Consider the following 71818-nt stretch of genomic DNA (forward strand, 5'->3'; position numbering starts at 1 on the left):
CACTGAGGGTGGCCACGTGGAATGTTCGAATGCTCACTGCGGAGGAGAGGCTGCCACTCCTCTGTCAGGAGCTGGACTGGTACTGCCTGGATCTCTGTGGTATTCAGGAGGTCCGGTGGACCAGTTCTGGCTCCTGCCACCATGAAGAGTGGACAGTCCTCTACTCGGGGCAGGAGACTGCCAAACAACGGGGAGTGGCTCTTCTTCTGAACAAAAGAATGAAGGCGGCGTGGGAACGTGACGGTGAGCTGTGGGAAGCGGGAAGCCCAAGACTACTTTAGGCTCACCTTCCCATCAACCGGAGGCGAGGGGTGGTGGTCATAGTCACTTATGCCCCCACCAAAGACGAACATCCGTGGAGGGATGCAGGCAAGGCTAATGAGTCAGATTGCTTCTATGACCTCCTGTCACAGGTGCTAGCTAAAGTGGCCCCTAGGGAGAGAGGCATCTTGTTGGGTGACTTCAATGCCCGAGTTGGTTATGATGCTGGTCTGGAGTGATTGGAAGGCATGGGCCATATCAGCTTAATAACAAAGGTGCTAGAATTTTGTGCAGCCCATGGGCTTGTATCGGCGCATCAACACAATATCATGGATGCATGCCGGGTCCAAGCAAAAACATCTGCTTGACTACGTAGTGACGGAACAGCGGATGTAGGCCTATGTCCTTGACACCAGGACGTACCATGGAGCTGATCTGACCACTGACCATCGACTAGTCATCTGCAAAATGCGCCTGCCATTCTTCCACTCCAGTGGTGGGTGTACACCCAGGACCCCATTCAAACCCAAGGTGGCCTGGTCTCAGCTAGCTGATGAACGTTACAAGCGATAATATAATCATCGCGTGCGGCTGGGGTTGGCATTGTCCCCCACTCCTCCAGATGTCGAGGGAAAATTGGCGAGGTTTAGGACTGTGGCTCATACAGCTGCAATAGCTGCTGGGGGTACATCGTCCAGACCTCCAGAGACCCTGGCTGACAGAGTACGTGTTCACGCTGGCTGAGAAAAAGGGATAGGCTCACTCTCACCGTCTACAGCATCCCACGTCAGAGAATGAGGAGGCTTACCACAGCCTTCGAAGTTCGAAGAGCTGTGAGGCACTGTAAGGATGGAAGGTGGTCGCGGGTTACCGAGGAGATGGAGTCTGCCTCAATGGCCCACGATCACAAATCACTCTTTAATTCCATCAAAAAAGTAAGCTGCAGCACCACACTTATAACCATCATTAGGGGAAAGAACGGTGATCCAATCTCCAACCCCCAGGAACAGGTTTGCAGATTTGCTGAGCATTTCTGTGAAGTCCTGGGGGAGGGGATATCCCTCGGCATGGAAAATATCGTGGGACAAAGTGGCGATGACCCTGTTGATGCTGTGGTGTCTCAAATACTGGAAGAAGAAGTCACCCCCTGTAAGTGGCTGGCTGAGGTGCCATATGTTGAGGAAGTACTAAAGGCGATCCAGAGTCTGAGACCAGGAAAGGCACCGGGCAGAGATGATCTGCCAAGCAAAATGCTGAGGGGTGGCGGCGTTTGTGTGCAGACTTCCCTACATGACAACATAACAAACATTTTATTAGTTCTTTCGGTAAAGTCACGTAGAAGGGAAATAATAAAATAATAAAAAAAGAAAATACAATTCTCACGACGTTTTGGCCACAACGCAAGCAGCATGTACGCCAATCTCTTAAGGCTAATGGTTACTCCAACTACACAATCCGCAAAGCCATAACTCCAACCATCAAGAAGGATGCTGTTGAGGTGCCATTCAAAACTATCACCTTACCCTACATTGCGGGGGTCACAGAAAAGATCTCCAAAATCTTGAATAAACACAAGATCCAGGTCCGATTCAACACAGTACATAAAATCCGTTATCTGGTCCCGTCTGTAAAATATGTGGTTCCAGACATACAGTACTCTGGCGTCTACAAACTAAGTTGCCTCTGTGGTAGCAGTTACATTGGAGAAACCAAACGACATGTCTCGGACCACATCGTGAACATAAAGCAGACCTGAAACACGGTAGGACAAACACCTCAGCCGTGGCAGATCACTGTTACAATTCAGTGGGCTCACATGACATTGACTTTTCCAAGACAGAGGTTCTCTGTCGATTTAAAGCTTTCGTGACTGCAGGGATTCATCTTCTTGGTTCTTTCGGTAAAGTCACGTAGAATGGAAATAATAAAATAATAAAAATAAATCATAATACAATAATTCTCACGACGTTTCGGCCACAACGCAAGCAGCCGTCCTCAGGTGAAGAACAGGTCTGACGAGAAGACAGAGTCTTCTCGACAGACCTGTTCTTCACCCGAGGCCGAAACGTGGTGAGAATTATTTAATTATGTTTTATTTTTATTATTTTATTATTTCCATTCTACGTGACTTTACCGAAAGAACCAAGAAGACAGAGGTTCTCTGCAAGCCATCTGGCTACCATGAGAGATTCGTTCATGAGGCGATCCACATATACAAACACAGACAATTTCAACCAAGAAGATGGATTCTGGCTCAGCAATCATTGGAAGGACGTAATAAACCAACTGATTGTGTTCACGTTTACGGTGACTTTCAGACCGCAGTCCACTCACTGGCATTGACTATATATCTTTTGTATTATCCGCAGGGAATGGAGTCTTTGCTCCACTGCAAGTCTCCTGTCACCATTCTCCAATTGACATATTTCGTTGCTTCCTCTTAGTACCGTTCACGCGAGGGTCAATGGCATAGCATATAGCAGATTGTATAATAATAAATAGTATAAAGTGTAATGTTTAATATAATGTATAAGGTAATATATAGTATCGTAATTGTATAGTGAATATACAGCAGTGTGGTATACAGTAGGGTGGGTAGAATAATACATAGTGTAATATTACAATGTATAGTCTAAGGTGGTGTATAGTAATGCAGTATATAATTTAATGTTGGGTTTGTCTATGGCAGTAAATAGTACGGGGTAGATCCGTGTGATATAATGAAAACGTTTAGCTGGAGGCATATTATATTTTTTGCGACATAGAATTGTAATGTATGACTTACTGTTAGTAGCTCAGCTTATTGGAGAGTATATTTAGTATATTGATGATATTGATGTAGTTTATATTTTAGTTTTTTACGTGGTGGTTTAGCTGCTGCAGCTCCTTACTATTAAAATTCCTTCCCTTTATTACTGCTAACCCTACTTCCTCCCTTTGTTGCTGCTAATCCTATATAATGCACGGGCATTATGCATTCCACAAGTAGTGACTAATTCCACATCTGCATTTTCCATAAATATGCTGAATTCATCTGTTGATATGCAAATTCCTTTGTAAAGGCGCCCTTCCTCCTCTAACCCAGCTTAAATATACGCTGCCAAGCTTGGTGGTGTTTATTCAGACGCTGTCTTTCCGACAGACCTGTTCTTCACCTGAGGACGGGCTGCTTGCGTTGTGGCCGAAACGTCGTGAGAATTGTATTTTATTATGTTTTATTTGTTATTCTTTTATTATTTCCCTTCTACGTGACTTTACCAAAAGAACCAAGAAGATGAATCCCTGCAGTCATGAAAGCTTTAAATCGAAACATAACAACAGTCTAGACCACTGGACAGGATTAGAAGGATGCCCTGGTGGTCCCCCTCTTTAAGAAGGGGGACCGCTCAGACTATAACAACTACAGGGGCATCTCACTCCTCAGTGTGCCGGGAAAGGTCCTGGCAAGAATTATTCAACATCGCCTTGCGAGTCACGCTGAGGAGAGGCTTGCTGAGCCCCAATGCGGTTTCAGGAAAGGGTAGTCCTGCACAGATGCCATATTTTCTGTCCGTCTACTACAGCAGAGGTGTAGGGAATTCCAACAAAACATACATCTTTGCTTTATTGACCTGGTCAAGGCCTATGATTCCATAAGTATGCCTAGGCTCTGGGTTATTCTTCCTGCTTTCGGAGTCCCTGACCTTGTGCTCACGATCATTAAGGACCTTCATGATGGTGAGTGGGCCTGTGTAAAACTACGTGGCCGGAAGTCGGAGCCATTCCATGTTCACCTTGGGGTGCGACAGGGATGTCCTCTAGCACCCACATTATTTAACAACTTTTTCGACCACGTAGTTCGTGAAGCCTTCGATGGCTGTACCAGAAGAATTTCCATCTGGTACACGTGGCCTCAAGGTGCACATGGCCTGGCACAAGCGTTGTGGTGATGTCACCACCACTCACTGGCGAATGGCGGCTGTTGTTGGTGTATAGTGCTGTAGTGTCTTATAGTGTAGTGTGTTTGGTTGTAGTGGTGCTGTGTAGTAGTGGTGGTACTGTGTGAGGTGCTGGGGAATACGTGTGAAAGTGAGTGTGAAAGTAGGTGCTCGTGGTCTGTTGTGGACCATACAGGGGGATCGTTATCTTTGGGTGTATGTATCTGGATGTTTATTCGTGTCCATTTATGTAGCGTTAAATATTGTTTAACATTAATGATTGTTTGACGTTTACGTTTGTTTAACGTTTTTCTCAGAGGTTTGTTTTTGGTGCGCATTTTTATCGTCCACGTACTTGTGAGCAAACACGTGCGTCTGTAGTATCTGTGCCATTTGTAGTGTTGTGTGGGGGCCGACGTCCGCCTCCCCACTCCCTGCGATAGGGCGGGGCGCAACGTCCACCCCCTCCACTCCCCCTCCTCCTCTTCGGCCGCCTCTCGCCGGGCCCCCGCCAATCGGGTGATCGCCCCCCCCCTGCGCCAACGCCCTCTCTGAGGGACATCGCTACTCGGCTGGCTCACCACCGCCCGGGGTTATCTCCCCCACGCACACGATCCCCACCACACAAAAACGAACACGGAGGCGTGCCCGCATGCGCCCCTGCAGGTGCGTTTTTCCCTCACAAAGCTGGCGCTGGCCAAAAGGAACGGCGGCGGTATGAATATGCACGTTCCACTCCTGGTGGTGAAGCCCTAATCCGCGTGCCCGCAATGCTAATGTAAACTGAAAATAAACGGTGGCGGTATGAATACACACCCCTACCTCCAGGTGGATAAGCCTTAATCCAATGAGCAAACTGAGGCTAATGCTAGCGGGAAAAGGAACGGCTGGGACGGCTATAGGGCACGCCTCACCGTTAACGCGATTTCTACTCTGTAAACGCGCTACGAAAAGCGCGCTGTGTAAACACGCACGCGAGCGCGAGCACTCGCAAACGACGGCGGCTCTGTGTGCTGCAGTCCACGCGCCTCACGCACACGCTCAAAACAAATCACACCACCCCCACCCTGCAGCCCTGTGCTCGCGCTCACGCCGGGCACACCGTCTCTCCACGCAGACGCGCCACACACATCACAGACACTACACCGAGGTTCTGCCCACACACACAGAAATCACACTGCACCGATATTCTGTACTAGAGTTTATTAATGGCGCCAATACGCATTACCCGGCGGATGAATATTTCGCGCGGAGAGCCTAGCGTAACTCTGCCTATGAACCCAGTTACTCACACGTCCTACCACGTACCTTGAAACTGGACTCGCGGTGTCCCACGGACGCCGAGAGAGTCGGAGGGAGAAGGACGAAAGAAGACTTGCCCAATCACTGTCTCGCAGCAGCACTCGCTAGCTGGCTAGCATCACACGGATGCTGTGAGTGGCTTGAAGCGGCAGGACGGCAGGCAGGGAGTGGGTCGTGACGGCCCGGAGGTTGTAGACAACTAACCCAATCATCCCGGGGCTCCCACCTTTATACTCTAAACTTTAAAGGCCCGGGGGGTGAGGGGGCAGACAATCACGTGCCTACCTTTCAATTTGCAAGTGATGCCCCGCCCTCACCTGGAGCGTCCTTTATGCCTCCAACCATCGTTTTCTTAGTTTGAGCAGGGGCGGTTTCTTCATTAGGGTGATTGGACGACGCACCACCAATGTCATTCAACCACAGAGTTACGCTAGCCGTTACTGTGCCTCTGGATATAGTCCAATCAGCGTCATGTCACGTTCTGTGGAGTACCGCCTCTTTTTGGGCGATTTCACTACGGCTGAGAATCGCCCAGAGTGTTCCCATAGACTTACATTCAAAGATGTTTTTTTTCGAACGGCGGGCCCTCCAATGCATTTTCTATGGCTTCCGGGAGGGCTCGCACTAACGTGCTTACGTCATCATACGTAAGCACGTTTCAGTCAACAATATTAATTGTCGCCACCTAGTGGAATCTTTAATAAAAGAAACTGAGTGGATTGTAATAATAGTGAGTATAGAAACAAACAAGATGTATTGTAAGAGTCACTTTATTTTTCATTAATTTTAAAGAAGTGAAGTTGCCTTTACATGCTTAAGCTGTTAATTTATCCATTGCATGGGTGGACCTTATCCTTATCAATCATCCAAACATTTGCCCCCCCTGAGAGATTTTGCAAGAGCCGCCACTGAGTTTGAGCCTTCGGTTTTTCTCTTCACGCCTAATCTTCCACCCTCCATCCTCCCCCCGATGTTGTGAGTAACTCATTGCGGTTGGCCCAGGGAACCTCTGCTTTTTGCGCCCATACAATGTTAAGCCAATTTAGGGGCACCGCAATGTAACCTGTCCTGTGGGGGTCGGCCAATCTCCTGGCACCGGAAAACTGTGGGACTCTCCCCCTAGGGGCCATTTGTATTAAAACCCGATGTGCCAGGCAACCCCCTGCCAGGACACTACGTGGGTGCGCTGCATGCGGGTGGGTGTTTAGTGCTTGGGGCGGGACGGAGTCGCGGCGCTTGCAGAGTTGCTCCGCGGTCGTGGCACCACAGTTGTGTCTGTGTGTGTATCTGTGTGTTTGTGTATCTGTGTGTTTGTGTATCTGTGTGTTTGTGTATCTGTGTGTTTGTGTGTCCGTGTGTTTGTGTATCTGTGTGTTTGTGTAAATGTGTGTTTGTGTATCCGTGTGTTTGTGTATCGGTGTGTTTGTGTATCTGTGTGTTTATGTATCTGTGTTTGTGTATCTGTGTGTTTGTGTATCTGTGTGTTTGTGTATCTGTGTGTTTGTGTATCTGTGTGTTTGTGTGTCCGTGTGTTTGTGTATCTGCGTGTTTATGTATATGTGCGTTTGTGTATATGTGTGTTTATGTATCTGTGTGTCTGTGTACTTGTGTGTTTACGTGTGCATGGTTTCCTTTTTAACGTGGTGGACTTTATACATTAGTGTGCGATACACCCTCGTGTGGATTACTGTACAGTGTTCGAGAAGCGTGGCGTAATGTAGTGGTTGACTGTAGTCTCTGGTCCATTGTAGCTTGTATAGCACAGCATGTAGTGCACTACAGTGTTTACAGGGCGAGTCATGTGTTGTGAGTGTGCTGCAGGCTGTGTGTGTGTGAGCCGTAGTGGTATGAGTGTATGTAGCTAGATTATTGCGTGTTAGGGGCTGGTAACCCCTTCTCCTGACACTATTTCTATCAAGCACCACGACGGAAACACCGAAAGGCTTATGCCAGAGACCAGGGGGACACTCCCATCTGGTAGAGCCAGACTGAACCCATCGCCCCCTCCCATCAGGGTTTCTCCAGGAGCAGGAGAACACTGCGATTGGCCACGTGGAATGTTCGGACTCTCGTTGTGGGAGAGAGGCTGCCACTGCACTGCTGGGAGATGGACCGGTAATGCCTGGACCTCTGTGGTATACAGGAGATCCGGTGGACCGGTTCTGGCTCCAGTCATCATGAGGGGTGGACACTTCTCCACTCGGGGCAGGAAACAACAGGGAGTGGCACTTCTTTTTAGCGAAAAAATTAAGGTGGTTTGGGAGTGTGGCAGTGAGGTGTGAGAATCTGTAAGTCTCAGGCTACGGTGGGCTTGCCTCCCCATCAACAAGAGGCGAGGAATGGTGGTGGTGGTTGCTTACGCCCCCACCAAAGATGAACATCAGTGGAGGGATGCAGAGAAGGCCGATGAGTCCGATGCCTTTTATAACCTGCTGTCCCAGGTGAGAGCTAAAGTGGCCCCCCAGGATAGAGTCATCCTGTTGGGTGACTTTAATACCCGAGCGGGTCATGAAGCAGACACCTGGGTTAGAGCGACCAGAAGGCATGGGCCAAACTAGCTCAATAATACGGTAGGAGCCTCCTAGACTTCTGTGCAATCCATGGGCTTGTAATTATGAACATGGTGTTCTGGTATCGGTGCATCCTCACAACATAGATACAAGCCGGGTCCAAGTGTAGTAGCATAGCGCTAGCTGCTGGTGAAAAGGGGGAACTGAGGTGTTCGGCAGTGCTCTATTCAGCAGGCCACGATATACACAACAGGGGGACATCTCGGGGAAAGGTCACAGAAGGGGCCCATCGGGAATCCCCGGGAACCCGATAGAAGGTTCCAGAAAGGGGGCGTGGCTGGAGCGGAGCAAGGCGGCGCTGAGAGTATAAGAGGGGCCGTGTGAGACTAGGCTCTAAGAAAAGCTGTCTCGGGTGTGGACCAATCAATTTCAAGGACAGTGCATACATTATCAGAGTTGTGTTTTTTGTTTGCATTCCGACCGCAAGTATTGTGGTCAGTTTTGTTGGCAGATAAAATGGTAACAAAAACAATTATCAATTAGCACGGCGATCGTCGTACAAACCCTCACACACGCTCCACTCTTGGGTGAAGGGATGAGGCAGCATGAACCAGAGATACACACATCTGCAGTGAAGGTCGTTTGCAGCCTCAAGGATTCCCAGCACCCAGCAGGGGTGTCTTTTTTTGAACTTACAACTGATCTCTAGAAGTATGCACTCAACAAGACGGTGGTTGTACTCGCCTCTCCGTGTGTCCAAAGTACGCAACATTGGTGTGCTGTTCGATCAGAGCTTGACCGTGTGCTCGCAGCTCATAGCTGTGTTCAGAGTAGATCTCTACCACCTACAAACACTTAGAGGGTTGTGCGCGCTCCTTTCTACCCCTAACCTGTAATCATTAGTTCATGCCTTTGTCTCAACACACCTGGATTATGATGCAGAGCTTCCACTTGGATTGGTGCAGAGGCTCCAGTTCAGAATGCAGCTGCCCGGATGATCCGGCGGGTTAGCCGCTTTGAACACATTACGCCCTGCGCAGCTTGCAGCGGCTACCGGTCCGCTTCCGTGACGACAAACCCAGGAACCATGGTGGGGGGGGGGGGGGACCGGGCAGAGTGGGCTGTCGGTGTTGTCTGTGGGAGTCGTCGTTTCGTCGCATTGGACGCCGGACAGGTGGCCCTGGGTAGACGACACGTGGACACGACTGTGAGTTGGGTGTACAGACGCTGTCTCCACCCTTGCAATTTTGGGAGTTTGTTCGGGACGCTGTTTTTTTCCGGTTCCGTCTGTAACACGGTGGTGGTTGTTGTTTGCTTTTTTGCGCTAATTTCTTTTCGCTTCGTTATTGTTCCCTGTGCGCACGTTGTCATTTTTGTTATTTTGGAGACCCCCCCCCCCAGCCCCAGGTCACTCTTGCAAATGAGACTCCTGTCCTGGTCTTTCGAGTTCTACACCCGGTTACAGCCGATACACTTGAACTCACTCACTCAATCATTTACTCACTCAACCTACCCTCTCGCTTACTAACTTAACCAATGACCCATTTAGCCACTCACTCACCAACCATCTCACTCACCCATGCACTCAATCGTTCACTCACTAATCTACTCACTCAAGCACTCAATCATTTACCCACTCGCCCTCTCACTAACTCAAATACTCCACCAATCCACTCACCCATGCACTCACTCACCCACCAACCATCTCCCAAGTCTACTCGCCCACCATCTCACCCAATCAACCATGCACTCACTCAATCATTCAGTCACCCACCATCTCCCTCTCCTCCATTTCTTGGGTTTCTGTCTCGGTTTTTTGGGTTTCTGTCTCTCCCCATCCTCAGGATGCACAACTCAGATCCACGATCTTCAATCGATCATTACAATACAACACCCACATCCCAGGGTAGAGAGGCTGCAAGAATCTCTGCCGAACCTCGTGGATCACCTCCATGGAGTCGGCGCGGTAAAACGCCAGGAGCCCCCCCTCCCAGTGCAGGTGAAGCCCGATTCTGCGGGGGGAGGGGGCCCCCCTCACCGACTGTGCAGTCTTCACTCCACCATGAACCACTGAGAAGTTGTCATCACATTTCTCTAAACACCAGGACGCGTCGCTCCCTCCCAGCAGCCGTGCAGCACGTTCCCCTTTCCGTGGGATCGTCCCGTACGCGACTCCAACCCGACACCACCGCGCGTCCCCCACGTCCACCTCCCAGTAGTGGTGGCCCGACGAGAAGCTCTCACAGCACAGGGCTTGTGACCAGTAATCAAACCGGTGTGGGTGATCGGGGCGACCCTGGGAGGCAAGGACTGCTGTCATCGTCCTGAGATCCGAGGACATCTGGAGTTGGTCATGAGCAGAGGTTGTTTCCAGAGTCGGTGAGCATCCATCTGTGATAAGAGTGATCGCAACATCACTACAAAACAACATCATCACCATTATCCACCATCACCACCATCAACATTACCATCACCAACCATCATTTCACCATCAACAATAACATCACAAACATCACCATCACCAACCATCCTCGCCATCAATAGCATCGATGACAACAACATATACATCACCATCAACACTATGAACATCAGCAACATCACTATCACCATCAGCAACATCACAACCATCATCATCACCACCACTAGCACCATCACTACCATACTATCACTACCATACCATCACCTCGACCATCACCACTATCCCCATTACCACCATCCCTAACATCTTCATCACCATCACCCACGCGAAAAGCATCATAACCATCACGACCATCACTACCATTATGACCAAAGCCAATATCATCACGACTATTATCAGCGCCATCAGCAAAACCATCACCTATATTATCACCAATGTCACCATCATTACGATCACCAAGACCAACACCATCACTCACCAAATTCGTCACCATTCCCATCACTCACATTATCACCAACATCAGCATCATTACCAACAACAATAACCGCCATTCGCCACTAAGTGGCGGTGACGTCACAACGGCGCTTGTGAACGTTGAGGCCACGTGAAGTGTAGAACACCCACTGGCAGGAGGTCAGGGGCAGACCCAGGTGCCATGGGTCGACTGAGATGACTGGCCGATAACATCACAAACATCATCACCAAACATTCTCGCCATCAATATCATCGATGACAACAACATAAACAACCACCATCATCAACACTATGAACATCAACATCGCCATCAGCAACATCATAACCATCATCATCACGACCACTAGCACCACACAATCACCGCCTCTATCACTACCATCACCTCGACCATCACCACTATCCCCATCACAATCTCTAACATCTTCATCACTATCACCAACATCACCAACACGATCAGCATCATAACCATCACAACGACCATCAAAACCATGGTCACCACCATCACTACAATTATCACCATAACCAATATCATCATCACTACTACCATGAGCGCCATCAGCAAAACCCTCACAACCATCACCTATATTATCACCAATGTCACCATCATTACCATCACCACGACCGTCACTGCCTTCATCACGACGAACACCATCACCAATGCCATCACCATTCCCATCACTCACATTATCACTAACATCAGCATCATTACCACCATCCTCAGTAGGGTCCAGGAATGGGATGTGAACAAAGACAGAGATCCCCTATGTAGCTTTCACAGACTATTGGGACAAATGCTCTCCGTGAGAGTCTATGAAGGCTGGCATGGCACACGAGGTGGGTTGCCAGCACCATGCCCGACCACCTTTGTCTCCCTAGTGACGATTTTGTTTACACAACGCATCAGGTTCCATGATGTAAACAAAGAAATATCCCCCGCCTAGCCTTTACAGACTGTTGGGGCAAATCAGCGCCATTGAAGGCTGGCACGACACACGAGGGGGTGGGTGGCCAGCACTATGCATGGCCGACTTTGTCTACCTCGTGGTGATGTTTACACAACACCACGTAATTATTTGAGGGTGAGTTGATCTCGAGCACAAACACGGAGTTCATCTGTTGTCAAGATGGCCCCCATCACCCATGATTCACACTGAATAACTCACACATGAACTTGACAGTAGTTGTCTCCAGGACTTTAAGTGAGGCAATGGCCTCTTGGCTGGGAGCTGAGGGTTGAGCCGTTCTAACCCTCCCTGTCCTGTGAAAACAGAGCAGACACGGCCACTTTCTCACAAATAACATAATTGTTTTTGTCCCCGGGTAGTAAGTGTTATTTCCTAATTGCTTATGCCTCAAAAGTACAGAAAATGGCTACTCCCACAAACTTTGCTTTTGTGACCAGGACATTGATATTTTGAAATTTACCTATTTTCCAAAACATTCCAAATAGACTCAGTACTGAGTAACTTCTAGAACATACTGGAACTTTCCAGTAAAACAAATGGTATAAATACAAGGACCTTAAGCCCACCAGTTCAGTTTAGTTCCAGCTGCCTAAGTGGATACATATCTGCATTTTTCTGAGATGGCATCAAGAGGCTGCAAGCATCCGGCAGACGCATTTTGCTATGTCTGCGGCCAATTTATTAAGACAAGAGCGAAAAAGTACCCTGTGGAAGCATCTGCTAAGATGTGTGAGGCCTACAAGGCATATTTCAGCATGCCTGTCGAGGATCAAGACAAACCCTGGGCACCTAATTTCACCTGCGAACAATGCAAAAACGTTTCTGGAAGGTAAGATGGAAAATTGTTGCTCGGAATTTAATGTTATAAAATTTGTTAAGATTTTTTAAATTGATTCGTCAAAGTGATTTACAGTATAATCGTAAATCTAGAAAAACTACTCACTTCTAAATATTTTGTAGTCATTTTTGTATTACTTTAGGATAAATATATGTAAATTTGGATTAATATGTTGTTTTTTTCTGACTTTATGTGAACGAAAAGACACAAATTCGCCCGTTTTCTCATTGAAAATAGGTCAATTTCTAAATATCACTGTCCTGGTCACAAAAACAATGTTTGTGGGGAATAATAGCCATTTTCTATACTTTATAAGCATAAACAATTACTAAATAACACTTACTACCCAGGGACAAAAATTGTGTTACACAGGATCATCACAAAGCATCACCACTCACATTTCACATCATCACCACATAGCATCATCACAATCAGCACCACCACTCACAGCTTCACCACAGACAGCATCATCACACACACAGCATCCCCACAAACAGCCAGTGTCTCACTGCCCGCGCCTCACACTCAGTCCCATGTTGTCGTGTGTCGAGTCGTGAGTGATCGTCGTTTGTACCTGCGCGTCTCCTCCAGGTACCCCTGTGGGAGATAGAGAGAGCGGTGCGTTACTGTATCTCTGCCTACATTCCTATGGGATCAGTGGAGTTCCCACTGCAACACCGCTGGTGGAATATACACTACAAAGTCTTGGCTTATGACCTCGTGATTGGGGACAACGGCACGCAAGGACTGGGCGAAAGCTCAGGCCGAGCGTGACAAAGCGCAGTCGATGTGAAAACCTCATTCAGGAGCCTCAACTTTGACGCTGCCGATGGCTCTGCACAAATAGCGACACTGGAGACTCATCGCTCACCTGTAGGAATGCGAGCGAGTCCCTCTCCTGCGTTAGGGCCTGCAGGCGAGTGGCTGCTGCCTGGAGCTCCCCAATCTCGCGCTGGTAGTGAGCGATGTTCTTCTCGATCTGGGTCAGCAGCTCGCGCTCCTTCTTGGCCGCACGAGCCAGAGCTGCCTTCTCGTCCTCGTCCAGAGCTGCTCTCATGCGGGCGAACTCGCCATTGATTCGCTGCCTCACCCCGGTCATCGATCTCTGCCAGGGCGTGTGGTTTGTTTGTATTAAATAATTAACGGAGTTAATCTCGCAACGGTTGATCTATGTCTTAGGGAGGTGGCGTTTACACCACTCTTTCCTGAATCATAAATGTAAAAGCGACTGTGGCCATACAATGCAAACTACGGGCAATAAAGTCAACCTATAGAGACCCATAGATATACCTCGCGATCCGTAGAGACACATAGAGACTCAGATATAGAGACCCATAGAGAAACACAGAGACACATGGAGACAAATAGAGACACATAGAGACCCATTTGAGTCAATCCAGGACAGTATGACTGTGGTCTTACAACCCAAACTATGGACTGTATACTAAACCCATGGAGACACTCAGAGATACACAGAGACCCATCGAGACCTATAAAGATGCATTAACGTCAATCCACACTCTTGCCACTGTGGCCATGCAACCCATACTATGGGAGACGATTTGACCTGTAACCCAGGTGACCTGATGGAGGATGAACAACGTCCTGTGAATCACGGCCATTGCAGCCAATAAACAATACAATTGTCAATCTTGATTTGTCATCTTTCATAACCCTGAAAATAACACAGGACTCAATCGCAAATAGTACATCACAAATATGAGAAAAATAAGGAATTTAAATTGTAATTAAATATGAACACCATATTTTCGTAGAGTTGCGCAAGGTGTGTGTAATGCGAGCAGAGTGACAAAGGTAAAGGTCATCATTGAAGCTGCCTGATTAGCAACGCTTCCAAGCTGTATTCCTACCATAAAACAAGCCCATCTGGGACTGGACACGAGAGCTGGGTTTCGTGACTGGGCAGTGATAAGATCCATACTCTTAGGGGCTAACAGAGGGACGGGGTACTCGTGGTCGAGGTCAAGGACGTGTTTATGCGCAAGTCACTGTGGATGTACATAATAGGAAAGGAAAGAAAATGCCCATGTTTATACCAATGTTGGCTGACAATAAAGAGAGTACTGTTAAACGTTAGGGATGTTAACACTCGGTAAAGTCCTGCCCCCCCCCTCCCTCCCGATACTTTCCATTCATTGGCTACCACATTCTGATAAGCCCCTCCCCCCTCCTCCCTTAACTGGTACTTAAGAGCTTACATCTTGAATCCCTCCCTCACTTGATGCAGCTAATCTGGCTGTGACGGTCCCACCTGATGACGGAGACTTGTGTTGCCTCCGAAACGTCGTGATTTTTATTGTTTTATTTTTATTAATTTTTATTTCATTTTTTACCTACGTGACTTTACCGAAAGAACTAAGAGTATGAATCCTTGCAGTCACGAAAGCTTCAAATCTAGAATTAATACCCTCTACGGGGAGGAATTTCACCTATCTGTTAGAATTTTTAACAGACAACGAGACAAGAAGTCACAGCTTCTCGAGACGCTGGCCTTCCTCAAGAGATGCCGCGATAACAAGGTAATACCCATCGCTTTCACACTCACATCTGCTGCTGTGTCCTCACCGAACTCTAACCAGATTTTACTTAAAGCTAGCCTATCACTAATCTCGGAGAGAATAAGGTTACTCCGAGTTGAACTCGATAATTTAGACAAGACTCTCTTACAAACACATTTAATGTTAATGTAGTGGTGGTGTTGACGTGCGCCGACTGTGACAGTGATGGATCACGGGGCGGCGCGGGGTGCGGGGTTGGGCACGCGTTGTGGGCGTGGTGTGGACGCGCGCGCCGGGAGTGACAGATGACGGGGCGGCGCGGCGTGGGTGCTGAGGCACGCTGAGATGTGGGAAAACAGGATCGTAGCCAGCGCCCAGTGATTGGTCGAATAGGATGGGTGCTCGCAGCGACGTCCGCAGGTGGGGTATAAAGGGGGACGCGCGAGAGCACTCGGGGAGAGTTACCCAGTTGAAGACCAGAAGACGGAGCTGAAGACCTAGTGCCCCGAGACCCCTAGTCCCGCCGTCCTTGTGGGGACCGGGGCCCTGTGTGGCTCGGAGGCGAGACTGTGGGACCCGGGGTCCGACGCCCACGTGGGTCGGGCTGGGGACCCACAGTCAAGACGGACACCCCGGGCAGGGAGTGTCCCGAGTAGCTCAGTGGGCGTTAGTCGCCAGGATAGCTAAGTGGGTGGTTGTCACCCGAGTAGCTCAGTGGGCGTTAGTCGCCAGAATAGCTCAGTGGGCGTTAGTCGCCAGGGTAGCTAAGAGGGCGTTAGTCGCCAGGGTAGCTAAGAGGGTGCTAGTCACCCGAGTAGCTCAGTGGGCGTTAGTCGCCAGAATAGCTCAGTGGGCGTTAGTCGCCAGGGTAGCTAAGAGGGCGTTAGTCGCCAGGGTAGCTAAGTGGGTGTTTGTCACCCGAGATACTAAGTGGGTGTTTGTCACCCGAGTAGCTCAGTGGGCGTTAGTCGCCAGAATAGCTCAGTGGGCGTTAGACGCCAGGGTAGCTAAGAGGGCGTTAGTCGCCAGGGTAGCTAAGAGGGTGTTAGTCACCCGAGTAGCTCAGTGGGCGTTAGTCGCCAGAATAGCTCAGTGGGCGTTAGTCGCCAGGGTAGCTAAGAGGGCGTTAGTCGCCAGGGTAGCTAAGAGGGTGTTAGTCACCCGAGTAGCTCAGTGGGCGTTAGTCGCCAGAATAGCTCAGTGGGCGTTAGTCGCCAGGGTAGCTAAGAGGGCGTTAGTCGCCAGGGTAGCTAAGTGGGTGTTTGTCACCCGAGATACTAAGTGGGTGTTTGTCACCCGAGATACTAAGTGGGTGTTTGTCACCCGAGATACTAAGTGGGTGTTAGTCACCTGTGAACGAGTTTGGTAAAATAAAGAGTGTGCTCCCCGTGAAGTCGTCTCCCGCCGAGTTACTACATTACATTAACACAAAAAATGTCCCCTTCTGATTGGAACCACGTTGACAACATGACTTCTGCTGACTCACTGTCAACCAAATGCAAAGCCAACCTGATTTCTAAATTCAACCTCCTATCTAAGAAGAAATCAGAGCCACAAATCACAAAGCTGGATGTCAACAAGACTGTTATTAATCCGAGTAACATACCAATTTCTGACAATCTGAAAACGGTACTGGCCAAAGGACTAAATTTCGCTGTCACCCCTAAATATATACCAGTAAAGGATGTCATTTCTCAGGTTGATGTTGCCCTCAGAGGCATACGACACATCCATGCGGATGTAGCAAGAGCTGAAATAGCCACGATTCTTAAGAATGCTAAGAAACCCACTAGTAACATTAGCAAAAACGAACGCTCTGAACTCGTGAACTTAAAAAAGAGAGATGATATAGTCATCCTCTCGGCAGACAAGAGCAATGCCACGGTCATCATGGATAAAGAATCATACAACAACAAAATCCTGGACCTACTTAATGATGGTAGTTACTCCAAAATTAAAAGCGATCCTACTAACAACCTAACGACAAAAACCAACAGGATCATCACTAGTTCGACTTCCCTAATCGAAACAACTAAACGTCCCTCTCTAAAACCCTCGGCTGCTAGACCTCCCAGACTCTATGGTCTTCCCAAGATCCATAAAGAAGGCACCCCGCTACGACTCATCGTGTCAACGATTAACTCCCCTACCTACAAACTAGCCCGTTTTCTATCAGATACTCTACTTCCCTTCACAGGCAAGACCTCTTCGGCAGTACTCAACTCAACCCAACTAGTCTCTTTGGTCAAGGACATGGTACTATCTCCTGATGATATTCTCGTCAGTTTTGATGTAGTATCTCTGTTTACCAAAGTTCCAGTGCCTGACACCCTAACAATAATTGAGTACTTGGTCCAACATGGATTGAATTCGGATGTGCCTGCGCTGGTTAGGCATTGCCTCACCGACACTTATTTTACCTGGAATGGCACCTTCTACAAACAGAATGAGGGTACCCCTATGGGCTCCCCCTTGTCACCAGTGATAGCCAACATGTTCATGGAAAAGTTTGAATCAGACGCCATCCAGACATCCACCCTGCGTCCTTCCCTGTGGAAGAGGTATATGGATGCCACTTTCGTCATTTGGCCACATGGCCTCCCAGCAATGAACCACTTCTTGGACCACATCAATTCCAGACATCCATCCATCAGATTCACCAGGAAATGGAGATAGATGGCAAAATACCATCCTTAGATATTCTGTTTGAGAGGAGACCTGACGGATCCTTGGGACATTCTGTCTACAGGAAAGCCACCCACACAGATTCCTACTTGAAACCAGATTCCCACCACCACCCATCTCAAAAGAATTCTCTCATCAAAACGCTATACCACAGAGCTCATGGCATTTCTGACCAACACCACCTGGCCAGTGAATTGAGACATGTACATTGGGCCCTCAGGATGAATGGATACTCTGAACGCACCATCCGCCAAGCTGTTTCTCCCACCATACAGAAACAGCCACTTGAAACTCCGATCAAAACTGTCACGTTACCATACATAGCAGGCGTGACCAAAAAGTTCTCCAAAATTCTAAACAAACATAAGATCCAAGTCCGATTCAGTACAGTACATAAAATCCGTGATCTAATTCCATCTGTGAAGGATGTCATCCATGACTTGCAATACCCTGGAGTCTATAAATTGAGTTGCAGCTGTGGTGACTGTTACATTGGGGAAACGAAACGTCATGTCTCTGATCGTGTCCGTGAGCACAAGTCAGATTTGAAACACGGCAAAATTTAGTCTTCCGCCGTTGCCAATCATTGCTACAACGCGGTGGGCTCTCATGAGATTGTTTTCTCCGAGACTAAAGTGCTCTGCAAACCCTCTGGCTACCATCAAAGGTTTGTACACGAAGCCATTCAGATATACAAACACAGACATAATTTCCACCGTGATGATGGGTAAAAACTTAGTAATCATTGGAAAGATGTTATCAACCATGCAAAAAAGATTTAATTACACATTGTTGGACCATCTTATCTGACAGGCACTATTTTTACTTTACCGAGTGTTAACATCCCTAACGTTTAACAGCACTCTCTTTATTGGCAGCCAACATTGGTATAAACATGGGCATTTTCTTTCCTTTCCTATTATGTACATCCACAGTGACTTGCGCATAAACTCGTCCTTGACCTCGACCACGAGTATCCCGTCCCTCTGTTAGCCCCCCCCCCCCTCCCAATACTTTCCATTCATTGGCTACCACATTCTGATAAGCCCCTCCCCCCATCCTCCCTTAACTGGTACTTAAGAGCTTACATCTTGAATCCCTCCCTCACTTGATGCAGCTAATCTGGCTGTGACGGTCCCACCTGATGAGGGAGACTTGTGTTCCCTTCGAAACGTCATTTTTATTGTTTTATTTTTTATTAATTTTAATTTCATTTTGTTACCTACGTGACTTTACCGAAAGAACTAAGAGTATGAATCCTTGCAGTCACGAAAGCTTCTAATCTTAAGTGATAAGATCGGTGCACCGGTGAGAACTGGACATGCAACTTGGTGACCTTACCTCGAAGTGTCTCTGTGCTTTGTCGGATACTCTTTCTAAATTCAAATGAACTTTAATGCTCACATAGCACATTGTAATATACTGAATGGGAGTGTACTATGTGAATAGGTTACGTGAATATGCACATTGTATAAAGCACACTGCGTGCATTCAGTGTATTGCGTTGTTGTGGCTTGACAGATATTACTCGCTACTGATGTTTGTAATCGCAGGGAGTTGATCTCAGGTGACTTGCACAATGCGATACATATTTTAAACATATATAATATGAACCCTGCCATCAATGTACTGGATAACAGGTATGTGCCACCTCATCTGGCCAGAATAGATAGATTTATAACAGAAGATTAATTGTCAGTTCACTTGGGGATATTGGTCCCCCATCTGAAAAATGTGGAATTTCCACCACTGATTCAGTTTCTTATTGGAGATGAGAACCACTTATTTGCTTGTCCTGGGTATTGAGGCGTTTTGACCGTTGTGTCTTTAGTCCCACGATGTGTTTAGAGTCAATGGAAGTCGACGTGAATGAATGGAGTTGTCCTCCATCACAAACCCTACTCAGAGTGGAGTCACGGGGTCACAGAGTCCGGCCCAGACGCGGTACCTGCACGTCCCTGCGAGCGGCCTCCATCCGCTTTACGGACTCCTCCGCCTCCCTCCTCTTCTCCTCCACCGCCCGCGTCTCCTCTCCCACTTGTTTCTGTGAGAGACGTCACCAGGGGAGACTCCACTCACTCTCTGAGCGCCCCCTCTCACCCCTGCTCCACACGGACCCCTCCACAGTGACGGTTCCATCTCCAGGCTGCAGTGACCCCTGTGCAGCGATGGAGGCTGGGGAGCGAGCGCTGCAGGGAACCGATTTCACGAGGAGCTCACACGCCTCCTGGAGCATTTTGTCTTTAGTTGTCATTCCGTCGCACCTCCGATAAGCACGGTTGGCCACGTTTGGTGCAAAAGAAGTTCAGCATACATATAGCTGGGCTCAGATAGCACGCGCAGGAGCGTAAGCCTGTGGACCCAATCACTCTACACTGCTACCTGAGTCGTAGGCGGGGCTACCTGAGCAGTGGGTGAGGCTACCTGATAAATGGGTGGGGCTCTGAGTAGTGAGTGGAAAAGGCGCCGCGAGATGTTAATCTGCCTTGCCTGGTATACAGGAGGTCATGGTTTCGATCCCACCTGACACCTGAATGTTTGGAGTTTGTTTTCCCCATGGTCGCATGGATTTTTGCCCACGTCCTCCGGTTTTCCCTCTACATTTAAAACGTGCGTTTAGAGAATTTGGCTGCTAAGAATTTCGACTTGATAAGCCACTTCTTTGAGCTGTCATTTGTGGCCATGTTTGCCTCTGCAAAGGAGCTACATAGCTCGGTGAGCTTCACTTGGTAAAATAAAACAAGTTTTAGTTTAGTGTTAATCAAGAGTGCCATGTCACTGTTGAGTGTCGGAGAAATTTGGTAGAGAGAATCTTGATGAAAATATAAGTATGGTCACGAATTACTTGGTCTGTAGAGTGCGGCGCTAAACTGGGACAGAATGGCACGAGGCTAGCAAGTGGTGAGCACTGCGGCTCACGCAGTCCCAGTCGTTTTACATTTCGTTTATATTTTAGTGAATGCTCCTCTTTAGACTGCTTTTGTATTCGAACCATGGTCTATGCACTCACGTCATTTTGAGAACACATTCTACGCACGTAAGTCCTTCAGTTTTATTAAAATATACGAAGAGCACATTTATATATTTGTCATATAACAGGATTGATCATAACATGTGGTTGTATTATTTCTGCACTATGATAACCTCAGCATACTTTATATTAAACCAACGTTGTTAATTTTTTAAGAAACAATGGGCAGCTGAGAAAGTAATTATATAATATTTAGTTGGATATTATTGTTCAGATCGTACTGGGAAATTATGACTTCACGCAGGAGAGGATCCCTCTCACACACTCAGACCATCTCACCTCCCGTGTCTTGTGCTCATCCTCCAGCGTCGCCACATCGTGACCCTTGTGGTCTCCTGCGATGATGCAGGTTGTGCAGACCAAGCTCTTTTCCTGTCGGCAGTAAAACTTGATCTTCATTCGGTGTTTCTTGCACTTGCGTTCTTCAGCATTCGTGGATGGAGCCACCAGAATGTGGTCTCTGAACTTCGCGTTCTCCTGATGATGCTTTACATGAGTCACACAGTAGGAGGTATCACACCTGAGGCAGGTCTTCAAGGCAGCAGTCGTGCCATCGTTACAGAAGTCACACAAGACCACGGTGGCCATTTTCTCTGCAGCACTGCGCTGCTCCACCAGGTTGGCGAGCGTGAAGTTCTTGTTCAGCTGGGGCCTCCAAGGGAAGGTCACTCGGCACTGGGGGCAGGAGAAGGACTTGGCCACATCCCAGGCGCCCTCCACGCACTTGAGGCAGAACGAGTGGCCGCAGCTGAGCGTGCAGGGGCAGCGGAACGCGTCCAGGCAGATGGGGCAGGTCAACTCCCCTGGAGCCTCGTGACCACTGGGAGCTGTTCTCGCCATGGTCCTGTGGCTCCACTCAGATGGGCACTGGCTGAAGCTCAGGCAGTGTCTGGATGTAGCTCAGGCAGTGTCTGGCTGTAGCTCTGACAGTCTCTGTATCTCAGGCAGTCTGTCTGTATATCAGGCAGTATCTGTCTGTATCTCAGGCAGTCTCTGTCTGTATCTCAGGCAGTATCTGGCTGCGTCTCAGACGCTGAACGAGGAACAAGCCACGTTAATAGGTGACAAGCAAGACGTCTTTCAGTTTGATTGGCATGTCACGATGCGTGCCCTGGAATGTGTTGACGTGTGAGCGAGTACAGACGTCTCCACTCCAGGGGTGGCTTAATAAGACTCGGATCACCTCGTCTCAAATCCTCATCCTCACACACCTCATCGTAACTCAACTCCCCTTACCTCAACTCATGTCACCTCACCTCAACTCACCTCTATTGGACATTGTGTGTGCAATGGATAATCTTTAATGGCTTCGAAAAAAGTCTAAACAAACTAGCATCATAGTATACACTGCTGCATCTTCACAGCAGTGGTTCTCAACCCTGGTGCTGACAGCCACAGTCTAGCATGTTTTCTAGGTCTCCCAAAATGACCAATACCTTCTGAACCAAGAAGAGAAATTAAAATGGTCCATTATTATTTGGTTCTTTCGGTTAAGTCACGCCTAAAGATAAAATAATAAATTAAATTAAATAATAGAATACGACGTTTCGATTGCAACTCAAGCAATCGTCATCAGGTATAATGAAATAGCGACATAAAATCTAACCAGAAAACTATAGACAGACATATTAGCAGACAGATAGTTCTAAAATTAAGATTAAAATGGTCCAATTAACACAATAATTAGTTAAATTAGGTAGTTAAGCCCACCAGGAACAAAACGTTGCAACCTGTTAAAATCACACTTTACTAAACTGTAGGCTACTTACTAACGTTTTGTTGAAGTCCTGGCCTTTGTCCAATTGTTTTTTTTTCAGTCCTGTCGATGATAATTGAAGTATATGTGTTTTATATGCCTTTACATTTCATCACACAGCAAGAGAGAGTCTTACCAGCAAAAACCGAGGAAGAGAAATATGGCAGAGTGTTGAAGATTAAGTAACTCTCAATCTCTTTCCCGCCTTCTTCTCGAGCTATCCCACAATGCACTACTCCGTAATATAACGGATATTCCGTTAAATTTTTATTACAGTAATTTTTCCAGGACCAAATACAGTATTTTCTCACGTAAAATTACGGATATATTTTTTACAGTGCAGGCAGTGACTGTATCTCAGGCAGTGACTGTATCTCAGGCAGTGACTGTATCTTAGGCAGTATCTGTCTGTTTCTCAGACAGTCTCTGGCTATAGCTCAGGCAGTCTCTGTCTGTATCTCAGGCAGTCTCTGGCTGCGTCTCAGACGCTAAACGAGGAACAAGCCACGTTAATAGGTGACAAGTAGGAAGTCTTGCAGTTTGATTTGCATGTCACGAGGCGTGCCGTGGAATGTGTTGACGTGTGAGAGAGTACAGACGTCTCCACTCCAGGGATGGCTTAATAAGACTCGGATCACCTCATCTCAAATCCTCATCCTCACTCACCTCATCGTAACTCAACTCCCCTCACCTCAACTCACGTCACCTCAACTCACCTCAACTCACCTCATTGCAACTCACCTCATCTCAACTCACCTCACCGGTGAGAGTTGCACGTGTTTAACTGAGTCACGGGTCTGTGGCTCAAAGTCCGAGCGAGGCCCTTTGCTGAACCCAGCACCGTTACCCGCTCATGTGGGCGAGGGGCAGGTGCCCCAGGGGGACCGGCCGTAACACATCAACATCACCGCATACCTTGGATCACGATCGCAGGCATGCAAATTGTGAGGGTTCCTCATAAGTAGTACTAATCACATACCTGCATTTCCCATATCCCCTCCCTTTGATGCTGCTAATCCTGCATAATGCACGGGCATAAGTAGTACTAATCACATACCTGCATTTCCCATATCCCCTCCCTTTGATGCTGCTAATCCTGCATAATGCACGGGCATAAGTAGTACTAATCACATACCTGCATTTCCCATAAATATGCTAAATTCCTCTTGATATGCAAATTTATTTTGTCAAGGCACCATTTCCCCCCCTTCCAACCCAGCTTATATATATGCTCCAAGCACGTGTGCTGTTTCATTCAGACGCAGTCGCCTCGACAGACCTGGTTTTCACCTGAGGACAGCTGCTTGCGTTGTGGCCAAAACGTCGTGAGAATTATTTTATTATGTTTTCTTTTTATTATTTTATTACTTCCCTTCTACGTGACTTTACCGAAAGAACCAAGAAGATGAATCCCTGCAGTCACGAAAGCTTTAAATATGAAATACCCGTTAAAGGCTTAATTTGTTCTGATAGCTTCGAAAGTTACCCTTTTTTCACCAGAAAACGTACAGGGGAATGTGCTCAATGGAGACCCGTTGTTAAGCGATTAGTCGTTAACAGAGGTGATCGTTGGTGAGGGGTTCTGCACTACACTAGTATACACTACACTACCATACACTACACTATTATACACTACACTACTATACACTACACTATTATACACTACACTACTATATACTACACCATACACTACTATACACACTACTATACACTACTATACACTACACTAGTGTAGTGACGTGGAATCGGTCACGTAGCAGCATAGCGCTGTCTGCTGACAGGGAAAGTGATCTGCAGCTCACAGCAGCCCTGACTGACAGCAAGTCACGTGATAGACCAGAGAGGGATCTAGGGGAAGGTTACGAAAGGGCACATCGAGAATCCGTTAGTAGGTTCCAGAAGGGGGCGTGGACAGGGGCGGAGCCAGGCCACACTGGCAGTATAAGAGGGGCTCCGGGAGGGGACCTCGGGGCTGTAGTTTGGAGTGGGATCTCGTCATGCTGCTGGAGTCTTCACCATCGTCTCCGTCTTCACCATCTCGGCGTCACCAGTCAGGCAGTCTACCAGCTGTCCTGATTGGGAACCGTAGTTACCAAGTGTTAACTGTTATGGCCGTGTAAATAACGTGCCTCCTACTCTTAGTGTTTATCAGTCAGTCACTACACATAAACCCACAGATGACGATCCCTCTGTATAGTCCACAACAGACTATGAGCACCTAACTTTACACAAACTCACTTTTACACGTACTCCCCACCACCTCACACAGCACCACCACACACTACTGGCGGTACCGTCGCGAGGGAGAAAACACCAATACCGATGGCCGGTGTCGCTTCTCGCAGAACGAAGTGAACCTGAACCAGCGCAGTCCTGAAGTGAGGGCGGGAGGGGCATCAGCAGGTGCTCGTGTGAAGCTGTCAGCTGCACGCCAAATGCGAAAGCAAGGAGAGAGAACGGAGCAGTGGAAAGAGCCTGATCGGCCGCCCGTGAGGAAGAGGAAAGCGCCATCGAATGTGCCGTGTGTTTAATACACACACACATCGACCAGCACCCGCTGAGAACAGACAAGACATCCAGCAGTGGAGGAGCTGCGCGCTATCCGACGACGAAATCATCGCGCACCACGACGGCGAGCGTCGTGCCGACTCGTCATCCAGCTGTGGACAAACAGCTGCAACGGCCATAGAGCACGAAGGTGCCAGCCACCAGCGCACAAGCGAACGAGCGCAGCCAGCCGCCAGCGCACGAGTTCACGAGCAGCACCACCCGGGCGCCACCGAGCGTCAAGTGACCGAGCCTCTTCAAGGACATCATGCCAACGCCGCTCAATCTAGCTGCAGAGAGAGAAAGCCGGCGTGGCTCGCTACTGCCACGCCCGAGCGAGGGAGCAGGGCGGGAAGCTGCTGGTTGTATACCCCCCCCCCCCGCAAGCTCACAACACAACTCCCGGCTCTTAGAAGAAAACTAAATAAATAATTTGCCAAGGGGACAACGCATACACAACACACACATCGGGACGAATAAGACTTCCAAAAAGTTATCTTGGTGTTTCGAAAAGGGTTGCCAATTCAAGGTGGTGCGTTCAATATCAACTGATCGTGCAAAACAGTTGCTGCCCGTCGAGTTACATGAATACGGTTGTTAGAAGTGTTTTAGTCATTCATTTTCGTTAATTACATAATCTTGCCGATGAATCTATTGACGTATACTTTTGCCCTCGGGATATAATAATTTGCTTATTGCCTTTCGTATGACTTTCGTTGCATGCCTGTTTTAAGACCCTACCTGTCGCCGCATGTGCTCGTTACATGGTGGAATTAATTACATGTGCAGTTGCCAAAGTGAAACAACGCAAGCCTTGATGGTTAAGCGTGCTGCTCACTGAGAGAAATCTCCCCGATGGTACCGTGGATAATTCCGAGCATGAGAGTTCGCATATTAGAGTGTCATATGTTTGTTTAGAATTAAAATTGCTTAACACAAAAGTGGTTGAGTGTTTCGTTCCTAAGTTTATGCATAACCATCTTAACTATAAGAACTGTATCCTGTGTTGAGATATGAATTTGGAGACCTAACATAACATAAACACACTAAGATATTCAATAAATGTTTAATCAAAGATAATCGTTTTATCCCGATTGATACAACTCTGGATAACGAAGCTAAGCCTAATTATCATAACTGCCCACATTAACATAATCGCAAGCATTCGCATAAATTAATGCGATTACCGCCATGATTATCATAATATATGTATATAATTACATACATTACCATAATTTCCGCGATTACACATTTTCCCAATTTTTATCAAAATTTCGAAACCCGGCAAATATACAACAGCGCCTACACACACACGCGTGACGTCACTACCTGGGGGAGCGTCACTATATCGCGCGGGTCCACACGCACATGACGTCACTACGTCTGCATGCGGGAATGACATCACGGCCGGACCGGGGGGTCTGGAGGCCGTGGGTCAGGGCCGCGGGGGTTGTGTGATGCCGTGGCACTCTGGATGAACCCGGCTGGATACGTGACCGGATCAAGGTGGGGGCACCCTGGGGCCACGTGGTCAGAAGAAGAGCCTTCTCGAGAGTTCTCGAAGGTGGGCGTGGCCGGGTTGTGCGCCCGGACACGCCGAGGCGCATAAAAGCGGCCTCCTCACTATACACTACACTATACACTACACTATACACTACACTATACACTACACTATACACTACACTATACACTACAGGGACGCAGTAACTCGCTGACCCCGTGACCCCGACTGGACTCCACCTGCAGTCTAAAACACGTTCCTTCGGAGTTGGCAGGTAGGAACTTGGTTGGACAGCGCATTCGTGCGGCGGAAGCTGTGTGGGGCGGCGCGTCACGTGCTGCTGAGCCCGCCCGAAGTGCTCTATGAAATACAAATCGAGGGCGTGGCTATGCACGACAGATAGACAGACAAATAATCCCTGGTGGGCAGTGTGGAACTGTTGTTCCTACCTATATTAACTTCTCAGTTGAGGCATTGGTGCATCTTGCATTAACAGGTTTTGTGAGCTTTTTAATACTGAATTTGCAGGTGTGGAAAATGAGTGGCTCCATAGCTCAGTGGTTAGAGCACTGGTCTTGTAAACCAGGGGTCGTGAGTTAAATTCTCGCTGGGGCCTGTGTAGTTTTGCATCCTACTTCGGCAATATTGACAAATTGAGAGGCTGTTCTTTTAAGATTTCAGCAATGCTAATAAGAAACAGCAGGGGACACGGTAGCACTGACCTGGTACAGGTGTGGTATTGTTTTGGGCAACAACTAACTAAAGAGTTTACTTGTTTAATTAACTTTTTACTTTTAAAGTGTGTGTGCGATAAAATAGTCGTTTTATCGGTCACCAGTTCCTCAGAGAGCCAGGTTTTTGGTTTTGTGATGTTTCCTCAATTGTGCTCACCTCAAGAAGTTTGCATAAAACTGTAGCCAACTGCCTCCATATCTCAGGGGTTAGAACACTGGTCTTGTAAACCAGGGGTCGTGTGCTCAATTCTCACTGGGGCCTTTGTTTTGCTTATTCTTCAAAGAGACTGAGTGAAACATTAAAACCCTTGGTTTTCAAAATTGGGTTATGCTGTGGGAGAGCACCGAGTCACGATTAAGGAAAACGGGATGCAAATTGGACCGAGTATTTAACAGTAATGTGGCAGTTTTTTTCTCGATTATTGCCACCCGAAAGTTATTATTTAGAAATGTCACGTGTACGTGTTTAAATTCAACCTTCCCAAGTCATGAGTTGCTAACATGGTCAAGTTTACATGAAGCTGTGTTACGCAATTTGTCGTTTTTGGCCACATCGCAAACACGTTCCTTTGGAGTGGGCAGGTAGGAACTTGGTTGGACAGCGCATTCGTGCCCGACAAACAGACAAATAATCCCTGGTGGGCAGTGTGGAACCTGTTGTTCTTACCTGTATAAGTATCGTGTATCCTGTCGTGTATAGTCTAGTGTGTAGGTTAAACGTTGAGTTTTATAAGGGTGTAGAGGTGTTACGGAGGGCAAACAAACACACTGGGCGTGGTTATGCCCGTACGCCGAGAGGTGCTTACATCCACGTCCACACCGTTTAGCCTGGGGGGCTAACACGGCGCTGGGATCCCCCACGGCCCCACCCCTCAGTGGGAGAGTTGCTATATAAGGCGGTGAGCCGGAGGGCTCGGGGTTCAGTGTTCAGCCTTAACCAGCAAAGCAAGAAGACCTGCTAGATAGGCCCTGGGACTCCCCTGGATCGCTGTCCTTCTCAAGACCGACCAGGGCAAGCCAGTGGCGTGGCCCCAAGAGCCCAGAGCCGATGCTCTTGTAAGAGCCGGTCTGGGGACTCAGGGTGCCGTAATCCCAGCTTAACCAGGGCTGGGTTAGCTAGCCTCCCCTAGCCCGGTTGTGGAGGACCTAGGAGTAGGCTAGCTGTGACATAGATTGTTGATCTCCCTGTTAGACAGGTGAAGGGACCGATACCCCTTCGAGTGTTGTACATCTCGGCCTGTTATGTACTTTGTGCTTAATAAATAAGTGTGCCTCCAACTACGTCGTCCAAGTCTCCTGGAACCTACTACAAGGGCACCACGGGGTGACCAGCCCCACCCCAACCAGCCCCACCCCGCCCCATCCCCCACCCAGCCCCTCCCCACCCTCCCTCCCTCCCCACCCTCCCCACCCAGCCCCTCCCTCCCCACCCTCCCCTCCCAGCCCCTCCACTCCCCACCCTCCCCTCCCCACTCAGCCCCTCCCCACCCCACCCAGCCCCTCCCTCCCCACCCAGCCCCTCCCCACCCTCCCCTCTCCACCCAGCCCCACCCCTCCCACCCCCAACTGAATCACCTTAAGGCTGGGCATGTTGAAATAAACACGAGGCAAAAAGATCCGCTTTTTTCTTTTCAAGACTTCCATTTTATGAATGGAGCCACTCTCTCCCAGTTCCATTATGTGAATGAAACATCGCCCGTCTCCTCATTGGCCCGAGTCGCGGCGGTGCCCCCCCCCCCCACTAACCCCCCTCTCTACCAACCCCAACCCACCGCTCCCATTTGGCTCAGGGGCGCCGACCATGGGAGGGCTCTAGTGGGGCGGGGCCATGCACGACAGACAGACAAATAATCCCTGGTGGGCAGTGTGGAACTGTTGTTCCTACCTGTATAAAGATTCTGATTCTAGTTGCTGGATCGATTCACAAAAATATGACCACGACTCGGATCGTGTTAGCATCGCATTCAACTTAGCGTGAAATCGAATCGCAATTACACAATCGATCTTAGAAATCGACAAAGACCACCCCCTCCCAACTCATCGACGTCTCTAGAGGAATCGGAATCGATGCTTCAGGCGCGCCTCGCGCACTAATCGATTCGGTTTTGAGCTCCCCGCTCCCCATTGTTGACGAAGCCGCCTCGCTTCCTGCGAATCCTCGTCGCTGTGAGTTCCCCCGCTCACCCCCCTCCTATCCGTCTTTGTCTTCCTCACCCCCCGAGAGCGACAGACAAAGAAGCCCCCCCCCCCCGCCAAAAGGCCGAGGCGTTTAAACCACCCCCTGAGGCGAGGCCGCGAGAGACACCGCCTCTCGGATAGAATCCGTACCGGCCGAGGCGCGAGGTGCTCGGTAGGCCGGCCTAGGCCGATGCCGGTCACACGCGGTCGGCGGCGGTGGGAGGGAAATTAAAAACAACTTTAATAACGTTTCATTTAATATCTACTCCTATTTATATTTGTGTCTTTAAGTCGCGACGTTGAGTTGGTGGTGGTGGGGGAGTTTAAGCGGCTAGCGACTGATGGTGTGGTGAGAGTGACGCGCTGTGTGCGAGTGACCCACACGCGTGCACTGCTGCTCTCTGTACACACACAGCTTGCTGCTGTTTGTAGACGATCTATCTTCTTGGTTATTTCGGTAAAGTCACGTAGAAGTGAAGTAATACAATAATAAAAATAAAACAATAAAATAATTCTCACGACGTTTCGGCCACAACGCAAGCAGCCGTCCTCAGGTGAAAACCAGGTCTGTCGGGGAGACAGCGTCTGAATGAAACAGCACACCAGCTTGGAGCATATATATATAAGCTGGGCCGGGAGGGGGGGAAAGGGCGCTTCGACAAAATTATTTGCATATCAAGAGGAACCCAGCAAACCCATGGGAAGTGCAGGAATGTGATTAGTACTACATATGCCCGTGCATTATGCAGGATTAGCAGCATCAAAGAGAGGGGTATCATCATTAATAAAGGGAAGGAGTGTTAATAGTATGTAGCTGCAGTAACTAAAACCAACACGTAAACAACTAAAGTATAAATTACATAGTATAATCAGTATACTAACTATACTCTACAATAAGCTGAGTTACTAACAGTAAGTAATACATTACAATTCTACGTCGTAAAAATTATATAATATGCTTCCATCTAAACATTATTCTCTTACATTACACGAGTCTACACCGTACAATATACTGCCATAGACAAACCCAACATTAAATTATATACTATATACTATACACTCACTGGCATTGTATTCTTCGCAGGGAATGGATTCTTTGCTCCGCTGCAAGTTTCCACTCTCTACTCACCCATTGTCACGACGGTCAATGGTACAGTGTATAATAACAAATAGTATAACATTTATATGCTTAATACAATGTTCAAAGTAATATATAGTATCGTAATTGTATAGTGAATATATAGCAGTGTGATACACATTAGGGTGGGTAGAATAATACATAGTGTTATATTACAATGTATAAGGTGGTTTATAGCAATACAGTGTATAATTTAATGTTGGGTTTGTCTATGGCAGTATATAGTACGGTGTAGACTCGTGTAATGTAAGAGAATAAAGTTTAGATGGAAGCATATTATATAATTTTTACGACGTAGAATTGTAATGTATTACTTACTGTTAGTAACTCAGCTTATTGTAGAGTATAGTTAGTATACTGATGATACTATGTAGTTTATACTTTAGTTGTTGACGTGTTGGTTTTAGTTACTGCGGCTACATACTATTAACACTCCTTCTCTTTATTAATGCTACCCCTCTCTTTGATGCTGCTAATCCTGCAGAATGCACGGGCATAATTAGTACTATTCACATACCTGCATTTCCCATATCCCCTCCCTTTGATGCTGCTAATCCTGCATAATGCACGGGCATATGTAGTACTAATCACATTCCTGCACTTCCCATGGGTATGCTGGGTTCCTCTTGATATGCAAATTATTTTGTCAAAGCGCCCTTTCCCCCCCTCCCGGCCCAGCTTATATATATGCTCCAAGCTCGTGTGCTGTTTCATTCAGACGCTGTCTCCCCGACAGACCTGGTTTTCACCTGAGGACGGCTGCTTGCGTTGTGGCCGAAACGTCATGAGAATTATTTTATTGTGTTTTATTTTTATTATTTTATTACTTCCCTTTTACGTGACTTTACCGAAAGAACCAAGAAGATGAATACCTGCAGTCACGAAAGCTTTTAATCAAAATTGTAGACGATCTGTTGAGTGATTTGTTTACTTCTCCTGTACGCTGCCCCTCCCATCGTGGCTTGTGCGCGCGTTGTGTGTTGTTGTAACGTTCTGACCCCAGTGGCCCCCGACCGGACATGTGTGATGAAAGAGCTTCAGAGCTTTTCGGATTCCACCTGGAGTTTAAATTCAGTTTCTGGTACTCAGAGACCCATACAGAGACCCACAGAGGACCATACTCAATCTTATAGGGACCCACAGATCCATACATAGAACCACAGACCTATACTCAGAGACCCATACATAAACCCATTGAGACCCATACTTAGAACCACAGAGACCCATATTCAGAGACCCATACATAGACCCACAGAGAGCCAGAGAGACCCATACTCGGAGACCCAAACACAAAGCCCCATACACAGACCCACAGAGACCCATATAGACTCACAGAAACCTGAGAACCATAGACCTACAGAGTCCCATAGTAACCCACACAGACCCATACAGACCCACACTGTGATTGTGATTGGTGGTTAATGGTTGTAGTTTGTAAGTGTTAAGTGTGGGGAGCGGTTGCGCGCGCTGCGTCGCGGCTCACGGCCAACATCAGTGGCGAGTGATATCAGAACCGGGTCCTGTGCCTTCCCTAGGTCGACTCGGACTCAAATCAGAACCTGGTGCGGTGTAAAAATCAGCGCTGGGGAGACAAAGGCGGCCGGGCGTGGTGCTGGCCACCCACCCCCTCGTGTGCCACAGTGGCGGCCTTCACAGGCGCTGCTGCTCCTCCAGCCTGGGTGGGCTACACGGGGAGCTTTGTCACATTGTAGAGACAAAGCTCCCCCGTGTAGCCTCCAATATACTCTAGGGGCAAGTGCTGTTCGCGAGTTCTAGCACCTATTAAGGCCGGCACTGTGGCACACGAGAGAGTGGGTGGCCAATACAATGCCCGGCCGCCTTTGTCTCCCTGGTGGTGATGTTCACTACACACCACTGCACCAGGTACTCATTTGAGGCTGAGTCGACCGAGGTGAGGCTCAGGACCGGTTCAGATAATCGTCATCAGCGTTGGCCTTGAGCTAGAATCGAACTCAGTTCGCCAGGTTCTTAGTGCAGCGTGATAACCACTACACTACCGCTTCCCACTCCGTGTACACAAGCACGTGTACACAAGCACATGGACACACACATGTACACACACGTGTACACACAGAGACACGTGTACACACATACAGACACGTGTACACACATACAGACACGTGTACACACAGACACGTGTACACGCACAGACACGTGGACACACACAGACATGTATACACACAGACATCTCTACACACAAACACGTCTACACACAGGCACGTGTACACCACCATTGACATTCCCTCTGGCCCTGCTCCCATGCCTCTGCTGTGTTCCACAGCACCAGCAACGCGTGCAGGGAAGCCGTTTCCAGCCCTGACCCACGATGGTCCGAGGCCCCAACATCTCCGTGGAACGACATCAACAACATAAACAACAACAACCACATCAACAACAAATACAGCAGCAGTGGCGGCAGAACCGACTGTGGTTCTCTGTGTGAGCATTTAGGTCTCTTTGTGAGTCTATGTGTCTCTGTGTAAGTCTATGGGTCTCTGTGTACGTCTATGGATCTTTGTGTCATGAGTCTATGGGTCTCTGTGTCATGAGTCTATGGGTCTCTGTCTTAGTCTATGGGTCTCTGTGTGAGTAAATTTATGGGTCTCTGAGTCTGTCTGGTTTGGTGTGGAACCTGTTGCGAATCACGTCGGCACTGCTCCCCGGCCGCACCCACATTCGGACAGCGATGGAGGGTGGCTCGATGCGCTTTGTGCGGGATCGACGGACCTGTCAAATTCAGAGCGCCAACAGCTTAGAACGCTACTGCGGGAATTTTCCGACGTTTTCAGTCGGGACAAATACGATTTGGGTTGCACTCATCTGCTGCGTCACCATATTGACACGGGTGACAGCGCGCCAATACGCCAGAATCCGTTTCGGTTAAGTCCCGCCGAAAAGGACCATGTCAAATTGGCTATTGATGACATGTTAGCCGCCGACATCATTTCTCCTTCCACCAGCCCTTGGGGAGCGCCGATCGTCCTGGTTAAAAAGCAGGACGGCTCGTTGCGGTTTTGCGTTGATTTTCGGCGCCTTAACAAAATTTCGGTTGCCGACGCATACCCGCTCCCACGGATGGACGAATCGCTGGACGCCTTGGCGGGAGCGCGATTCTTCTCCACACTGGATTTACTTTCGGGATTCTGGCAGCTTCCTCTGGACGATGATTCAAAGCCTAAAACTGCTTTCCGTACACCGCACGGCCTGTTCCAATTCAACCGGTTGCCGATGGGCTTACACTCAGCGCCGGCAACTTTCCAGCGTTTGATGGAATTGGTTTTGGCTGGATTGCAATGGGAGTCGTGCCTGATTTATTTGGATGACGTTATCGTCTTTAGTAAAACTTTTGACGAACATCTCCAGAGGTTGCGGGCGGTTTTCCTAAAGATGCGGGCTGCTAATTTGAAATTCAAACCCCAAAAATGTCATTTGTTACGCGATTCGGTGCGTTATTTGGGGCACATCGTGGGGCACTCAGGTATTGCTACCGATCCCGCCAAAACGCAGTGTGTCAGCTCCTGGCCGACTCCCACCTCGGTGGGAGAGGTCAGGAGTTTCATTGGCTTCGCGTCGTATTACCGACGGTTCGTCGCTGATTTTGCGACGATTGCCAAACCCCTACACGCTTTAACATCAAAAGGGGTTCGGTTCCACTGGGGTCAGGAGGAGGAGGCTGCTTTCTGCTCCCTTCGGGACGCCCTGGTAAAAGCTCCTCCCTTGATTTACCCCGATTTTTCGGAACCATTTTTGCTCGACACCGATGCGAGCAACACGGGTATTGGGGGCGTGCTTTCCCAGGTGGTTGACGGCGTGGAACGGGTGGTTGCGTACGGCAGTCGGGTGTTGTCTCCAGCGGAGCAAAGATATTGTGTCACCCGTAGGGAACTGTTGGCAATTGTCTATTTCATCCAACAGTATCGCCCATATCTGTACGGTCGGCATTTCACCGTCCGCACAGATCATGCGGCACTGCAGTACGCCCTGCGAGTTCAACAGCCATCGGGACAATTGTCCCGATGGTTGGAGATCCTCCAGGATTTTGATTTCGAAACCACCTACCGTAAGGGCGTTTGCCACACCAACGCGGACGCTCTGTCGCGCATGCCAACCACCTCCGAATGTGCATGCCTCCTGGGGTCGGGACGTTGCAAGCCAGCAGGGGACATGCCGGTTCCGGTCCTGGCGACCGCCGCCGACGACGAAACATAGCTTCCAAATTCTATCGCACAACAGGGAAGAGATTCCCTGCTGGGTTTGCCTGTTAATGAATGGGGGCGCCTCCAGATGGAGGATACCTCCCTCCTCGCGTCGCGTCGTCGCGCCGGGGAGGCGGGGCGGGGGACGGGTGATGCCGACGCATGGGAAATGCACGCGGGGTTGCTGATGCATTGGGACGGGAAATCCCATCGACACCGGCTGGTGGTCCCTTCTGGGTTACGGGGTAGGGTGGTGTGGGCTGCTCATGAGCGCCTCCTCCACCTGGGTACCAAAAAGACCCTCGCCTTGCTCCAGCTTGATTTTTTTTGGCCAGGCATGACGAGGGATGTCGCAGATCTGTTGGCATCATGCCCTCGGTGTGCGCAGCGAAAACCACCAGCACGGGAGTCAACCCCGCCTTTGCAGTCTATCAGAGTCTCCAGAGTGAACGAACTTGTCGCGTTGGATATTCTGGGGCCATGTCCCGCCACCCCTAGGGGCAATAGATATTTGTTGACCGGGGTGGAATACTTTACGCGCTGGCCTATGGCCTGGCCCCTGGCCAACCAGTCGGCAGCAGCCATCGTGGAGGCCTTTGTCCAAGGTTACGTCATGGACAAAGGTGCTCCGGAGCGGCTGCTGACCGACCAGGGAAAAACATTTTCCGGCAAACTCCTCCAACAGGTCTGTGAGCTCCTGGGAACGAAAAAAATTCGTACCTCTCCCTATCACCCGCAAACTAACGGGATGGTCGAGCGTCTGCATCGAACCATCACGTCTATGTTGTCGCAGCAGGTTTCGGACTCACAGACCGATTGGGACTTGCAAATTCAAGGGGTCCTGGCAGCATACAGATTGGCCCCCCATGCTGCGACGGGATTTTCACCCTTCTTCCTCATGTATGTCCGCGAACCTGACCCACCTGTTCGGGCACAGCTGCAGATCCCCGCGCCGCTGGGAAAAACTAAATTGGCCGACCATGTTAAATTTAACCTTGCGAAATTGACTGAGGCACGGGATGCTGCCATGCTAAATTCCGACAGGCGTCAGAAAGCGAATGAGCGCCTCAGACTGGGTCGCGCGCACGTGCTACAGTGGAAGCCGGGGGACAGGGCATGGCTGCACTGTCCCCAGATACCACTCGCGACCTCCTCAAAACTGGTGCGGCCGTGGCGGGGCCCCGTCGAGGTGGTCGAGGTTTTGCGGCCTCAGTGCGTTCGCATCAAATGGGGGAAGCGCCGGTGGTTTGTGCACCCCTCTAGGCTGAAACCCTTCGTTGCGGTGCGAGGCCCCACTCCACACACGCGTGGCCAAACATGTGGGGGGTCGGCCGACTCAAAGGGTCCGTCTCTGCTGCTCTCGCCTGACGTGTTGCCGGCTGTCCCGCCCCCAGGTGCACCAGGAATGACGGGCTCCCGCCCAACAACCCCTACGGGGGATGCCGAGGGTCTCGCGACATCAAGCGCAGACTCACTTCGAAATGGACAGCTGCCACCGGATGGTCCGCCATCCGGGGTTGCCCCGTGTGACGGGCCTGCGGCAAGGACGCGCGCAAGAATGCGCAGACTCTTGTGATGCACAAAACGAAGCAATTTTTTTTTTTTTTCACGTGTATGGTTACTGTGCGCTGCGTCGGTGGTGTGCTCCTGGCACATTGTGTTGTGTTGTGTGTGTGTTGGGGGTTCCTTGCGATTTGTATATACGTTGCTTTTACGGAATTCGTATTTATTCGGGGGGGGTGCGTCGGGTTGTTTTCCCTTCGGGGTTTTCTGGTTCTTGTTGTTCTCTTCGCGTTATGTTGAAAAATAGTGAGGCACACGCGCGGTCAGGGGGTAAATGCGCTTTTATTGTCGTTTTTTTTTGTATGTTGGCAGCCGGGACGGCTGCAAGCTATGCGGGGGGGGGGGTGATGTAGGGGTGTTAGAGAGAGAGCCGTTATGCATGGCAGCTTATGGGAAACAAACACAGTGGGCGGGGCTACGTGAGTGCACGGGGGGGTGCTCTCAACGACGTCCGCACCAGGCAGCCCGGGGCCCCACCCCTCAGCGGGGGTGGAGTATAAAGGGGGATGTGTCAGAGGGCTCAGGGCAGAATGTTAAAGCTAAACCAGTGAAGACCGAAGATCGTCTAGCTAGAGCCCTGGACTCCCCTGGGACGCCGCCCTTGTCAGGGCCGCGCAGGACCGAGCCAGCGGCGTGGTCCCGAGAACCAGAGCTAGTGCTCTGGGACTCCGGGTACCGTAGCCCGACTTACCAGTGTCGGGCCAGACAGCCTACCCTAGCCCGTTAGTGGAGGACTAGGAGGTAGGTCAGAGATAGCTAGCAGTGTATTCCCAGCTAGCCGGGTGAGGGGGCCGATACCCCCTCTAGTATTGTATGTCCACAGTTGTGACTACTTGTACGGAATAAATACGTGTGCCTCACCAACGGTGTCCAAGAGTCATCAACGGTACTTCACGTGTGTTATAATGTTCCAGGACTCTTGACGCCGGGTTGGAGGCACACGTATTTATTCTGCGTCAGTATGGCACAATCGCGGACATACAACACTGGAGGGGGTATCGGCCCCCTCACCCGGCTAGCTGGGGATACACTTGCTAGCTACGTCTAGCCTACCTCCTAGTCCTCCACTAACGGGCTAGGGGAGGCTATCTAGCCCGACACTGGTAAGTCGGGCTTACGGTACCCGGAGTCCCAGACCAGCTCTGATAAGAGCACCGGCTCTGGCTCTCGGGACCACGCCGCTGGCTCGGTCCTGTTCGGCCCTGACAAGGGCGGCGATCCAGGGGAGTCTAGGGCTCTATCTAGACGATCTTCGGTCTTCACTGGTTTAGCTTTAACATCATTCTCCAGAGCCCTCCGGCTCATCACCTTTTATACCAAAACCCCCGCTGAGGGGTGGGGCCCCGGGGGATCACAGCTCCGAGTCAGCCCCCCAGGCTGCCCGGTGCGGACGTCGTTGAGAGCACCTCCCCGTGCACTCACATAGCCACGCCCACTGTGTTTGTTTCCCGTGTGATCCCATGTATAACAGCCCCTCCGTAACACCCCTACATCACCCCCCCCCCCCCCCCCCGTACAGCTCGCAGCCGTCCCGGCTGCAACAAAACGACAATAAAGGTGTATTTACCCCTTGAACCCGCGTGTGCCTCACAATTTTTTTCAACAATAACGAGAACGAGAACAACAACAAGAACAACAACAGCAAGAAGAGAAAATAACCCGACGCACCCCCCCCCCGAATAAATACGAATTCCGTAAGAGCACCCTATATACAATTTGCAGGGAACCACACCACACACACAACACACAGCGAACACAACATATGTACAATCCAATGTGCAGGGAACACACCACCCACACAACACACAGTGAACACAACATATGTACATCCAATGCGCAGGGAACACACCACCCACACAACACACAATGAACAACATATGTACATTTCTCCGGCATCACAAAAGTCTGCGCATTTTCGCGCGCGTTCTTGCAGCAGGCCCGTCACACGGGGCAACCCCGGATGGCGGACTGTCGGGTGGCAACTGTCCGTCTCCGAGTGAGTCTTTTTTCGATGCCGCGTGACCCTCGGCATCCCCAGGAGGGGTTGTCGGGCGTGAGCCCGTCACTCCCGGTGCACCTGGGGGCGGGACAGCCGGCAGCACGTTAGGTGAGAGCAGCGGAGACGGACCCTGTGAGTCGGTCGACCCCCCACATGTCTGGCCACGCGTGTGTGAAGTGGGAACTTGGACCGCAACGAACGGTTTCAATCTGGAGGGGTGCACAAACCACCGCCGCTTCCCCCATTTGATGCGTACACACTGAGGCCGCAAAACCTCAACCACCTCCACAGGGCCCCGCCACGGCCGCACCAGTTTAGAGGAGGTTGCAAGTGGTACCTGTGGACAGTGTAACCATGCCTTGTCCCCCGGCTTCCACTGCAGCACGTGCGCCCGACCCAGTCTGAGCCTCTCGTTAGCTTTCTGGCGGAGGTCGGAATTTTGCATAGCAGCCTCCCGTGCCTCTGTTAGCAATATTGAATTTAACGTGGTCGGCCAATTTAGTTTTACCCTGCGGCGCGGGGATCTGCAGCTGGGTCCGAACAGGCGGGTCAGGTTCGCGGCCATACATCAAGAAGAAGGGGGAAAATCCCGTTGCCGCATGGGGGGCCATTCTATATGCTGCCAAGACCCCTGGAATTTGCAGGTCCCAATCGGTCTGTGAGTCCGAGACCTGTTGGGACAGCATCGACGTGATGGTTCGATGCAGACGCTCGACCATCCCGTCAGTTTGCGGGTGATACGGGGAGGTACGCATTTTTTTCGTGCCCAGGAGCGCACAGACTTCTTGGAGAAGTTTGCCAGAAAATGTTTTGCCCTGGTCGGTCAGCAGCCGCTCCGGAGCACCTTTGTCCAGGACGTATCCCTGGACAAAGGCCTCCACGATGGCTGCTGCCGACTGGTTGGCAAGGGGCCAGGCCATAGGCCAGCGCGTAAAATATTCCACCCCGGTCAACAAGTATCTATTGCCCCTGGGGGTGGCGGGGAATGGGCCCAGAATATCAAGCGCGACAAGCTCGTTGACTCTGGAAACTTTGATAGATTGCAAAGGCGGGTTAGACTCCCGTGCTGGTGGTTTCCGTTGCGCACACCGAGGACATGACTCCAACAGATCCCCGACATCCCTTGTCATGCCCGGCCAAACAAAATCAAGCTGGAGCATGGCGAGGGTCTTTTGGGTCCCCAGGTGGAGGAGGCGCTCATGAGCGGCCCACACCACCTTACCCCGCAACCCAGAAGGGACCACCAGCCGGTGTCGATGGGATCTCCCGTCCCAATGCATTAGCAGACCCTGGACCATTTCCCATGAGTCGGCATCACCCCTCCCCCGCGCAGCACTGCCGACGCGACGACGCAACGCGAGGAGGGAGGTATCCTCCATCTGGAGGCGCCCCCATTCAGCGACAGGCAACCCCAACAGGGAATCTTTTCCCTGTTGTGCAATCGAATTCGTCATCGACGTTGCTTCAGCGGCGGCCGCCAAGACCGGAACGGATATCTCACCCGGAGGCCTGCAACGTCCCGACCCCAAGAGGCATGCACATTCGGAGGTGGTTGGCATCCGCGACAAAGCGTCCGCATTGGTGTGGCGAACGCCCTTACGGTACGTAGTTTCAAAATTGAAGTCCTGGAGAATCTCCAACCATCGAGACAATTGTCCCGATGGTTGTTGAACTCGCAGGGCGTACTGTAGTGCCGCATGATCTGTGCGGACGGTGAAATGCCGACCGTACAGATATGGGCGATACTGTTGGATGAAGTTAACAATTGCCAACAGTTCCCGACGGGTGACACAATATCTTTGCTCCGCTGGAGACAACACCCGACTACCGTACGCGACTACCCGTTCCAGGCCGTCAACCACCTGGGAAAGCACGCCCCCAATACCCGTGTTGCTCGTGTCAGTGTCGAGCAAAAAGGGTCTTGAAAAATCGGGGTAAACCAAGGGAGGAGCCTTTACCAGAGCGTCCCGGAGGGATCGGAAAGCAGCCTCCTCCTCCTGTCCCCAATGAAACCGGACCCCCTTTGATGTCAAAGCGTGTAGGGGCTTCGCAATCGTTGCAAAATCCGCGACAAACCATCGGTAATATGACGCGAATCCAATGAAACTCCTGACCTCTCCCACAGAGGTGGGAGTCGGCCAGGAGCTGACGCACTGCGTTTTGGCGGGATCGGTAGCAATACCTGAGCGTCCGACGATATGTCCCAAATAACGCACCGATTGGTGTAACAGATGACATTTTTGGGGTTTAAATTTCAAATTAGCAGCCCGCATTTTGAGGAAAACCGCCCGCAACCTCTGGAGATGTTCGTCAAATGTTTTGCTAAAGACGATAACATCATCCAAATAAATCAAGCACGAGTCCCATTGTAATCCAGCCAAAACCAATTCCATCAATTGCTGGAAAGTTGCCGGCGCTGAGTGGAGTCCCATCGGCAACCGGTTGAATTGGAACAGGCCGTGCGGTGTACGGAATGCAGTTTTAGGTTTCGAATCATCGTCCAGAGGAAGCTGCCAGAATCCCGAAAGCAAATCCAATGTGGAGAAGAATCGCGCTCCTGCCAAGGCGTCAAGCGATTCGTCCATCCGTGGGAGCGGGTATGCGTCGGCAACAGAAATTTTGTTGAGGCGACGAAAGTCGACGCAAAAACGCAACGAGCCGTCATGTTTTTTTACTAAGACAATCGGCGCTCCCCAAGGGCTGGTAGAAGGAGAAATGATGTCGGCGGCTAACGTGTCATCAACGGCCGATTTGACATTGTCCTTTTCGGCGGGACTTAACCGAAAAGGATTCTGGCGTATTGGCGCGCTGTCACCCGTGTCAATATGGTGACGCAGCAGATGAGTACAGCCCAAATCGTATTTGTTTCGACTGAAAACGTCGGAAAATTCACGCAGCAGTGTTTTAAGCTTTTGACGCTCTAAATCTGACAGGTCCGTCGATCCCGCACAAAGCGCCTCGAGCCACCCTTCATCGCTGTCCGTATGTGGTCGCGGCAGAGGGGCAGCGCTCACGTGATTCGCGACGGGTTCCTTACAGGGCACCGGCGTTGCGTGAGCAAGCACGGTCCCCTGTGGAACCACCACCGTCTGTGACCCCACATTGAGGACCGCGATGAAGGGATCCCCGTCCCCTTTAACAATAGTCTGGGCCGGAATCAGCAGAACCCCCTGGTCCCCAATGCCTTTAGCGAAGGGCCAACGAAGTTTAAGAGGCACCAACATCTGTGCCCCCGGCGGTACTCGTATCGTTCTATCAACGAACGCCGGTACCGTCGCGAACGCCGTCCGACCCGCAGAGGGGGACGGCAGAAACGCCATGCGTCGGCCCGACGGGAGCTCAATACAGCCCTGGTCGATTAAAATACGGATCGGCATTTTGCCCAGGAAGTCCGTCCCCAGCAGGCACGGAACCGCCAGCGAGGAGGAGACAAAAATCGGGCCAGATAATTTGATATCACCGATACAAATTTGCGCTCGAATTTGTCCAATGATACCAAGTGAGCCCCCGTTAGCAGCATAGAATGGAACATCAACGGGCAGCAAAGGACGGCTCTGGACAGGAAGAATATTGTAAATTAATTCCGAAATAATGGTCGCCGATGCTCCCGTATCGACCAGGATGCGCACCTCAACCCCGTCAATGTGCCCCACAACGGCTGACGACCCCGACGACGCGGCCACAACGCGATGGGCCAACACGGACCACTGGCTGGGTTCGATATCAGTCCCCACAGTGGTACGTGTTGGCGCGACGGTGTGCAATCTCGGCCCCCCGTTCGTTGCGGTGCGTGAGTGTGTGACGGACGTGTGCGTGGGCCAAACATGAGGGGTGCCGCGACTCGCCGGGTTATGTTGATGGAGCTTGGGAGGAGGCCCGGCGTCCTGTCGAGGCGTCGTCCCGCGCTGCCGGGGAGAGCGGCACCCCGAGGCGACATGACCCCGAAGGCCGCAGTTGTAACAGCGCGGGAGCGCTGGCGATGACGTTGGCTGGTCGAGGCGGCTCGATCCGTCCCGGCCCGCCCGTACTCCCGCTCTCTGCTGCAGTTGACGGTCGACGACGCAAATTTCCTCCGCCGGGAGGGTGGCTGCAGCCACGGCACGGCCGGTCGCTGCCTTGCTGGCCTTTCGTCGCTGCGAGAGTAGGTTGGCCTGGAGGAGTCGTGCGGCCTGGAAGGAAGACATTTCAGCGTCGTCCTGCACCACGACGACGATATCCAGTTCGTCAGCCAGCAAGAGGATCTTCTCTGTTACCATGGCATCCACGCCTTCGTCGTCCATTCGTGGGAAGGCCGATCTTGCCAGCGCCAGGAGACTCGTGCGAAACGCCAGGGGCGACTCCTTTGCACCCCGCTGGCGATCGTAAAAGAGCTGTCTGCAGTCAGACGGTGGTCCATAGACTGCAGCCAGCAACTGCAGTGCCATCTGCAGCGTGGAGCGCTTGTCTTTCGGCGCCGAGGTAAGAGTGGCGAGGGCATCGCTGTCGAGGAACGCCGGCAGCGCGCGGAGAGCCTCGGCATCTGTCCACTGCGCCATTTCCTGGTGTGCGAGGAAGCGCCGCTGGAAGCCGCCCCAGTCTCCCTCCTCGCCCACAAATTTCTTGAGGGGAGGTAGCCGTTGGTGCAACGCAGCGGCCGCCGTGGAAGGTCGCTCCCCGTTGCTCTCGACACTCGGCTTGGCTTCGGCGCGAATGACGAATGGCATCGCCGGTCGCACCAGTGGTGACGCGCTGACCGCTGGTGATGACACGGCAGCCACTGTACGCCCGACGTCGGACGCGAGGCTCAGGCCGGCCACGCCCTCAGCAGCTGCTGCGGCGATGGCGGGAGATTCAAAATCCGGCTCCGTCGAAATGGCGGGAAGCCGTACTGGTCGTTGGCTGTCGTCGCCCCGTGGCGGTCCAGCAGCCCCCAGTCGCGTGATTTCTTCCAGCCAGGCGGCAGCAGCGTACAACAGCTCCGCCAGTTTCGCGTGAGCCTGCCGCAGTCCGTCTGCTGACGGCTCCCCTCCATCCAGATGCTGCGGTGTGGATGGATTCGGCCCCGGCTGCTCGATGCCGCCTTCAGCAATCTCGGGCTCCACATCTGCAGCGGTGTCCTCCGCCTCCGGTACCCTGGCACGAGCTGTCCGGCGCGTGTCCATGTTCGTGGTCAATCACTTCTGTCACCAGATGTAATAATGTTCCAGGACTCTTGACGCCGGGTTGGAGGCACACGTATTTATTCTGCGTCAGTATGGCACAATCGCGGACATACAACACTGGAGGGGGTATCGGCCCCCTCACCCGGCTAGCTGGGGATACACTTGCTAGCTACGTCTAGCCTACCTCCTAGTCCTCCACTAACGGGCTAGGGGAGGCTATCTAGCCCGACACTGGTAAGTCGGGCTTACGGTACCCGGAGTCCCAGACCAGCTCTGATAAGAGCACCGGCTCTGGCTCTCGGGACCACGCCGCTGGCTCGGTCCTGTTCGGCCCTGACAAGGGCGGCGATCCAGGGGAGTCTAGGGCTCTATCTAGACGATCTTCGGTCTTCACTGGTTTAGCTTTAACATCATTCTCCAGAGCCCTCCGGCTCATCACCTTTTATACCAAAACCCCCGCTGAGGGGTGGGGCCCCGGGGGATCACAGCTCCGAGTCAGCCCCCCAGGCTGCCCGGTGCGGACGTCGTTGAGAGCACCTCCCCGTGCACTCACATAGCCACGCCCACTGTGTTTGTTTCCCGTGTGATCCCATGTATAACAGCCCCTCCGTAACACCCCTACACGTGTATTGCTTTCTATAGACCCACTTTATATAAACAGTAATATTCAAGACAATAACACGTGCTGTGTGATTTTTTTACCTTCAATTTTTTATTGAACATTTTTTATCCTAATCAAACACGAGCAGCCCACACGGCCTTTGTACCTGACTGTCCGTCCCTCACTCTCTCTCTCCAGCCATCCAGCCAGCAAAATGTATTTTCCTAATGTAGTTTGCTAGTATGATCTGAGTATGACACGATAGCGTGATGACACATCCCACTCATTTGTGTGGAATGCCCACCCTGGGGTGAATGGTGGATTAGGACGGAGGGGGGGGGGTGACGTCAGCACCACGCAGGAACCCGGCTTAAATAATAAATAAATAAATTCCAGCACTCTCAACTCCGCTACCCCTCACAAGCCACACCAAACATCTGGAGGTCATAAAAAACATTAAACAACAAACTTCGGGGGAAAAGGGGGGTTAGCGACTATCTGGGAAATCTTCAGGTTGGTAAATGACCATATGACATGACCTCCCCGAACGTTTTGGACCGTTCACAAACAAATCTCCAGAGCACAGAGCAGAGACAAACGGACTTTACAACTCACGTTTTATTTAACGGTAAAAAGTTGAAACTCTGCAAAAAGAACAAATCGACGTTATAGACTGCAGGCTATATTAGTGGTTTTATTATTATTTATTTTATTTCACCCTTATTCAACTCATATTATTTTGTATTGTATCTTTCTATCCATGTAACTTCACCAAGAGAACCAAGGAATGTGAATTCTGGCAGTCAAGAAAGTGAGGGCTTGGATATATCTACAGCCTCGGGATATCAAAATATAACTCAAAATAAAACACCGATCCCTGGTGACACAGACTTATAACAAAGCTTGGAAAACCCTCGGAATAATGATGGTAACAACGAGGGGCATTACGAATCTTGGTTAAACATAAGCCAAATAATAACCACGAGATATTTGACCGGGGGTAACTCATAAGAGATACAAGAAAATAGGTTAAACACACCAGACTAGATAATATGTATTCCATGAAATCAGAACCTCCCCGGCCACCTTTGTCTTCCAACAATTTGACACAAACACATGGTAGCCATAAAATACGTATGAAGGGTGTCTGGCCACGAGATAACAAACACTATGAAGGGGGGGGAATGCAAACAAGCAGGGAAGAGGGGGGGTGTAATCAGGTGCGGCCGCGGAGAGAGGACGGTGACAGAGGGAATCTGTTTTTAAATCCTTTATATTAAGTTCGCTTGCTTGCTTACGACCGTGCAAATCTTTCGGTCGTTTTTTACCCCACTTCCCGTGATCCAATCGAGCTGACATTTTCCACACAGACTCGTTGTGCGTGACAATTAATGTTCGTGAATTTGTTTTCCCAAAATTTTACACTTTTTAGGACAAAAATATATTTAATTACCAATTGCTTAATGGTGCAATGCAATCATCTGACCCATAGGTGGGCAGCCATCTCAAGCCAGAGGACCAGAGGACTCTAGCCGCCACGCATATAAAGGATTTATAGTGAAAAACTTAGTTTTTACGGGTTATACTTTATTATCTCGCAAGAGACGCGCAAAGAGGGGAGAGAATTTCACATTTAAGCACGGACACAGATCATGCAATTCAGTCTTGCAAAGGAGCAGGCTGCGGGGCTTGACCTCGACATTAGCAATGGGTGTGGTGTCTCACAGAGAACAGGGGCGAGGTGATGCTCGGTGTTGAGTTCGGCATGGACCGACAGAGTATTTCTGAAAATTTTATTCTAAATTTTTCCTGATGTTTTGAGTCTCTTGCAAAGTCAAGGATTGCGATAAGTTGTATTGTACTAAGCTTTCACAGTTGTTTAAGAGGTGTGCAAATACAATGTACAGGTTTTGAGAGTAAGTGCCAGCAGACGAGCAGCTGCAGCTCGAGTTGAACCGACGAGCAACGTCAAGCAATCAACACGCCCACCCTCACACGCTCACTGCTCCACAGGGAACAAACAAAATTTTTGGTACAAGGAATGCCCAACCTCGGTGTCTGCTTTACGCAAAGAATTGATAAAAGAAGACACACGCACACAACATGCATATCGGGTCTAATAAGATTGTTCCAAAAAGTTATATTTGTGTTTCGAGAAGGGTTGCCATTCCAAGGTGGTGCGTTAAATATAAACTGATCGTGAAAAGCATACCTGCCCATTGAGTTACGTGGATACGGTCGTTTAGAAGTATTTTAGTCATTCGTTTTCGTTAATTGCATAATCTTGCCAATGAATTAATTGACGTATACTTTTTCCTTCGGGAAATGTTTATTGCCGTTCGTATGAATATCGTCACATGCATGTTTAAGGACATTTTCCTATCGCCGTATATGCTCGCGTTACTGAGAAATTAATCGAATGTTCTGTTACCCAGTTAACAACGTAATCATTGAGGGTTAAATGTACGGATCAATGAGGAGAACATCTCTAGGGGTACTGTGTTGACAATTCCAAGCATAAGAGTTTGCATATTAGAGTGTTATGTTTTTGGTTAGAAATTAAAATGGCTTAACACAAAAGAGTATGAGTGGTGCCTTTCTAATTTCATGCATAATAATCTCAATTATGAGAACTGTATCCTGCGGTGAGATTTGAATTTGGAGACCTGACATAAACACACTCAGACATATTCAGTAAATGTTAAAGCGAGAATAATTGTATTACCCTGATTGATAATACAACCCTTGATAACGAAGCCGAGCTTAATTTAGCATAATTACATCACACTTTCATAACTTTATACAGTTCATTGTATTATCCCGATTGATAATGCGACCCTAGACAACGAAGCTAAGCCTAATTATAATTACTGCATACATTAGCATAATCACATACATTTGCATAACTTAATACGTTTACACCTCCCTAATTATAACAATTTATGCGGGTAATCACATAAATTAGCATAATTTCGGATAATTACATATTTTTTCATTTTCATTTAATATTTATTAGTTTTTATTAATTTTTCAAGACCCGGCATATACAACACTGTGACGTCACCACTTGCTTGCCCGCTCGCCAAGAAGCCAAGCAGGCAGCCAGAAATCCAGTCAACAAAACTTTGTGAGCCTTGGTTTAAGAAATGCCTGGCCCTGCCCAGTGTTGCTCGCATTGAACCAAATGCCGCTTCAATTAGGCACTCCGAGACGGCCGTGCCTGCGACTGATGGGATGAGTTAAACGTTACGTAGTGTGTATTGTCTTTAATGTTTCATGTGGAGATCAGGGATTTGCGAAGGGGGGGGGGTTGATGATAGTAATGATGATGGTGATGAGTGCGATGAAGGTGGTAGGGGTAGTAATAATGGTGAAATGGTGACGAGGATGATGGTGGTGTTCGTGGCAGTGTTTGTGGTGATCGTGGTGATGATTGTGATTATTGTGATGATAGTGATCATGGTAGTGGTAATGATGATGGTGGTGATGGTGATAATGATGATGATCGTGGTGATGATGGTAAGGTCATGATGTTTATGGTGATAATGGTGGTGGTGGTGGTGATGATGATGATTATGATGATGGATGTGATTATATGTGTTGATAGTGATGATGGTGGTTAATGGTGGTGATGATGGGGATAATATTGATGATAGTGATGATGGGTTGGTGGTAATGATGATGGTGAATCGTAGGGATGAGGAGGTGTGACGCGAATGCGCACTGCAGGTGAAAGAGCAGCCACATGGACTCTGGGGCTGCGCTGAATCCCCACTCAGATTTCATTCAAATCCCTCAAACTTCCGCACTGGCGATTTGTACTGCACTGGCGACATCGCTCACGTACACCAACCTGAACCTCACCCTCCCTCCTCACCTTCCCCTTATGCTGACCTCACTCTTTAATGTTTCATGTGGAGATCGGGGATTTGCGAAGGGGGGGGGTTGATGATAGTAATGATGATGGTGATGAGTGCGATGAAGGTGGTAGTGGTAGTAATAATGGTGAAATGGTGACGAGGATGATGGTGGTGTTCGTGGCAGTGTTTGTGGTGATCGTGGTGATGGTTGTGATTATTGTGATGATAGTGATCATGGTAGTGGTAATGATGATGGTGGTGATGGTGATAATGATGATGATCGTGGTGATGATGGTAAGGTCATGATGTTTATGGTGATAATGGTGGTGGTGGTGATGATGATGATTATGATGATGGATGTGATTATATGTGTTGATAGTGATGATGGTGGTTAATGGTGGTGATGATGGGGATAATATTGATGATAGTGATGATGGGTTGGTGGTAATGATGATGGTGAATCGTAGGGATGAGGAGGTGTGACGCGAATGCGCACTGCAGGTGAAAGAGCAGCCACATGGACTCTGGGGCTGCGCTGAATCCCCACTCAGATTTCATTCAAATCCCTCAAACTTCCGCACTGGCGATTTGTACTGCACTGGCGACATCGCTCACGTACACCAACCTGAACCTCACCCTCCCTCCTCACCTTCCCCTTATGCTGACCTCACCCGTCCCTTAATTTTCACCTCACCCTCCATTCCACCCTCTCCTCACCATCCCCCTCCGTTTCTTGGATTTCTATCTCTCCTCATCCTCAGGATGCACGACTCAAATCCATGATCTCCAATCGATCATTACAACACCTCACCCACATCCCAGGGTAGAGAGGCTGCAAGAATCTCCGCCAAACCTCGTGGATCACCTCCATGGAGTCGGCACGGTAGAACGCCAGGAACCCCACCTCCCAGTGCAGGTGAAGCCCGATTCTGCGGGGGGAGGGGGCCCCCCTCACCGACAGTGCAGTCTTCACTCCACCATGAACCACTGAGAAGCCGTCGTCACATTTCTCTAAACACCAGGACGCGTCACTCCCTCCCAGCAGCTGTGCAGCACCACCACTCCCTTTCCGTGGGATCGTCCCGTACGCGACTCCAACCCTCCACCGCCGCGCGTCCCCCACGTCCACCTCCCAGTAGTGGTGGCCCGACGAGAAGCTCTCACAGCACAGGGCTTGTGGACAGCCATCAAACCGGTGTGGGTGATCGGGGCGACCCTGGGAGGCACCGGTCAGCATCATTGTCCTGAGATCCGAGGAGATCTTTAGTTTGTTATGAGCTGAGTTTGTGTCCAGAGTCAGTGAACATCCGTCTGTGACAACAGCGATGAAAACATCACTAGAGAACACCATCATCACCATTAGACACCATCACCACCATCAACATCACCGTCACCAACCATCATCTTCACCATTAACAATTACATCACAGACATCACCATCACCAAGCATCCTCGCCATCAATATCATCAATGACAACAATATAAACATCACTACCATCATCAACACTATGAACATCAACAACATCACTATCACAAATAAGCCACATCACAACCATGATCACCATATCACAAACAATCACCACCATCACTACCATTACCACTATCCCCATCACCACCATCTTCATCACTATCACCAACATCACCAACACGTCATTATAACCATCGCAACGACCATCAAAATCATCACCACCATCACTACCATGACCACCATAATCAATATCATCATCTCTACTACCATTAGAGCCATCAGCAAAACCATCACATCCATTACCACCTATATTATCACCAATGTCACCATCATTACCATCACCGCGACCGTCACTGCCATCCCATGAAGAACACCATCACCAATGCCATCAGCATTCCCATCACTCACATTATCACTAACAGCATCATTATCAGCATCATTATCACCATCCTCATAAACTGCCTAACAGAGGCCCAGGACTGGATCAGATATCACCTGCCACTGATGTTAGCCATGGCAGGTAATCAAACCCAAGGAACTGGGTTCGTAGTGCAGTGTGCTACCGCTCCCCCCACGCATACACATTCACAGGCACACACTGCATCTCAACATCACAATTACCCCTGACTCAGTTCAGTAGGGTCCTGGAATGGGATGTGAACACAGATTAAGATCCCCGGTGTAGTCTTCCAGACTATTGGGACAAGTGCTGTCCGTGAGCGTCTATGAAGGCTGGCACGACACACGACGGGGTGGGTGGCCAGCACTACGCCTGGCCACCTTTGTCTCCCTAGTGGTGATGTTTACACAAAACACCAGGTAATCATTTGAGGCTGAGTCGACCTCGTGCACACACATGGGGATAATTTTTTGTCAAGATCACCCAATCACCCATGATTCACACTGAAGTACTCACACAGGCGTTTGACTGCAGTTGTTTCCAGGAATTTAAGCGAGGCAATGTCCTCTTGGCAGGGAGCTAAGGGTGGAGCTGCTGTAACCCTCCCTGTCCTGTGAAAGCAGAGCAGACATGGCCACTGTCTCACATAGAGCATCGTCACTCACAGGATCATCAAAGCTCCATCACATAGACAATCATCACATCATCATCACAATTGGAATCATCACAGTTCCATCTCATCTAGAATCATCACACAAAGCATAACTCATCACAACTTTTCATAACATCACTACACAGCATTACTATCACCACACATAGAATCATCACACGCAACATCACCACACACAGCATCACCACACACAGCATCACCACACGCAGTTTCACCACACAGCATCCCCATACACAACCAGTGTCTCACTGCCCACGCCCCACACTCAGTCCCATGTTGTCGTGTGTCGCGCCATGAGTGAAAGTCGTCTTTTACCTGCGCGTCTCCTCCAGGTGCCCCTGTGGGAGAGAGAGATGCGTTATTGTGACTCTACTTTGATTTCCTTGCATTCAATGGAGTTCACACTGCAAAACTGTGGGTGGAATTTAAACCCCAAAGTCTTGGCTTATGACCCCATGATCACCAACACAGACTTACGGGCCAAATATTTCAGAGTGAAACTGGTTGATGGTCAACTATAAACTACTATTTTTTTCCAGGTAAAGCCCACGGAGCTATATAGCTCTTTTTCAGAAGCGACCTGGCCACAAATGATAGCTCAACAAAGTGGTTCATCACGTGGATATGTATAACAGCACAATCCTCTAAACGCACGTTTCCAAATGTGGAGGGAAAAACTGGAGGACCCGGATAAAAGCCATGCGACCACGGAGAGAAACATGCAAACTCCAAATGTATAGTGATGTCCCCGACCTCCGGTATACTAGGTGACGTAGTTACCATCTCGCCACCCCCATGAGGGCCAACACTGAATTGCAGGGCAAATATGTCAGAGTGAGACCGGTTGATATTGATCTGTGTTGAGTAATTTGGGACTTTAAATTTCCAGCGTTACCAATGCACATGGTGTAGGCCTTGTAGAAGTGATGTTCAAGACACAATGATATCATTAATAAGTGTATGAGACCTCGTATTTATTTAGCTTCCATAATAGGAACAAGAGGAGGTCCACAAAGTAAGAAGCAGCATCGCGGCATCATGAGATTTGGCAATAGCTTGGGGAGGCCTTCATCCATCAGTGGATAGATCATGGCTGATGATGAATACGGTGTACATTGTTGTTGCTGTTGTTGTAGGGTTGATTTAAAAAGTGAAATTCCAATACCATTTAGTTTATATTCACAATTAAACAAACTTAATGGGAATATGTTAAAGGACGAGAGAGAGAATTAATTTAACTGAGAAAATATGAGCTGGGCTCCACATGGCAGTTACTGGAGCTGCGATGCGAGTCCATGAGTGGAGCTGTGTTCTCAAGCCCAGTGGATGCGAACTCTCATTCAGGAGTCTCCCTCTGCTGCTGCTGCTGGTCAGAGGGCTCTGTGCCAATAGCGACACTGGAGACTCATCGCTCACCTGCAGGAACGCGAGCGAGTCCCTCTCCTGCGCTAGGGCCTGCAGGCGAGTGGCTGCTGCCTGCAGCTCGCTGATGTCGCGTTGGTAGTGAGCGATCTTCTTCTCGATCTGGGACAGCAGCTTGCGCCCTTTCTGCTCCGCTTGCTCTAAAGCCGCCTTCTCCTCTGCATCCAACGCTGCTCTCGCGCTGGTGAATCTGACCGAGATTGAGGCCTTTTCATCTGTCATGGATCCCTGCAAAGAGAAACAAATGCCATCTTTGTTCATTAAATGTCTGCTCCTATGTGAAATGACATTCAGGTCGGTGTGACCCGAGTGCAACTCTGAAGGTGTCCAGACAGTGATACGAGTCTGCAGCACTGAGGCCTCCTTCTTCCTCTGCGTCTTATAACGCCGCTGTGCATTTTCACTACAACACGATTCGCCATAACTTGCGGGGGCTGAGGCAATGGAATTATAAATACCATCATGAGTACATTTAACGTTTCTGCCATTCTCATTCGCAAGGCTATCAGGACGAGGCTTTGTTTACCTTCGCATGAAGCCAAGGGAAGTCTGTAATTTGCCTTCAAAAAGTAGAGCCTTAATGAAATGGGAAGTTAGGCTAATTCCTCTCTAAATTAATGTTTTGAATGTGAGAGAAAACCACATGTTTGGATGAAGAGAGGGGATCATGAAACCACTTGCTAAACTGCCACCTGGCCACCATAAATCCTGATTGGTTTCAGTAAAATAGTGTACAACAGTCTGTGTGTGATCCACCAACTCTGCCACCAGAGTATTGAATAAGAGGTACGTACCACCTCATCTGACCCATATAGATAACGGTCGTTGAAGTGGTAAGTTGTATGGAGATATGGGAATGTGGAATTTCAACCACTGATTGAGCGTCCTGATTATTGAGGCGCATTGACCGTTGTGTCTTTAGTCCCATGATGTGTTCGGAGCCAATGTAAGTCCACGTGAATGATGTGAGATGTCCTACATCACAAACCCTACTCAGGGTGGAGTCACGGGGTCACAGAGTCCGGCCCAGATGCGGTACCTGCACGTCCCTGCGAGCGGCCTCCATCCGCCTCACGGACTCCTCCGCCTCCTTCCTCTTCTCCTCCACCCCCCGCGTCTCCTCTCTCACTTGTTTCTGTGAGAGACGTCACCAGGGGAGACTCCACTCACTCTCTGAACGTCCCCTCTCAACCCTGCTCCACACAGACCCCTCCACAGTGACGGTCCCATCTCGAGGCTGCAGTGGCCCCTCTCAACCCCGCTCCACACACGGACCCCTCCACAGTGATAGGGAGAGTAGCCCCGGTCCAGCGATGGAGGCTGGGGGAGCAAGCGTTGCAGGGAACTGATTTCACGAGAAGCTCAAACATGCGCAGGGCTCCCTAAGTAGTGGGTGGGGCTACATATGTAGTGGGTTGGACTGCCTGAGCAGTGGGCGGGGATACCTAAGTAGTGGGCGCAGCTACCTAAGTAGCGGACGGGTCTTCCTGCATAGCGGGTGGGGCTATCTGAGCAGTGGGGGGGGGGCTACCTGCGTAGTGGGTGGGGCTACCTGAGCAGTGGGCGGAGCTTCCTAAGTAGTGGGCACAGCTACCTGAGTAGTGGGTGGAGCTTCCTGAGTAGTGGGTGGAGCTGCCTTAGCAGTGGGCAGAGCTACCTGTGTAGTGGTTGAGGCTGCCTGAGTAGTGGGCGGAGCTGAGTAGTGTGCGGGGCTACTGGAGTAGTGTGCGGGGCTACTAGAGTAGTGGGTGGAAAAGGCACCGGAGTGGCGAGATGTTATCTGCCTTGCCTGCTATACAGGAAGTCTTGGGTTCGAACCCGCGCCTGATGCCTGTATAAATGCAGTTTGCATGTCTCTCTATCCGGGTCCTCCGGTTTTTCTGTCGACGTTAAGGAATATGTATTTAGAGTATTTGGCTGCCATACATTTAGACCTGATGAGCCACTTCGTTGAGCTGTCATTTGTGGCCAGGTTGCCTATGAAAAAGAGTTTCATAGCTCATTGAGCTTCACTTGGTAAAATTAACAAGTAAACCCGTAAAACAAAGTTTTTCACTATAAATCCTTAATATGCGTGGCAGCGAACTTAATATAAAGGATTTTAAAAATATATTCGCCTGTGGAGGACGCGGGGATCGATCCCGCGACCTTTGGCATGGGAAGCGAGGGCGCTACCAACTGCGCTACTCCGCCACGGCCTGTGGAGGGGTTACGCTCTGGGCTCTTATACTGTGAATGAGTTCTATTTGAATATATGTAAAATAAAAAATTTTTGCCTAAAAAGTGTAAAATTTAGGGAATTTTTCTTCACGAACATTAATTGTCTCGCACAACGAGTCTGTGTGGAAAATGTCAGCTCGATTGGATCACGGGAAGTGGGTTAAAAAACGACCGAAAGATTTGCACGGTCATAAGCAAGCACGCAAGCAAGCAAGCACGCAAGCAAGCAAGCACGCAAGCGAACTTAATATAAAGGATTTAAAAATATATTCGCCTGTGGAGGACGCGGGGATCGATCCCGCGACCTTTGGCATGGGAAGCGAGGGCACTACCAACTGCGCTACTCCACCACGGCCTGTGGAGGGGTTACGCTCTGGGCTCTTACACTCTGACGTTCAGCCAAAGCCATGAATGCGTTCTATTTGAATATATGTAAAATATTTTTTTTTTGCCTAAAAAGTGTAAAATTTTGGGAATTTTTTTTCACGAACAATAATTGTCTGGCACAACGAGTCTGTGTGGAAAATGTCAGCTCGATTGGATCACGGGAAGTGGGTTAAAAAACGACCGAAAGATTTGCACGGTCTTAAGCAAGCAAGCAAGCACGCGAACTTAATATAAAGGATTTAAAAATAGTTTTTGCTCCTCTCTACCACAAACCACTTTTTTGTATTCAAACCACAGTCTATGCACTCATGTAATTTTAAGAACACATTGTACGCATTAAAGTCCTTCAGTTTTATCAAATATACTAAGAGTACATTCATAAATTTGCCATACAACAGGATTTATAATAACTTTCGGTTGTTTTATTTCTGCACTGACAACGTCAGCATACTTTATATTAAAACAATCTTGTTAAAATGTGAAGGAACAATGGGCAGCTGCGAGACGAATTATATTTAGTTGGATGTTATTGTTCAGTTCATACTGGGAAATGATGATTTAACGCAGGAGAGGCTCCCGCTCACACACGCAGACTGTCTCACCTTCCGTGTCTTGTGCTCATCCTCCAGTGTAGCCACATCGTGACCCTTGTGGTCTCCTGCGATGGTGCAGGTTGTGCAGACCAAGCTCTTGTCCTGACGGCAGTAAAACTTGATCTCCTCTCTGTGCTTCTTGCATCTGCGTTCTTCAGGATTCGTGGCTAGAGCCACCAGAATGTGGTCCCTGAACTTCGGATTCTCTTGATGAGGCTTAACATGAGTCGCACAGTAGGACGTATCACACCTGAGGCAGGTCTTGGAGGCAGCAGTCGTGCCATCGTTGCAGAAGTCACACAAGGCCACGGTAGCCAATTCATCTGCGGCACTGCGCTGCTCCACCAGGTTGGCGAGCGTCACGCTCTTGTTCAGCTTGGGTCTCTGAGGGAAGGTCACTCGGCACTGTGGGCAGGAGAAGAACTCGGCCACATCCCAAGCGCCCTCCACGCACTCGAGGCAGAACGAGTGGCCGCAGCTGAGCGTGCAGGGGCAGCGGAAGGCGTCCAGGCAGATGGGGCAGGTCAACTCCCCTGGAGCCTCGCTACCACTGGGAGCCGCACTCGCCATGGCCCTGTGGCTTCACTCAGAGACGGGCGCTGGTTGTAGCTCAGGCAGTCGCTGGCTATAGCTCAGGCAGTCGCTGTAGCTCAGGCAGTCTCTGACTGTAGCTCAGATAGTCTATGACTGTAGCTCAGGCAGCCTCTGTCTGAAACTCAGGCAATCGCTGGCTCCGTCTGAGACGCTAAACTAGGAACAAGCTACGTAAATAGGTGACAAGGAAGCAGGAAGTCTTTTCGTTTGATTTGCATGTCACGAGGCGTGACCTGGAATGTGTTGACGTAGGAGATAGTACAGACGTCTCCGCTCCAGGGGTGCCTTAAAAAAATACTAGGATCACCTCGTCTCAAATCCTTATCCTCACACCCCTCATCACAACTCTACTCACCTCCCCTCAACTCACCTCAACTCATCTGATCTCCCCTCAACTCACTACAATAGCATTTATATTGGAACAGATATAGCGAGTACTCGCATGACAATGTAAACGTTTTATATCCGTTTCACACCCAAACTCACGTCAAATTAGTCAACGTCGCTGTACGTGTATTGCTTTTCATAGACTGTAGATTAAAGTCACTTTGTATAAAGAGTAATACTCAATACAATAACACGTGTTGTGTGTGTGTGTTTTTTTACCTTTGATTTTTTTAAAAAGTTTTCTTTCAGGACAGCATAATGACGTAGGCTTTCGCGACCAATATTATTCATAATAAACGTTTTTGGGTTAGATCGCGTTATTTATAAATGTGTCGTAACCATCCACCACCCGACACGGCCAATCAGCAAAAAAGTGTCACGTTGACAAAAGACAAATAGTTCACTGCTTTACCCCACCAGTGTTTTCGCTTCAACACACCGGCGGGCTAAAGCAGTGAACACCAAAGTTGTGCATCCTTTGTCATACTGCCCCCTGGAGCACACATTGGAGAATTGCAGGAGCAGTTATTTTAGTCGCCCTCCATCCACTTCTGACAACTCAGCGTTTTCATCACAGTTTACCCAACTTTCCTCGGCTGATGGAACATTATACATTTGAATTTTCTTGCTGTGGTTTTCACACCTGATGATGATTACTTGTGTTGCAGTCGAAACCTCGTGAGAATTTTATTGTTTTCTATTTTTATTATTTTAATGTTTGCCTTCTACGTGAGTTTACCAAAAGAACCAAGCATATGAATCCCTGCAGTCACGAAAGCTTTAAATCAAAATTTGATGGAACATTGTTAGCGACTCCCTCTATCACCATTTCTGTTGGGTCCACCGTCTCGATAATTATAGGTCACACTTGTGCTAATGTAGTCCCTGCTGGAAAAGCGATCGGTCAGTCCCCGACATTCAATAATTGTAGGAATGATTTTTGGTCCACTCTCACCACCATTTGTGTGTCCGATAGTGTTAATCTGCGGGTCGTCACATTTGACGGAGCAATTACAATTGGTGTGCCGGCCCATGCCGTTAGTATTTGTTTGGGGTACCACAATGAAATTAACATTTGCGTGCCTGGAGGTACAGTCACGGGCTTGCTCACCAACGTCTGTACTGTCACCCCCGTCTCGGAACATTTCTCCACTGGCCACAGGAAAAAAAATGCGAGATCCCGAAGAATTTTTTATACAACTCTGGTCAGTGAGTATTCGGAGAGGTATATATATTTTTTACAGAAATCGGTTCCCAGCAGACATGAAACTTGTGTCTATAATCCCCATGTTACCCCCATTTGCCACTGCATATGTACTGTTGACTGATGTGAAGCAGTGACTACTGGGCAGTAACATGTCAAATATCAAGTTTCGAAATAAGTGGCCTTTGTCCACCGTATCGATAAACACGCTTACCTCTAACCCCCCCTATCGAGCCCACGATCACTGAGGTACCCGCGGCTGCTATAGCTCGTAGGGCTAGCTTTCTCCACTGGTTGCTGGACTTGGACCACCGGTGGAACAGGAAGTCCTGGCCTTTCCCCGCGGATTTTGTAACCATGTCATCACCAACCCCTTCCGATAAAGGTGGTACATGCGACATGGTGATATAGGCGGTGAGTGACTATGAGTCCCGAGGATGCGTGAGGTGGATTAACTAGCTGGGTGTCTGGGGTGTCGTGGCTTGCCTTGTGTTGTAGTGTAGCAGCCGCTGATGAAGAGGTGGATGCTGTCATTGTTGCTGGCAGAGGGTCACGATGTGATCTGGTGAGAGGGGCCTGCTGTTCAGCACATCCGTGCTGGTGAGAGGGGCCTGCTGTTCAGCACACCCGTACTGGTGAGAAGATGGCGCCGATGATGGCAGCCTCAGCCAGTCGGTGCGCCCTGTTTTGTCTTGGTTTTTGTCTGTTAATCCAGTGTTCTGCCGAGATTTTCGGAGTTCTCTAACAAGAGACGAACTTCTAAACATCAGGGAAACAACTCCTGTGGATTTGTTTCCCACTTTTCTGCTTCCAGCGGCAGAATTAGTGGGCATTCTAGTCAAAGCCGCGCTCGGCTTTACTCAAGCAGCGAAACGCCGCCCAAGGGGTAAACGGTCGGGGGCTCTAGTGCGGCTACGCAGACGCGGGATCCGAACAGTGCTTCCAAGCTTTTTCCTCTCAAACGTACGTTCATTGTGCAACAAAATGGACGAACTTCAGCTACTGATGGTGAAAAACAGAGACTTTATTTCATCTTCCATTTTGTGCTTCACGGAGACATGGCTGTGTGATTTGATCCCGGACACTGCATTACAACTGGCAGGCTTACAACTTGTAAGATCGGATCGGGACATAGCACTCTCCGGCAAGACGAAAGGCGGTGGTATTTGTATTTACATTAATAGTGACTGGTGTGTAGATGTCACAGTGATTCTGCAACATTGTTCTCCGCTCCTTGAATCATTTTTTATAAACTGTAAACCTTTCTACTCGCCTCGCGAGTTCGCGTCGCTCATTATGGTCAGAGTTTATTTGCCGCCAGGTCCTCAGGTTAAAGAGGCCCAACGCATGCTCGTCGACCAGATTCTGAGTGTGGAGCGAGCAAATCCAGATTCGCTGGTTATCGTACTTGGCGACTTTAACAAATGTAATCTCAGCCACGAACTCCCCAAATACAGACAATTCATTAAATGCCCTACCAGAGAAGGGAACACTGGATCACTGTTACACTACAGTCAGTAGAGCCTACCACGCCGTCCCCAGAGCAGCACTGGGACACTCTGACCATGCCATGGTCCACCTAATTCCTGCATACAGGCAGAAACTAAAGCTCTGTCAACCTGCTGTGAGGACATCTAAACAGTGGACCAGTGAGGCTATAGAGGATTTGCGGGCGTGCTTACACTGTACTGACTGGGATATGTTCACGACTGCTACCAATAGTCTGGATGAACTCACAGAGGCTGTGACGTCGTACATCAGCTTCTGTGAGGACTGCTGTATTACAACACGCACCAGGGTGAACTTCAACAACAACAAGCCCTGGTTCTCAGCAAAGCTCAGAAGGTTGAGGTTGGACAAGGAGGAAGCGTTTAGGAGTGGGGATAGAGACAGATTCAAGGAGTCGAAGAACAGGTTTAGCAAGGCGGTGAGAGAGGCTAAACGACTGTACTCAGAGAGACTAAAACACCAGTTCTCTGCTAACGACTCTGCTTCTGTCTGGAGAGGGCTCAGGCAGATCACCAACTACAAGCCAAGAGCCCCCCACACCACTAACGACTCCCGCCTGGCCAACGACCTGAACGAGTTCTACTGCAGATTTGAAAGACAATTGGACTGTCCTGAACTACCCCTTCCCACCCAAGAGGCCCCCATCCCGCCCCCCACTACAGAGACGACTATCTCCATTCAGGAAGGAGAAGTTAACAGACTTTTCAAGAGGCAGAACCCACGCAAAGCAGCTGGGCCGGACTCTGTCTCTCCAGCCACCCTCAGGCACTGCGCGGACCAGCTGTCTCCGGTGTTCACCAACATCTTTAACACCTCCATGGAGACATGCCATGTACCAGCCTGTCTCAAGTCCTCCATCATCATACCTGTGCCCAAAAAGCCAAGGCCAACAGGACTAAATGATTACAGACCCATCGCCCTTACCTCTGTGGTAATGAAGTCTTTTGAGTGCCTGGTCCTGGCACACCTCAAAGCCATCACAGACCCTCTCCTGGACCCCCTTCAGTTTGCCTACAGAGCCAACAGGTCTGTGGATGACGCAGTTAACATGGCCCTCCACTTCACCATACAGCATCTGGACTCCACAGCATCCTACGCCAGGATCCTGTTTGTGGACTTCAGCTGGCTTTTAACACCATCATCCCTGCCCTGCTTCCGGACAAGCTCTCCCTGCTGAACGTGCCAGGAAGCAGTGCGTTAAGCTGGGAACACAAGTTTCTGCCTCCAGGTCCATCAACACCGGATCTCCTCAGGGCTGCGTCCTATCCCCTCTGCTCTTCTCCCTGTACACCAACAGCTGCACCTCCAGTCACCCGTCCGTCAAACTCTTGAAGTTTGCGGACGACACCACCCTCATTGGGCTCATCTCTGATGGGGATGAGTCTGACTATAGGTGGGAAGCTGACAACCTGGTCACCTGGTGTAGCCAGAACAACTTGGAGCTTAATGCTCTTAAGACCGTGGAGATGGTTGTGGACTTCAGGAAGAATACAGCCCCACTCACCCCATCACCCTGTGCATCTCCCCAGTCAACAATGTGGAGTCCTTCCGCTTCCTGGGCACTATTCTTTCCCAGGACCTCAAGTGGGAACTGAACATCAGCTCCGTTACCAAGAAGGCTAAACAGAGGATGTACTTCCTACGGCAGCTGAAGAAATTTAACCTGCCAAAGACAATGATGGTGCGCTTCTATACAGCCATCATTGAGTCCATCTTCACGTCCTCCATCACCATCTGGTACGCTGCTGCCACTGCCAAGGACAAGAGCAGACTGCAGCGTATCATCCGCACTGCTGAGAAGGTGATTGGCTGCAATCTACCAACCCTTGAGGACCTGCACACCTCGAGGACCCTGAGGCGAGCGAGGAAGATTGTAGCCGATTCCTCTCACCCTGGACACTCTCTGTTCCAGCTACTCCCCTCCGGCAGAAGGCTGCGGTCCATCAGGACCAAAACCTCACGTCATAAAAACAGTTTCTTCCCATCCGCTGTTGGCCTCTTCAGCAAGGCCAAGGGCTTAAAATGACTTTTACACTTACTTTAACATTTTATCTACAAAATTACACCTTCCCATTTTTACAACATGTTACCCCATTTGTATTTTTGTAATTACGATTGTATATTACGGCTAGTTTACATTTTATATTCTATACTTATTCAAAATTTTATATACTTTAGCCCCTTAGTGTTAGTTAGACTTTGTAATTTTAGTATAGTTAGACTGTATACCACTTATTTAAGTTTTAAGATTCCTACATGTTGAATGTATGCACCTTCCTGCCATAGTAAATTCCTTGTTTGTGCAAACTTTCATGGCGAATTAAACCTTTTCTGATTCTGATCTGATCTGATCGGCGGGCCGTCTCCCCTCTCGGTCTTCAATCTGGGGATTGATGCGGAGCCCCTCCACCGAGCCCCGTCCACCCGTGGACCATCACTACCATCTCCTCGCAAGGGCCCCGCTTGCCCTCCACTGCTGCCACAACGAGTAGGCACCATCCAACAGCACTCCTCACCCGGCAACCCGGGCAGGAGATACAGCCGATGGTGTCGGGGCTCTCCTGCACTCTGACCTCCACCTGGGTCCACCGGCTCATCTCCTCCTGAGCCCACAGATACCAGGCTATCCACAAGGAGGTCTTTGTCTCCACCTCCACTATAGAGAGCACCACTCCCATTTCTTGGACCAATGCCAGCATTTTCTCTATCACCAGGGAGTCCAGCACCGCTTCGTCCAGCCGAAGGGTAAGCCACTTGGCTGAGCACAATCAAGACATTGCGGTACGCGAGGGGTGACCCGGCTCCTGCCTGCTCTGCTGGAAATATCCTCTTAGTGTTTGATGGCTGGTTGAACACCTCCACCATCTCACGACAGGCTGCTTGAAGTGTGGTCCTCCACTCTGGGGGTATCACTTTGAAAATGGCGAGGGCCTCGTCAATCAAGGCTGTTGGCAAGGCCTTTAGCGCCTCATTCTCAAACCAGTCCAAGGCCTGATACTCAGCCTAAAACCATCGAACGAAGGCCCCCCAATTGCCGCCCGCCTCCGCAACCTCCTTCACTGGCCCCAGCCGGCAAGGTCAGTCGGCCGCTCTCTCTCAGTGCCGAACCCTTCTCCGGTGATGGTGTCTCAGCCGCTACCACTGCTTCAGATGCCTCGTTCTCCCCCGTCTCTGCCACTGTTGATCGGACAGCTCCGGCCGCCGGCTCTCCCGTAGCCATCACCGTCACTTCCAGCCTCTCCTGTCTCCCAGCGAGCTGCAGTACGAGCTGGGAGACTGCGTTAGTCAAGCGCTCGATCTGCCTCTCCAGCCGCTCCCAGCCCCTGGTCACCAGAAGCATGTGAGCGAGCAGATTCTCAGGCCGCTACAGCTGCTGGAGCTGTAGCTCTGCCAGCACCATCAACGCCTCTCCTGCATACTCGAGGTTGGTCTCCAGGTCCTCCTCTCTAAGGACATTCTGAAGAATGACCTCCTTGTCGTCAGATGTCATCGGTGGGTTTCTTCGTCGGCTTGGTCGCGACATTCTTGACCCCACTTCTGACACCAATTGTAAAGACACTGACACACGTTGTCCTCAGAAACCTTTTCTTTATTAGACACAGCACCAACACTAGGCCCTGCTCTTGCTTGACTCTTGAAGATCCTACTCTCTCGCAATGTTCCATCCCCTTGTATCCCTTTCAGAGCCCCTTTGCTCGAAAATTCTCTCACTGCAGTCCCTTTAAGCCAATCCCTGTCCTTCTCCCTCAATGGTTCTCATCCGTCACTCAATGCTCAATCTTCACTTCCCGCCTTTTTCAGTTTGAACCTCTCCTCCAATCTCTTAAAACCCTCGCATCCCGACCAATCACTATGGAGGCCTCTCTGCACTTATAGGAGGGCTTGGCCTACTTTCTGGTAGTCTGGTTGGCTGCACGTTTGCTTCGGGTGAGTGGTCTACAATTTCGGTCATGACAAATGTATCTGGTGTTTTGACTGTGGGAAGTCGCGTGAAATAGCATTGCCTAAATAAATAAATACCACCATGGAAGCCCTTTTCCCGGAACATATGCGAGGGAGATTAATGGCTGGACAGACATGCATTTGGACAGGCTGGCAGCCGACTTTATGGAGGCACTACACGCAACCGTCCAAGCGCATTGTGGTGAGGCAACGCTTTGTCCCGTGTGATGTGGAAGAGGTGGAAGCAGCATTGAATGCTTGCAGTTGCCAGTTCCGGCGATGAACTCCGCTGAGGATGTGTGCTCGCTAACGCAGAGCGTGCCCCCAGGGTACGATGTCAAGGTCATTTATGATCTGGCCGCCGGTACTTGACCAGCACGGCATGGTGGCAGCCAGATGCGAACTGCCCACAGCCCCCATTTTAATACCCTGGTCGAGTGAGCACGCGGGTGCGAGAGATTCTGTCATGAGCACGTGAAGGTCCAAGGGACAGGACGGGAGCGGGCCATCGCAAGCATCTTTCTCGAGAAGGAGGAAGAGGAGCCCTCCAGCGCCCTAAGAAGGGGGTGAAGGGAGCCCCCCTAGATGGGCGACAGGTTTGCAGACCAGGATAGAAGTTTGGGTGGAGGTCGCGGGCGGTCAGACCCGATTACACGGGACTGTGACAAATTCTAGTCCGAGGTGGGAGGACTACACTTCAAGGTGGGGGTGATAACCGAGCGAGTGTCTCAATTGGACAGAGCTCGAATGGATGCACATTTGGAGAGGAAAGTGGAATGAGCAAGGAGTTCCATATGAAGCTACCATGCCCCCCCCACCCCCCCCCCCCCCCCATGCATGCTATCTGTGCAACCAATCGGGGCATCTCATATGATAATGTCCTCAGATCACCCACACTAGGCAAGCACCGGGTTTAAACGGCAACACCCCCTAGACAATGGACCATCTAGGGGTGATATTGCCATGGTCCCGACACGAATAGGCAATGATAATAATGGATAGCAGGTGTCCCCACCCCAATCCATTATTCCTTTTACCCTACCCCTTCAGCTTTCGAATTTGCCTATTATCCACCAAGATTGAATCTATTCGTTCTACCCTTCTATCCTCCTCCCCGAGCTCACCTCAGCAGCCTCTTCGCCTACATCATTTTCCCTGCAACTTCTTTGTGAACTGACCCGAAATGGTACACTCTGTAGTGGAATGGCCAAGGCCAAGAAAAGTGGCAGGGATCAGGTCATTCTGGGACTGGCCGATAATTATCGTCGGTTTGTGAAAGGATTCAGTGAGATTGCACATCCACTAACCCAACTCACTTCCCCCAAGAACCCCTACAGTTCGACTTAGGTCTGCCAAGCAGCTTTCACCACCCTCAAGGACCACCTCACCCATACCCCCACGCTGGGTTTCCCTGACTTTTCGCAGATTTCATCCCAGACACCAATGCCTGCAGCAGGAGCTGTTTTGTCACAGGCACAGGACAGAGTGGAGTGGGTCATTGCATACGCCAGCCAGACACTGAGCGGGGCAGAGCTAAATTACTGCATGAACCGGCAAGAATTGTACGACGTGGTTTTTGCGTGCAAGCAGTTTCGGCCATATTTGAATGGCTGGGGGTGTTGCGTGCATACTGACCATTGTGCCTTGCAATTTCTCCTCTCCTTCTTCAAGGTACCGCAGGGGCAGATGGCCCAGTGGTTGATGCAGCTACAGGAGTATAACCTGCAGATCGAGTACAGGGCTGGGCGGACACATGCAAACACTGAGATGCTGTCGAAGCGGCCCTCAGTGCATACCAGACACCGGCCGAGGAGGCCTGTCCATGTTTCACGGGGGGTGCGGAGACTAACCCCCCCTCCCCATGCCAAGCGAGAGCGCTGGCAGAGAACACAGCAGCGAGGGCTGGAGCCCCGGAGGGAGCCCAAAGGGGGGCTTGAAGGACATGTCATGCTTGGTTGAGAACCTTCTGGTAAGAGCCAGAAGGGGGCGTGGCCGAAGGCGAAACCAGGCCACGCTCGGGAGCATAAAAGGGATGTCCCGAGAGTGATCGCGGTCTGTCTGCTGGAATGGAACGCTCGGTGCTACGTCTCTTCTGTCTTCGGTCGTCATTCTTCAGTGTTCGGTCGTTATGCTCGGCATCGTGGATCAGGCATCGTGGATCAGGCAGCATGTTACGGACCTGACCCGTTATGTAATTATGCTGTTGGGGTCCAGTTAACTAGTCTACGTTTATATAGGAACCCTGTTGGGGTATTGTAATAAACTTGTTGCCTCCAAGTTCTAGTGTCTGTATCTATGAAGAACATTGCATCTGGCGTCAGAAGTGAAAGCTAATAGCTAGGTGATATCCCTAGTGTAGTACGATGTTCACACGAAGAAAGCAACTTACCAAGGCGTCTTCGGATGAAGAAGACGATGTAGAAGTAGTTCCACAGAAAGACCCGGGGGTGGCAGCCCCGGAGGGAGAGCGCAGAGAGAAGCCGTCCTTGCTGCGCCGTCGTCGTCGGAGTGCCGATCGCGCAGCAACCGCCTTGGGAACTTACTGTCCGCTGTGGCGGCATTGATCGCCGAGCTGCAGCTGGAGGAGCCGATGGGAGAGGTCGGCGTGTCGGGGCTGCAGGGAGAGGACGCCGTCACGGCTGTTTCCCGCGCACACGGCCGCCATTGTGTGCGACGGGCGGGACGCGGTTCCCACCAAAATAGACCTCCCGCCAAAATTGCGATCAGAGGTCCCGACGCTCACGAAAAGACTTCCCTTTGTAAAAGAAATTTACTGCTGCAGGTGGTGACTGGGCGGCGATTAGCCAGCGCTTCACCGCCACCTGCCACCTGGCTGGATGGTCGGAGGGGGAGGCGCTGCGGGCATTTCCCACCACCCTGGACAATGAAGCCTTGGCGGTGTTCTACGCAATTCCACCGGATGACAGGAGGACGCTGCCACAAGCTCACTCTCAGATGGCGGCAGTCTTCGATCCACCGTCCGATATGCGACACAAGTTTGCCGAGCGAGGGTGGGGGGAGTCCGAGACGCCTCTCGCCTTCCGCAGCGCACTCATGTTGCTGGCGCAGGCGGCGTATCCCAAGATGGACTAGGAGGGGCTTGACTCCTTGGTCCTGGAACGCATGTTGGTGCTGGTGCAGGAACACAACGTCCGCCTGCCTGCCACAGACGTTGAAGACTTGTCATCTTTGAAGATTGCGTGCGAAGGTGGCTGCGTGCACCGGACCCTCCGAGGTGGTCCGAGCAACCAAAGACACGAAACCTCCACAAGCCTGCACTTCGATCGACAGCAACAGGTGTAGAAAGGATGTGGCAGGTCGATGGGAAGGACGAGACCGGCCGAAGAGGACCTTCCCTCGCCCAATGACTGACCCCATAGTCTGCTTCTGGAGCGGCCTGCTGGGTCACGTCGTCAAGGGATGCCGTGCCGAACAAGAGGGACTCCCTGCGGCGCCGCCATCCTCTACCCGGACGCCCTCCATTCTGCTGGGTCCTCAGGCGAGTCACGACACGCCACACACACGACCCTTGCATTCACCTCAGGCATCGGGTTTGGATTTGTGTTTGGAGGTGCGTGTCGATGATTCGTGTCGGGTTGCGGAGCGTGAGAGTCAGGGTTTAGCGGGCGATGGGTGGCCGTGGCTTCCTGGTTAGTGGTCGGCGTAGGGCCATCGTATTTTCGCCATGGCGGCGGGATCGTCAGCCATTATTAGTACCGTGCAGGGTGTAGAGGTCCGGATACTTATTGACACCGGGACATTTGCTACCATCATCTCAGAAATTATTTTCAACATTTTGCCAAAGAACTCGTGTGTTTTTCGCCCCATCGAAAGTCCGTGTTTTGTCACCAATGCCGGGTCTTTGGGGATTATTGGGCATGTATCGGATACCGTGTGCATTGGCGACATCCAGGTGACAAGGCCAGTGTCGTGCCCTGTCTGTTGGGAACCAAATTCCTGGGGAGGATGCCCCTCAAGATCCTTGTGGATCAGGCGTGCATAGAGTTACCATCAGGCCGCCGAATGGCGTTTTTGTCCTCCCCGACGCGGTTGTGCACAGTCAACGCCACGGTCCAAGCATAAGAGCTACAGTCTGTAAAAATCCCCCCTGGGGCACAAATGCTTTGTGCCCTTGCGGCTGCGGAAACAGCTTAATCAGACAGCTACCGAGGAGGGAATCCTCTTTAACACCTTCTAATAAGGTGGTTCGGGGCCTTACATTAGTGAGAGCTCAAACAGTGGTCTGAAATGACCAACAACCTTTTATTCAAGTTCTAAATGTTGGTTTGGTCACCACTGTAGTCCAGGCAGGGTCACGCGTCTGCCGCGTCCTGTCAGGGAGTTGATACTCAGCTTGTCAAGAGTCGCGGCTGCCGCGGTGCAGGGGGAGAGTTGCGGTGACTCATGGTTTAATACACTCTGCTCAGAGAGCTTCGACTTGTCTGAGGCACAGAGGGACAAGTTGCGTGCACTTTTTAGGGACTTTTCGGACATTTTCAGCAAAGGGAAATATTATATTGGCCGCACGTCCCTCTTGCATCACCACATTAATACAGATAGTCCCGCTCCCATTCGCCAAAACCCATACAGATTAAGTGCCAAGGAAAAGGACCATGTGCGGCAGGCGGTCGACGAGATGTGAGCCGCTGACATTATTTCCCCATCGAACAGTCCGTGGGGGGCTCCCATTGTCCTTGTTAAAAAGCAGGATGGGAGTTTAACATTTTGCGTCGACTTCCACAAACTCAATAAGGTGTCCGTGGCAGATGCGTACCCGCTCCCACAGATGGATGATTCCCTTGACGCCCTATCGGGGGCGCGGTTATTCTCCACCTTTGACTTATTGTCTAGATTCTGGAAATTGCCCTTAGATGACAGCTCAAAACCAAAGACTGCTTTTCGTACTCCCCAAGGGTTGTTTGAATTCAACTGCCTGCCGATGGGGCTCCATTCCAGTCCCGCCACATTCCAGAGACTCATGGAGTTGGTGTTGGCAGGACTTCAATGGGACTCATGTCTGATTTATTTGGACGATGTCATTGTATTTGGGCGCACGTTTGAGGAACAGCATCTGCTGCTGCAGCTCCTGCTGCAGCTCCACAGCCCCACTTTCTGCCCCGCCCCCTCTCTCTCCCCCCCTCTCTCTCCCCCCTACCGTCGATACCTTTATAACCGCGTGTCACGGCAGCTGTCTCGCCTACTTCAACAGTTTTCTTGCTGTAGTTGTTTCACCTGATGACGATTGCTTGTGTTGCGATCGAAACGTTGTGATCTATTATTTGTTCTACCTACGTGACTTTACCGAAAGAACCAAAACGTATAGTGTGTTTGTTGTTGTAATGTTCTGTGCCCCGACTGCATATCTGTGATAAAAGAGCTTTATAGCTCATCAGATTCTGCCAGTATAAATATTCTGATTCATGTTACCTCCCACTCTGCTCCACGAGATTTTATATTCGTCTTTTTGTTTCACTTTTGTTTACTTAAATCGATAAACTACTTGATTAAACATGTGTTATTGTTTTAAAGTCGAGTTTCTAGTTCTCGAGCTGTGAGACACCTATGGATTTGCTCGCGTTTAACTAAGTCACGTGGGCTGCGGCTCACAGTCCAGTGTCGTACAGAGTCAAAGTTCCCCCGTGTAGCCCACACAGACTGTTAGGGGGCAAGTGCTGTTAGCGAGCAGCAGCACCACGCCCGCCCGGTCGCCTTTGTCTCCCTAGTGCCGGTTTCTATTATATACCGCACCAGATAATAATTTGAGGCTGAGTCGACCTCGAGGAAGCCCAGGACTGGTTCAGATAATCGTTACTGTCACTGGTGTTGGTGGCCGCGAGTGGCAAAAAGAAACTCGGGTCTCTGCTCGGTCGTAGTGTAGTGGTGGTATTGACGTGCGCCGACTGTGACAGTGATGGATCACGGGGCGGCGCGGGGTGCGGGGTTGGGCACGCGTTGTGGGCGTGGTGTGGACGCGCGCGCCGGGAGTGACAGATGACGGGGCGGCGCGGCGTGAGTGGTGAGGCACGATGAGATGTGGGAAAAGAGGATCGTAGCCAGCGCCCGGCGATTGGTCGAATAAGTGGGTGCTCGCAGCAACGTCCGCAGGTGGGGTATAAAGGGGGACGCGCGAGAGCACTCGGGGAGAGTTACCCAGTTGAAGACCCGAAGACGGAGCTGAAGACTTAGTCACCGAGTAGCTAAGTGGATGTTGGTCATCCGAGTAGCTCAGTGGCGTTAGTCGCCGAGTAGCTAAGTGGATGTTGGTCATCCGAGTAGCTCAGTGGCGTTAGTCGCCGAGTAGCTAAGTGGATGTTGGTCATCCGAGTAGCTCAGTGGCGTTAGTCGCCGAGTAGCTAAGTGGATGTTGGTCATCCGAGTAGCTCAGTGGGCGTTAGTCGCCAAGTAGCTAAGTGGGTGGTTGTCACCCGAGTACTAAGTGGATGTTGGTCATCCGAGTAGCCCAGTGGCGTTAGTCGCCGAGTAGCTAAGTGGATGTTGGCCATCCGAGTAGCTCAGTGGGCGTTAGTCGCCAAGTAGCTAAGTGGGTGTTTGTCACCCGAGTACTAAGTGGATGTTGGTCATCCGAGTAGCTCAGTGGGCGTTAGTCGCCAAGTAGCTAAGTGGGTGTTTGTCACCCGAGATACAAAGTAGGTGTTAGTCACCTGTAACCAAGTTTGATAAAATAAAGAGTGTGTTACCCGTGAAGTCGTCTCCCGCCGAGTTACTACATTACAACTGGCGTCAGAAGTAAACCTGTCTTCAAGGAGTATGGACACAAGGAAGACTACCCGTACCCACGAGCGAGGTCGGGATGACGATGGCGTACCGGGGACACCGACCTCGGGAGTAGAGGACGAGGAGTTGCCGCCGATGCAGCACTTCGCGGTGATGGCCGACGCTCCGCTTGCCTCCGACACCAGCCTCCAGGACGCGCACTCCCGGTTGGCGGAGTTGCTACTCGCCGCCGCCGCTGTCTTGGCCGACATCTCCGTTCCGGCGAGCGGAAAAACGGCTGCGGGGGTCGTGGAGGAAGCGACGTTGGAGGATTCCCGCCAAAAGGCGCTTCGCGCCAAAAGTCTGGAAGTTGCCGCCGTTTTTGGGGGGCCGCCACCGATTGGCGGGAAAGACGGACGCCACGTGGCCGGACACCTCCGCGCAGCGCAGCCCACGTCATCAGCGCGCGCCGGAGCCCTCCATTTTGCGCCTGACAACCGAGCCGACATTTTACACAACTCCAGCGGAGCGCGGGAAAATCTCTCCGACGTCGACGACGATCGGGTCCTCCAGCAAAGATTGCCCGCGCTGTCGGCGTTCAAGGCGGATGGGGGCGACTGGGGAGCCTTCCAACGAAGGTTCCTCGCTCATCAGGAGATGTCGGGGTGGTCCGACACCACTGCCCTGCGTGCGTTGCCAGCGATGCTTGACGACGACGCGCTTGCAGCCTTCACATCTGCTGCAAGGTCGTCCCGCTCTACGCTCCAGGCCGCACTACACCTGATGGCGAAGGTGTTCGGGCCGCCCTCCTCGTGTCGCCACCAGTTCTACGATCGGCGGAAGGTAGCTGGGGAAACGACGCTAGCCTACCGCACGGCACTACTCGCCTTGGCGGACGCAGCTTTTCCCCGCATGGATAAGGAGGGGAAGGACGCCGAGGTGACGGAGCAGCTGCTGGTGTTGGCCCACGAGTTGGGGGTCCCCATCAACGTGGCAGACGAGATGGAGATCTGCTCCCTGGCGATCGCCACGAGCATTCACGCGTACGAGGTCCTCAAACGCAAGCCGGGGGTCGTCTGCAAATGGCCGGGGAACGCGGCACTGGCCGCCACGATCGCCGAACCTCAGCCAGCTGCGGTGCAGGAGCAGGCCTTCGCTGCATCGCGTCCGGGGGAGTGGAGAACGGGAGGTCGTTCGCCCACACGTTCGCCCCGCAAGCTGGAGCAACCGAAACCTTCGACGTCCGTCGTCTGCTACAACTGCGGCCTTCGGGGTCACGTCGCAGCCGGGTGCCGGGCCCCGCGTCAGCGCGCCGCAGGACCACGTCGGGACGACGACCAGGGCCACAAGTCATCCCAACAAAACCCGGCAAGTCGCGGCACCTCACACGTTCGGTCCACAAACACGGCACATTCGGGTCGCCGCTTCGCGGTGGGGGGTTCGCGGCTGGGTGCCGGGGGTTCAATTCGGCGAGGGGGGTCCGTACGCGGCCCGCGAGCAGTCGAGTGGTCCGAATTGGCCCACAGGATCGTGGCTGCGTCAGCCGGGTCGTCCGTGGTAACGGGGTTCATTGACGGGGTTGAGGTCCGGGTGCTTGTTGACACGGGTGCGTCGGCCACCATCATCTCGGACCTTATTTATAACATTCTTCCCGTCCAAAGTAGACCCCTTCTGCCAGTAGACGTGCCATTTTATGCGGCGAATGGGGGATCCCTGGGGATCATCGGCCAGATTCGGGCGACTATTTGCATTGGTGACATTAAATTAGCGGGCCCTATTTTTGTATCATCATCGCTGGCCGTTCCCTGTTTGCTAGGTACGGACTTTTTGTCAAAAATGCCCATCAAAATTCTTATAGATCAGGCCTGCATAGAGCTTCCGTCAGGTCGGCGGGTTGCCTTCTTGTCGAGCCCTACCAAAGTGCGCACGGTTTGTGCGACGGTGCAGGCGCTGGCGACTCACACTGTACGGGTGCCCCAGGGATCGCAAATGTTAGTGCCCCTTCGGTTCAGGAAGCCACTCGAGGTGGGTGCGGAGGCACAGGGGGTGCTGTTGGGGCCGTCAAACAGAGCCAGTAAGGGCCTCGACTTAGCGGTTGCTCAAACCATGGTGAGAGGGGACAGTGAGCCGTTCGTAATGGTCCTGAATACGG

The 71818-nt window shown here is 50.5% G+C and overlaps 2 protein-coding genes, 1 long non-coding RNA gene and 1 other non-coding gene across 7 annotated transcripts; 2 read left to right on the top strand and 2 right to left on the bottom strand.

Moving 5' to 3' along the window:
- Positions 1-6234: 6234 nt before the first annotated feature.
- On the bottom strand, positions 6235-28771 carry LOC144737375 (E3 ubiquitin/ISG15 ligase TRIM25-like). The gene is made up of 6 exons (XM_078620044.1): positions 21201-28771; positions 19839-19934; positions 13558-13791; positions 13261-13283; positions 12047-12141; positions 6235-10381 (listed from the first exon to the last, which is right to left on the bottom strand). The coding sequence occupies exons 1-6, from the start codon at positions 21759-21761 to the stop codon at positions 9831-9833; spliced, it is 1560 nt and encodes a 519-aa protein (XP_078476170.1). The 5' UTR covers positions 21762-28771; the 3' UTR covers positions 6235-9830.
- On the top strand, positions 27269-27341 carry TRNAT-UGU (transfer RNA threonine (anticodon UGU)). The gene has a single exon. It is a non-coding gene; the product is annotated as a tRNA-Thr (tRNA).
- A 766-nt stretch (positions 28772-29537) lies between the features above and the next one.
- Positions 29538-36799, top strand: LOC144737477 (uncharacterized). Of its 4 annotated transcripts, none has more exons than XR_013588993.1 (4): positions 29538-29625; positions 30722-30787; positions 33078-33255; positions 36387-36799. It is a non-coding gene; the product is annotated as an uncharacterized LOC144737477 (long non-coding RNA). The 4 variants fall into 4 exon arrangements; XR_013588994.1 differs by having other exon boundaries at positions 29550-29625; positions 33078-33235; XR_013588991.1 differs by lacking the exon at positions 30722-30787 and having other exon boundaries at positions 29540-29625.
- A 7586-nt stretch (positions 36800-44385) lies between these two features.
- On the bottom strand, positions 44386-56102 carry LOC144737476 (E3 ubiquitin/ISG15 ligase TRIM25-like). The gene is made up of 6 exons (XM_078620192.1): positions 55326-56102; positions 53156-53251; positions 52111-52344; positions 51010-51032; positions 50541-50635; positions 44386-49467 (listed from the first exon to the last, which is right to left on the bottom strand). Exons 1-6 carry the CDS (start codon positions 55884-55886, stop codon positions 48914-48916), a joined length of 1563 nt encoding a protein of 520 aa, XP_078476318.1. The 5' UTR covers positions 55887-56102; the 3' UTR covers positions 44386-48913.
- Positions 56103-71818: the final 15716 nt, after the last annotated feature.

The sequence above is a fragment of the Lampetra planeri genome, chromosome 69, assembly GCF_965212315.1.
Source record: "Lampetra planeri chromosome 69, kcLamPlan1.2.h2, whole genome shotgun sequence".
NCBI classification, from domain to species: domain Eukaryota; kingdom Metazoa; phylum Chordata; class Hyperoartia; order Petromyzontiformes; family Petromyzontidae; genus Lampetra; species Lampetra planeri.

Excerpts from the sequence above, each read along its gene's own strand:
- LOC144737375 (XM_078620044.1), bottom strand. The coding sequence starts at position 21,761 with ATGGCGAGAACAGCTCCCAGTGGTCACGAGGCTCCAGGGGAGTTGACC. Across the intron at positions 13,792-19,838 it reads CCGCTCGCAGGGACGTGCAG|AGATCGATGACCGGGGTGAG; the intron begins GTACCGCGTCTG and ends ACGCCCTGGCAG. Across the intron at positions 10,382-12,046 it reads AACTACTGTCAAGTTCATGT|ATGGATGCTCACCGACTCTG; the intron begins GTGAGTTATTCA and ends CTCTTATCACAG.
- LOC144737476 (XM_078620192.1), bottom strand. The coding sequence starts at position 55,886 with ATGGCGAGTGCGGCTCCCAGTGGTAGCGAGGCTCCAGGGGAGTTGACC. Across the intron at positions 51,033-52,110 it reads ACTCGCTCGCGTTCCTGCAG|GGGCACCTGGAGGAGACGCG; the intron begins GTGAGCGATGAG and ends TCTCTCCCACAG. Across the intron at positions 49,468-50,540 it reads AACTGCAGTCAAACGCCTGT|ACGGATGTTCACTGACTCTG; the intron begins GTGAGTACTTCA and ends CTGTTGTCACAG.